A 72,089-nucleotide genomic window follows, 5' to 3' on the forward strand; every position below is an offset into this window, starting at 1 on the left:
TTATACTACCAACATGCTAATCAAGCTAGCATCATGCTAGCAACATGCTAATCAAGCTAGCATTATGCTAGCAACATGCTAATCAAGCTAGAATAATGCTAGAAACATGCTAATCATGTTAGCGTCTAGCTAAAAACATGCTAATCATGCTAGCATAATGCTAGCAACATGCTAATCATGTTAGCATCTAGCTAAAAACATGCTAGCAACATGCTGATCATGCTAACATCAAGCTACCAACATGCTAATCAAGCTAGCATTATGCTAACATAATGCTATTCATGCTAGCATCATGCTACCAATATGCTAATTAAGCTAGCACAATGATATTCAAGCTAGCATCATGCTAACAAAATGTTAATCAAGCTAGCATAATGCTAGCAACATGCTAATCATGTTAGCATCTAACTAAAAACATGCTAGCAAAATGCTAATCATGCTAGCATCATGCTACCAACATGCTAATCATGTTAACAACATGCTAATCATGCTAGCATCATTTTAACAACATGTTAATCATAGTAAATCATGCTGGAATGTGGTAAATCGTAGTAAATCATCTTAGAAACATGGTAAATCGTGGTAAATAATGCTAAAACGTGGTATATCATGGTATCACAACATGTTAATTGTGTTAGCATCTGCCCAGTGGCGAGTTTTGCCACTGCAAGCACCACTTCACATTTTCTTCAGGAAATGTACATTCTAGTGTTGTGATTACTATTCACCTAGACAAAACTTCGGCGTGTAACTCGCCCCACACCGTTTGTCACAGACCCCTGAATGAGGTGTCAAATCGACCGGTTTATTGAGGAGAGGTGTGCTATGACTTTTATAAGTGATTGGGTGTAAGATGTTCGTCTGGCGGGCGAAAAATTCGCCGAAAAATGTCCCATAGACTTAACATAGGCACAAAATTACCAAAATCATATCTTTGGCTCAGAAGGTCATAGAGCCTTGGGGTTGGGCTCTTTTGATTCGTCCTATCCAGCAGCCAAAAAGTAGTGACATAACAACTTCATAGCCACGCCCTAGCAACCAGTTACAGGCCCCTAGCAACCATTGAACAACCTTTACAAGCCATATCTCAGCAACAAAACATTGTAAAAACACAGAGTTGGGCATTTTTTGACCCAGACCTGCAAATACTCTTTAAATATTACCCCATAAACTGTATAAACAAACCTTATCAACCATTTGGAGTACCCTAGCAACCGTACAAACACATGAATAAGCTATATCTCAGCACCAGAACATCGTATAGACATGGGGGTGTGCTTGTTTGTTTCGGTTGGGAAACCAGTCTGTAAATATCATCATGGTAACTGTGTAACCACACCTTAGCAACCGTTTAGAGCTACCAAGCAACCATATTGCAACATATAGAAGCCATATTTCAGCTCCACAACATCGTACAGACATGGTTGTTGTCTCGTATGCAATCATGTACAACATCCTAGCAACCGAGTGGCGAGTTTTGCCACTGCAAGCACCACTTCACATTTTCTTCAGGAAATGTACATTCTAGTTATGTTGGCTTGAGAAAGCCAACATATTGAAATCCTATTTAAACTTATTATTATTATTCTTCTGTAAATAACTGTTGACTCAAACTCGCCCTAGAGCTTTAACTCTACATACTCCAAACTCGGCTCAGACACTCAAACTGATCTGAAGTTTTATGCTATATCTTTTCAGACTGATCGGACTTACGGTTTTCCTACAAATGACGATCAAAACTCGGAAAAACTCCCATTGACTTAACATTGGGCATTCTAAAAAAATTCAAACTCACCAACCGACAAAAATTTAAATCTAAATCCCTTGAAAACTAATTCAAACTGCCATTCTATATATATTAGCCAATGAAACTCATTTAAACTAATAAACTCTAATCTCATACACTTATAAACTAATTAACTTAAATTTAATAACTAATTAACTAATAAACTCATGAATTCATAGACTTATGAACTCTTAAACTCATAAATTAATAAACTCTGAACTCTAAACTCATTTAAACTTATAAACTCTAAACTCAAAAACTTGTACACTTATAAACTCATCAATTTATACACTTATAAACTCTAAACTCATAAACTCTGAGTGTGTGTGTGTGTGTGTGTGTGTGTATCTATCTATCTACCGCTCTGAATACCATAGCAACCACCCAGAACACCCTAGCAACCACCCAGAACACCCTAGCAACCACCCAAAAGACCCTAGCAACCACCCAAAATATCCTAGCAACCACCCAAAAGACCCTAGCAACCACCCAAAACACCCTAGCAACCACCTAGCAACCACCCAAAAGACCCTAGCAACCACCCAAAACACCCTAGCAACCACCCAAAATACCCTAGCAACACCATAGCAACCACACAAAACATTCTAGTAACCACCCATAACACCCTAGCAACCGCCTAGCAACCACCCAGAACACCCTAGCAACCACCCAAAACACCCTAGCAACCACCCAAAATATCCTAGCAACCGCCTAGCAACCACCCAAAAGACCCTAGCAACCACCCAAAACACCCTAGCAACCACCCAAAATACCCTAGCAACACCATAGCAACCACCCAAAACACCCTAGCAACCACCCAAAACACCCTAGCAACCACCCAAAATACCCTAGCAACACCATAGCAACCACACAAAACATCCTAGTAACCACCCATAACAGCCTAGCAACCGCCTAGCAACCACCCAAAAGACCCTAGCAACCGCCTAGCAACCACCCAGAATACCCTAGCAACCACCCAAAACACCCCAGCAACCACCCAGAACACCCTAGCAACCGCCTAGCAACCACCCAAAAGACCCTACCAACCACCCAGGACACCCTAGCAACCACCTAAAACACCCCAGAAACCACCCAAAACACCCTAGCAACCGCCTAGCAACCACCCAAAAGACCCTAGCAACCACCCAAAATACCCTAGCAACCGCCTAGCAACCACCCAAAAGACCCTAGCAACCACCCAGAACACCCTAGCAACCACCCAAAAGACCCTAGCAACCGCCTAGCAACCACCCAGAATACCCTAGCAACCACCCAAAACACCCTAGCAACCACCCAAAATACCCTAGCAACCGCCCAAAAGACCCTAGCAACCACCCAAAACACCCTAGCAACCACCCAGAACACCCTAGCAACCTCCCAAAATACCCTAGCAACACCATAGCAACATCCTAGCAACCGCCTAGAAAAAAACTTTCTGGGCCAAACTTTCTCAAGCCAACATAAAGTTTGTCTCGACGAACTTTCGCATCTAGTTATTATTATTATTCTTCTTACTAAAACTGTTGACTCAAACTCGCCCTAGAGCTTTAACTCTACATACTTCAAACTCGGCTCAGACACTCAAACTGATCTGCAGCTATATGCTATATCTTTTCAGACTGATCGGACTTACGGTTTTCCTACAAATGACGATCAAAACTCGGAAAAACTCCCATTGACTTAACATTGGGCATTCTAAAAAAATTCAAACTCACCAACCGACAAAAATTTTAATCTAAATCCCTTGAAAACTAATTCAAACTGCCATTCTATATATATTAGCCAATGAAACTCATTTAAACTAAAAAACTCTAATCTCATACACATATAAACTAATTAACTTAAATTTAATAACTAATTAACTAATAAACTCATGAATTCATAGACTTATGAACTCTTAAACTCATAAATTAATAAACTCTGAACTCTAAACTCATTTAAACTTATAAACTCTAAACTCAAAAACTTGTACACTTATAAACTCATCAATTTATACACTTATAAACTCTAAACTCATAAACTCTGAGTGTGTGTGTGTGTGTGTGTGTGTGTGTGTATCTATCTATCTACCGCTCTGAATACCATAGCAACCACCCAGAACACCCTAGCAACCACCCAGAACACCCTAGCAACCACCCAAAAGACCCTAGCAACCACCCAAAATATCCTAGCAACCACCCAGAACACCATAGCAACCACCCAAAACACCCTAGCAACCACCCAAAATACCCTAGCAACACCATAGCAACCACACAAAACATCCTAGTAACCACCCATAACACCCTAGCAACCGCCTAGCAACCAGCCAGAACACCCTAGCAACCACCCAAAAGACCCTAGCAACCACCCAAAAGACCCTAGCAACCACCCAGAACACCCTAGCAACCGCCTAGCAACCACCCAGAATACCCTAGCAACCACCCAAAACACCCTAGCAACCACCCAGAACACCACAGCAACCGCCTAGCAACCACCCAAAAGACCCTAGCAACCGCCTAGCAACCACCCAGAATACCCTAGCAACCACCCAAAACACCCTAGCAACCACCCAAAAGACCCTAGCAACCGCCTAGCAACCACCCAAAAGACCCTAGCAACCACCCAAAACACCCTAGCAACCGCCTAGCAACCACCCAAAAGACCCTAGCAACCACCCAGAACACCCTAGCAACCGCCTAGCAACCACCCAAAAGACCCTAGTAACCACCCAAAATACCCTAGCAACCACCCAGAAAACCCTAGCAACCGCCTAGCAACCACCCAAAAGACCCTAGCAACCACCTAGCAACCACCCAAAAGACCCTAGCAACCACCCAAAACACCGTAGCAACCACCCAGAACACCCTAGCAACCGCCTAGCAACCACCCAAAAGACCCTAGCAACCACCCAGGACACCCTAGCAACCACCTAGCAACCACCCAGAACACCCTAGCAACCACCCAAAAGACCCTAGCAACCACCCAAAATATCCTAGCAACCGCCTAGCAACCACCCAGAATACCCTAGCAACCACCCAAAACACCCTAGCAACCACCCAGAACACCCTAGCAACCGCCTAGCAACCACCTAAAAGACCCTAGCAACCACCTAGCAACCACCCAAAAGACCCTAGCAACCACCCAGGACACACTAGCAACCACCTAGCAACCACCCAGAACACCCTAGCAACCTCCCAAAATACCCTAGGAACACCATAGCAACCACCCATAAAATCCTAGCAACCGCCTAGCAAAAAACGTTCTGGTCCAAACTTTCTCAAGCCAACTTAAAGTTTGTCTCGACGAACTTTCGCATCTAGTTATTATTACTATTATATAAACTCATTTAAACTTATAAACTCTAAACTCAAAAACTTGTACACTTATAAACTCATCAATTTATACACTTATAAACTCTAAACTCATAAACTCTGAGTGTGTGTGTGTGTGTGTGTGTGTGTGTGTGTGTGTCTGAGTGAGTGTGTGAGCGAGGTAGTCTGTTTGAGTGTGTGTGTGTGTGTGTGTGTGTGTGTGTGTGTGTGTGTATCTATCTATCTACCGCTCTGAATACCATAGCAACCACCCAGAACACCCTAGCAACCACCTAGCAACCACCCAGAACACCCTAGCAACCACCCAAAAGACCCTAGCAACCACCCAAAATATCCTAGCAACCACCCAGAACACCCTAGCAACATCCTAGCAACCACCCAAAACACCCTAGCAACCACCCAAAAGACCCTAGCAACCACCCAAAATACCCTAGCAACACCATAGCAACCACACAAAACATCCTAGTAACCACCCATAACACCCTAGCAACCGCCTAGCAACCACCCAGAACACCCTAGCAACCACCCAAAACACCCTAGCAACCACCCAAAAGACCCTAGCAACACCATAGCAACCACACAAAACATCCTAGTAACCACACATAACACCATAGCAACCGCCTAGCAACCACCCAGAACACCCTAGCAACCACCCAAAAGACCCTAGCAACCACCCAAAAGACCCTAGCAACCGCCTAGCAACCACCCAGAATACCCTAGCAACCACCCAAAACACCCTAGCAACCACCCCAAACACCCTAGCAACCGCCTAGCAACCACCCAGAATACCCTAGCAACCACCCAAAACACCCTAGCAACCACCCAGAACACCATAGCAACCGCCTAGCAACCACCCAAAAGACGCTAGCAACCACCCAGAATACCCTAGCAACCACCCAAAACACCCTAGCAACCACCCAAAAGACCCTAGCAACCACCCAGAATACCCTAGCAATCACCCTAAACACCCTAGCAACCACCAAAAAGACCCTAGCAACCGCCTAGCAACCACCCAAAAGACCCTAGCAACCACCCAAAACACCCTAGCAACCACCTAGCAACCACCCAAAAGACCCTAGCAACCACCCAAAAGACCCTAGCAACCACCCAGAACACCCTAGCAACCGCCTAGCAACCACCCAGAATACCTTAACAACCGCCTAGCAACACCATAGCAACCACCCAGAACACCCTAGCAACCGCCTAGCAACACCCTAGCAACCACCCAAAATACCTTAGCAACCGCCTAGCAACAACATAGCAACCACCCAGAACACCCTAGCAAACCGCCTAGCAACCACCCAGAATACCCTAGCAACTGCTTAGCAACACCATAGCAACCACCCAGAATACCCTAGCAACCGCCTAGCAACACCATAACGACCACCCATAACATCCTTGCAACTGCCTAGCAAAAAACATTCTGGTCCAAACTTTCTCAAGCCAACTTAAAGTTTGTCTCGACGAACTTTCGCATCTAGTTATTATTATTCTTCTTACTAAAACTGTTGACTCAAACTCGCCCTAGAGCTTTAACTCTACATACTTCAAACTCGGCTCAGACACTCAAACTGATCTGCAGCTATATGCTATATCTTTTCAGACTGATCGGACTTACGGTTTTCCTACAAATGACGATCAAAACTCGGAAAAACTCCCATTGACTTAACATTGGGCATTCTAAAAAAATTCAAACTCACCAACCGACAAAAATTTAAATCTAAATCCCTTGAAAACTAATTCAAACTGCCATTCTATATATATTAGCCAATGAAACTCATTTAAACTAATAAACTCTAATCTCATACACTTATAAACTAATTAACTTAAATGTAATAACTAATTAACTAATAAACTCATGAATTCATAGACTTATGAACTCTTAAACTCATAAATTGTGACCCGATCTGGCGAAATGAGTCGGAAGTCGCAACGTTCCATTTTAAGATATGGGCCGTTTATGTGGAAAAACAATGAAATAATAGATTTTTTTATTTATTATTATTATTGCTAAATTTCAAAGAACAGACATTCAAAAATAATCTCCTAAAGTTTCGTAGTCCAGATAATTGAGAAAAGGTATTTAAATGACTATTAAAGTTTACAAAGCTTTACTAAATTCGCTGGAAATGAATATTGCTTTTCTCAACTCCTCTCGTCACCTCTGAGCATTTCCCGGGAATCCCCTCAAACGTCTCTGCTTTCCAAATATGGTGTTACACGTTGTATAGAACCAATCATAAAGCTTAGAAATGTACACAAACGCTGATCATTTGTCAATGGGAAGCCCCGTTTCGACTGACCGGCACGCGATTGGTCCAGCCATCCTCCTCAGACTCGTAGCGCTATGTGTAAACAAGCTAGCAGATCTCCTCAGAAAGATTAAATATTATTAATTTGAGAAATGTCGCTGTCAAAAGAGAGCAAAGTCGCCAAAAAGTCGCCAAAAACGTTGAACTCACTGGAGGCTTCTAACCTAAGCTCTGCTGCTGGTCATCAAGAGTGGCTAAGGCTAGTCAGTGATTGTTTTGAATCTGGAGACGTGTCATCCTCTGATGACAGCGACAGCCCTGTGGTATTTATCGTGTATGGATGTGAGTGAGTGCAATTATTCTGTGAGTGTATTTATCTGCAAGGAGAATCCATTACAATGTGTTTGATTTATTTAAACCCAATATTTAACTGTTGGTATCTCCGTTATGAATATGTTACACTGTTATTGTCATCTAGATTCTAGCCTACACAAAGATATTGCATAGGCTAACATTATTTGTTCTCTGTTTCCTTGTCTCTCTGCCTCTCTCTCTCTCTCTCTCTCTCTCTCTCACTCATGGCGCGTTTCCACCGAGCGGTACAGTACGGTACGGTACGGGTCGGTACCCTTTTATTTGCGTTTCCACTGCCAAAAGTTGAGAATGGTACCAAAAAGCCGAACCGTACCGTACCACTTTTTGGGTACCCTTCCGTTGGGGTACCTAGCACAGTGGTACGGTACTAAAAGGTGGAGCTAGACTCACTGCAGGACGTTGATTGGTTGACAGAGAATCGTCACTTGCGCGTGCTACGACGAGGGGAATGACAACATAAGAAGCGCCATTTTTTAATATACAGTTTAATATAATACTACTGTTACTGTGTCACGAAATGTAATTTTAAGAGTTTTTCAGGCGAGAATGTAGTTGTTTAAAGCTCAAATCTGTGGTTTATTTATAAAGATTATTTGTTTTTCCCCGGTTGTGAGATCCATGCGATCAGCGGGCGCTCGGCGCTCATGTTTCCCGGCTGGATGAGCCTTTCCTCGGCTAAGTTCTTCTGACGTTCGCCGATGACTCCGACGGTAGTGGTTAAACATGAGATATAATAATTCGTCTTGTGCAGACCTAACGGGCGATCTTTGGTCTCGTGAATATATAATTCGTTCCCTGTCAATCGTTTTGGCCGAGGGCTAAGTTTAGTTTCATATTATAGGCTATTTGTATTTAACTTTACTGTTGTAATGTTAGATTAGAGCGCAGCATTTGGACATTTGACTGAATTGTTTGCTTTATTTCTTATTGTATAGCTTCTTGTACCTTTTACTTAAACTTTTATATTGGCTATTATTGATAAAACTGAAATTTTACAAAAAGAAATATGGTTTCTTGTCATTTTCTTATTACAAGATTAACACTGATGTTTATTGCAACATTTGTACAAATGCATATATTGCCTGTAATATGTGTAATTATTTGTATTATTTAAACGAAAAGAGGTAACGTTAGGGTTGTGTTTTAAATTTCGTTTTGTTATAACGTTAAATAGAATAACGTATAACGTGCAGTGAATAATCAATATGCGTTGTGCATGAACCACATTTGTGTCCCTATAATGTTTAATTTATTTAAATGAAAACGAAAAGAGGCAGAGTAGTGTTTTATAACATATTTCGTTTTATTGTTGCTTAAAATGTACATACAGAGTAACAGAGATAACCGGAGTAGCAGAGCGAGCTGAGTGACCTTTTAAGAACGCGCTGTACCATTTGCATGTAGGAGTCGCACATGGCAAGTACAAACTTTGCGTACTTAATATTGAGAAAAGCCTAATGTCGGCGCTTGTCTTCTTGTGACAAACATGTCGAGGAGCAAGAACAAGATCTGCTGTATATGTCATCCATTGTAGTTTACTATGTTCTTCTTCGCGCGAAAATGACGTCGATCGAAACACCACGCCCATCAAGTAAGGGTACTGTTGGCAGTGGAAACGCTAGCCAGATCATGGTTAACAGACCCGAACCGTACCGTACTGTACCGTACCGTACTGTACTGCTCAGTGGAAACGCGCCATCACACACACACACACACACACACACACACACACACACACACACACACACACACACACACACACACACACACACACACACACACACACACACACACACACACACACACACACACAGACAGACACACACACACACACACCCTCTCTCAAGCAAAACTGTAGCACCTCTGTTCAATCTTTCTGATTTTAGTAAATGTTTGTAAAAGTGCCTTTTAAATTATTTATTCAAATAATTTTTTTAAAATAATTTGAACTTCAGCCTGGCATAATAGCATATATTAATGTCTTTGGTCAAATTAAGCTGTACAATAAATAGTTCATCCCTTTAAATGCAATGGATTTTGAAAGATATCAACAAAAAACGGACAAAAAACTTTAAAAGCGATTTTCTCAGGTTTTCAATTGGAAAAAGAGGGCAGACGACCATAATTCAAATGTGTATATCTTTACAACCATTCAAGGTATGACTTTGACTAGGATATCAGTTGAAAGCTTATGGTCTCCTCTTTCCATTAATACCAAAATCTCAATTTTGAAGTTTGGGTCACTGTGACTCATTTTGCTGGATCAGGTCACAATTAATAAACTCTGAACTCTAAACTCATTTAAACTTATAAACTCTAAACTCAAAAACTTGTACACTTATAAACTCTAAACTCATAAACTCTGAGTGTGTGTGTGTGTGTGTGTGTGTGTGTGTATCTATCTATCTACCGCTCTGAATACCATAGCAACCACCCAGAACACCCTAGCAACCACCTAGCAACCACCCAGAACACCCTAGCAACCACCCAAAAGACCCTAGCAACCACCCAAAATATCCTAGCAACCACCCAGAACACCCTGGCAACCACCTAGCAACCACCCAAAACACCCTAGCAACCACCTAGCAACCACCCAAAAGACCCTAGCAACCACCCAAAATACCCTAGCAACACCATAGCAACCACACAAAACATCCTAGTAACCACCCATAACACCCTAGCAACCGCCTAGCAACCACCCAGAACACCCTAGCAACCACCCAAAACACCCTAGCAACCACCAAAAATACCCTAGCAACACCATAGCAACCACACAAAACATCCTAGTAACCACCCATAACACCCTAGCAACCGCCTAGCAACCACCCAGAACACCCTAGCAACCACCCAAAACACCCTAGCAACCACCCAAAATATCCTAGCAACCGCCTAGCAACCACCCAGAATACCTTAGCAACCACCCAAAACACCCTAGCAACCGCCTAGCAACCACCCAGAATACCATAGCAACCACCCAAAAGACCCTAGCAACCGCCTAGCAACCACCCAGGATACCCTAGCAACCACCCAAATCAACCCTAGCAACCACCCAGAACACCCTAGCAACCGCCTAGCAACCACCCAAAAGACCCTAGCAACCACCCAAAAGACCCTAGCAACCGCCTAGCAACCACCCAGAATACCCTAGCAACCACCCAAAACACCCTAGCAACCACCCAGAACACCCTAGCAACCGCCTAGCAACCACCCAGAATACCCTAGCAACCACCCAAAAGACCCTAGCAACCACCCAAAAGACCCTAGCAACCGCCTAGCAACCACCCAGAATATCCTAGCAACCACCCAAAACACCCTAGCAACCACCCAAAAGACCCTAGCAACCGCCTAGCAACCACCCAAAAGACCCTAGCAACCACCCAGAATACCATAGCAACCACCCAAAATACCCTAGCAACCGCCTAACAACCACCCAAAAGACCATAGCAACCACCAAAAATACCCTAGCAACCACCCAGAATACCCTAGCAACCACCCAAAACACCCTAGCAACCACCCAGAACACCCTAGCAACCGCCTAGCAACCACCCAAAAGACCCTAGCAACCACCCAAAATATCCTAGCAACCACACAGAATACCCTAGCAACCACCCAAAACACCCTAGCAACCACCCATAACACCCTAGCAACCACCCAAAAGACCCTAGCAACCACCCAGGACACCCTAGCAACCACCTAGCAACCACCCAGAACACCCTAGCAATTGCCCAAAACACCCTAGAAACAACATAGCGACCACCCATAACATCCTAGCAACCGCCTATCAAAAAACTTTACGGTCCAAACTTTCTCAAGCCAACTTAAAGTTTGTCTCGACGAACTTTCGCATCTAGTTATTATTAATCTTCTGTGAAAAACTATTGACTCAAACTCGCCCTAGAGCTTTAACTCTACATACTCCAAACTCGGCTCAGACACTCAAACTGATCTGAAGTTATATGCTATATCTTTTCAGACTGATCGGACTTACGGTTTTCCTACAAATGACGATCAAAACTCGGAAAAACTCCCATTGACTTAACATTGGGCATTCTAAAAAAATTCAAACTCACCAACCGACAAAAATTCAAATCTAAATCCCTTGAAAACTAATTCAAACTGCCATTCTATATATATTAGCCAATGAAACTCATTTAAACTAATAAACTCTAATCTCATACACTTATAAACTAATTAACTTAAATTTAATAACTAATTAACTAATAAACTCATGAATTCATAGACTTATGAACTCTTAAACTCATAAATTAATAAACTCTGAACTCTAAACTCATTTAAACTTATAAACTCTAAACTCAAAAACTTGTACACTTATAAACTCATCAATTTATACACTTATAAACTCTAAACTCATAAACTCTGAGTGTGTGTGTGTGTGTGTGTGTGTGTGTGTGTGTGTGTGTGTGTGTGTCTGAGTGTCTGAGTGAGTGTGTGAGCGAGGTAGTCTGTTTGAGTGTGTGTGTTTGAGTGTGTGTGTGTATCTATCTATCTAACTATTTATCTACCGCTCTGAATACCATAGCAACCACCCAGAACACCCTAGCAACCACCCAGAACACCCTAGCAACCACCCAAAATATCCTAGCAACCACCTAGCAACCACCCAAAACACCCTAGCAACCACCCAAAAGACCCTAGCAACCACCCAAAATACCCTAGCAACACCATAGCAACCACACAAAACATCCCAGTAACCACCCATAACACCCTAGCAACCGCCTAGCAACCACCCAGAACACCCTAGCAACCACCCAAAACACCCTAGCAACCACCCAAAATACCCTAGCAACACCATAGCAACCACACAAAACATCCTAGTAACCACCCATAACACCCAAGCAACCGCCTAGCAACCACCCAGAACACCCTAGCAACCACCCAAAAGACCCTAGCAACCACCCAAAAGACCCTAGCAACCACCTAGCAACCACCCAGAATATCCTAGCAACCGCCTAGCAACCACCCAGAACACCCTAGCAACCGCCTAGCAACCACCCAAAAGACCCTAGCAACCACCCAAAAGACCCTAGCAACCGCCTAGCAACCACCCAGAATACCCTAGCAACCACCTAAAACACCCTAGCAACCACCCAGAACACCCTAGCAACCGCCTAGCAACCACCCAAAAGACCCTAGCAACCGCCTAGCAACCACCCAAAACACCCTAGCAACCACCCAAAAGACCCTAGCAACCGCCTAGCAACCACCCAAAACACCCTAGCAACCGCCTAGCAACCACCCAAAAGACCCTAGCAACCACCCAGAACACCCTAGCAACCGCCTAGCAACCACCCAAAAGACCCTAGCAACCACCTAGCAACCACCCAAAAGACCCTAGCAACCACCCAGGACACCCTAGCAACCACCTAGCAACCACCAAGAACACCCTAGCAACCTCCCAAAATACCCTAGCAACACCATAGCAACATCCTAGCAACCGCCTAGCAAAAAACGTTCTGCTCCAAACTTTCTCAAGCCAACTTAAAGTTTGTCTCGACGAACTTTCGCATCTAGTTAAGTTGGCTTGAGAAAGCCAACATATTGAAATCCTATTTAAACTTATTATTAATATTATTATTATTCTTCTGTGGAAACTATTGACTCAAACTCGCCCTAGAGCTTTAACTCTACATACTCCAAACTCGGCTCAGACACTCAAACTGATCTGAAGTTTTATGCTATATCTTTTCAGACTGATCGGACTTACGGTTTTCCTACAAATGACGATCAAAACTCGGAAAAAGTCCCATTGACTTAACATTGGGCATTCTAAAAAAATTCAAACTCACCAACCGACAAAAATTCAAATCTAAATCCCTTGAAAACTAAATCAAACTGCCATTCTATATATATTAGCCAATGAAACTCATTTAAACTAATAAACTCTAATTTCATACACTTATAAACTAATTAACTTAAATTGAATAACTAATTAACTAATAAACTCATGAATTCATAGACTTATGAACTCTTAAACTCATAAATTAATAAACTCTGAACTCTAAACTCATTTAAACTTATAAACTCTAAACTCAAAAACTTGTACACTTATAAACTCATCAATTTATACACTTATAAACTCTAAACTCATAAACTCTGAGTGTGTGTGTGTGTGTGTGTATCTATCTATCTACCGCTCTGAATACCATAGCAACCACCCAGAACACCCTAGCAACCACCTAGCAACCACCCAGAACACCCTAGCAACCACCCAAAATATCCTAGCAACCACCCAAAACACCCTAGCAACCGCCTAGCAACCACCTTAAAAGACCATAGCAACCACCCAAAACACCCTAGCAACCACCCAAAACACCCTAGCAACCACCTAGCAACCACCCAAAATACCCTAGCAACCACCCAAAATACCCTAGCAACACCATAGCAACCACACAAAACATCATAGTAACCACCCAAAACACCCTAGCAACCGCCTAGCAACCACCCAAAAGACCCTAGCAACCACCCAAAATACCCTAGCAACACCATAGCAACCACACAAAACATCCTAGTAACCACCCATAACACCCTAGCAACCGCCTAGCAACCACCCAGAACACCCTAGCAACCACCCAAAACACCCTAGCAACCACCCAAAATATCCTAGCAACCGCCTAGCAACCACCCAGAATACCCTAGCAACCACCCAAAACACCCTAGCAACCACCCAAAACACCCTAGCAACCGCCTAGCAACCACCCAAAAGACCCTAGCAACCACCCAGAATACCATAGCAACCACCCAAAATACCCTAGCAACCGCCTAGCAACCACCCAAAAGACCCTAGCAACCACCCAAAATAGCCTAGCAACCACCCAGAATACCCTAGCAACCACCCAAAATACCCTAGCAACCGCCTAGCAACCACCCAGAATACCATAGCAACCACCCAAAATACCCTAGCAACCGCCTAGCAACCACCCAAAAGACCCTAGCAACCACCCAAAATAGCCTAGCAACCACCCAAAACACCCTAGCAACCACCCAGAAAACCCTAGCAACCGCCTAGCAACCACCCAAAAGACCCTAGCAACCACCCAAATTATCCTAGCAACCGCCTAGCAACCACCCAGAATACCCTAACAACCACCCAAAACACCCTAGCAACCACCCAGAACACCCTAGCAACCGCCTAGCAACCACCCAAAATACCCTAGCAACCACCCAAAAGACCCTAGCAACCACCCAGGACACCCTAGCAACCACCCAGAACACCCTAGCAACCTCCCAAAATACCCTAGCAACACCATAGCAACATCCTAGCAACCGCCTAGCAAAAAACTTTCTGGTCCAAACTTTCTCAAGCCAACTTAAAGTTTGTCTCGACGAACTTTCGCATCTAGTTATTATTATTATTCTTCTTACTAAAACTGTTGACTCAAACTCGCCCTAGAGCTTTAACTCTACATACTTCAAACTCGGCTCAGACACTCAAACTGATCTGCAGCTATATGCTATATCTTTTCAGACTGATCGGACTTACGGTTTTCCTACAAATGACGATCAAAACTCGGAAAAACTCCCATTGACTTAACATTGGGCATTCTAAAAAAATTCAAACTCACCAACCGACAAAAATTTAAATCTAAATCCCTTGAAAACTAATTCAAACTGCCATTCTATATATTTCTGTGAGGTCCATTAAGTCAAGAACACACAGACAATAAAAATAATTTAAGAATTTTTATTGAATAGATTGCAAACAGGTTGATGTTCCTGAATTGAATTTGGCGGTATGGCTCTGTTCAGGGAGTCCTCTGACCTTTCATGAGCACCATGAAATAGCAGAGAGTCAGAGGACAGCAGCAGCATAGGGAACGCTCACAGTTTAGGACTGTGAGAGCTAAAATATCCCCCCGTGAACAGAGCAGGCAACATGACAAAGCAAAATGCCACGTTATGCATAAGGAGGAGCTGGGGAGGTGGCGGGCAGCAGTAGCGAGCAGCAAGCATGTATGAGCAAACTGAATGTGCTTTAAATAGGGCGCCTTGTTTGAGCTTGGCCATTGAGCAGCGAGGGGAGTTACCCAGCTAATGCAACTCAGCTGAAGCAGATCAGCTGGAGCAGATCAGCTGGCGGGACAGTGTTGAAGCAATGCATTAGCAGCGTCTTGACTACCTGGCCTGCCAGAACTGACGCTGACGCTCAATTTCTGTCAGGTCCATTAAGTCAAGAACACACAGACAATAAAAATAATTTAAGAATTTTTATTGAATAGATTGCAAACAGGTTGATGTTCCTGAATTGAATTTGGCGGTATGGCTCTGTTCAGGGAGTCCTCTGACCTTTCATGAGCACCATGAAATAGCAGAGAGTCAGAGGACAGCAGCAGCATAGGGAACGCTCACAGTTTAGGACTGTGAGAGCTAAAATATCCCCCCAAACAAAACCACACCTGGCAGTCCTCTGAGATACAGAGGATGATTTATTTTAACAATTTATATGCTTAGTAATCTTACGAATATACACGGATAATTTGCAATATGTTATAATTACGTTATTTGACTAGATGAGCTATCCCCCCAAAAACAGAAATTGAGTGTCTCGAACGGTGTCGTCTGAGCCGCCCTAATTTAGCGATTTATATTAGGCTATAGTAAAAATGATTAATTACTGAAATGACTATTCAACACCGCAATAGCTAAAAACATGCTGTTACCTAGAATTATCTGTCTTTGAACTGTTTTGACGGTCTACAGTGTAAGCGCTATGAAGAGATGACTAAGCCACCTTCTGAGAAACGAGCTAGATGAAGGAATTAAACAGCTGGTAGCGCATCCAGGGGAGTTATACTGAGCAGAGCGCGAGCAAAGTAATGATCAATGCGTTTATTAGTGAAACAAATCAGAGACTTGAGCTCATGGCTTTCTGGGCGTCAAGAATAGCCCGAACGTCGGGACGGAGGTAACGTTCGTAAGCAGCAGAAGACCACCGCCCCATAGCTTTAAGGGTTAAAACCGGAGCAGATGCTGCCGCTGTTGTTGCTGCGCCGATGCGCAGAGAATGAGCAGTATAGCGGTCCGGGGGCAGTCCACAGAATTGGCAAAGGAGGCGTAGGTGACAAGAAAACCAGGTTCTGGACATTGTTTTCCCTGCCTGCGTGACGAACAGCGGCTCCTGCGGATCAGCACTGGGGCGGTACCTCAAATAGGACAACATGGAAATCAGAGGACAAAACACCGTGTTAGACTCAGAGATGTACACAATTACGCCTTTAGAATTTTTATCAGTTTTGGAATGTTTTAAAAGTAATGTGAAATGGTGATCATGAATTGAGACATCAGAAATTGTTAGATTGAGATTTGGGTCAAATGAACAAGTGCGTGAAGAAATTTCACCACCCCTTAGAAAACCAAAAAAGGCTGTGAGAATGACTGTTTCTAACAACTGATCGGTGTACTGCCCAAAACACCCATCCCGTAATTTTGATACGATTTGTTTAACCAAAGGTAGAGTAAAAGGAAGACGTTTATCATTGCCTTGAGGAGATTGTCTCTTGATCCCGTTCAGCAAAAGGCGAATGGAAGGATTTTCCAAAATACTGGAAGCAGATGGATCCAGGCAGCGCATATGGAATTGAATGCCAGCGCAGGTACTTTTGATTGAAGAAGGCTGCAGTTTTCGATCCTCGAAGCAGTGGACTATAAACGCACTAATATATGATATATTGACAGGCAGAGCAGCTACAGATAAAGAAGCACAAAAACTGATGAAATAAGACCATGCAGAGTCATACGATTTTAATGTAGAACTAGCCAAACCCCCCCGCATGTACTGCGCAGCAGAATGCATATAGGATCGAAGAGGGCTATTCAATCTAGAATGGTTTGGCTGAAAGGCGGGCATTCCAGGCTTGATTGTGCTGCAGCTGGACACAGGAGATGAAATTTCTGAAAATTGAAGCGAGACAAAGAATCGGCCTCTTGGTTATTCAAACCGGGAATATGTTCTGCACGAAAATGATAGTTCCCCATAACTGACAGCCATGTAAGACGTCTCATGAACCTGTTGATAAACGGGACGGATGAACGCCTCTTATTAATTATATTAACCGCCGTTTCGTTATCGCAGAAAAACATAATTTGTTTCCTAGCCCAGTGTTTACCCCACAGAATGCATGCAACGACGATCGGATACAATTCTAATAGGGCTGTCGAGGAATCACCGGCAGGTAAGGAACGCAATTCTTCTGGCCAAGCGGACGCAAACCATTCGTTTTTGAAAATTCCCCCGAACCCTATGGAAGGTGCAGCATCAGTATACAGATTAAGAGCTAAAGATGATTCCATGAAATCATTAAGAAAAAAGGAAATGCCATTCCATTTATCTAGAAGCAGAGACCAAAATCTTAGCTCAGATCTACATCCTGCGTCTAAAGTAACTATATCACTGAGAGCTTTTGCAGATTTGGAAAGGTCAAGAAGCCTGGAAATAAAAGATCTGCCTTGAGGAATTACTCTCATCGCGAAATTAAGGTGACCCAAAAGAGAGAGCAAGTCCCTTTTTGAAAAAGATTTTGAATTTTTTGCGACTTTCATAACTTGTCTTATTCGAGCTAATTTCTCGAGGGGGAGTGAAGCTTGCATGCGATTTGAATCGAGAGAAATGCCTAAGAATTCGATGACTTTGACTGGACCCACGGTCTTTTCCTCCGAGAGAGGAACGCCTAATTCAGAAAAAGTGCGTTTGAGAGTCGAGATAGAAAAGTCTGATTTTTTGGAAGGAAAATCTACCAGGAGAAAATCATCTAAAAGATGAAGGACGAAGGATAATTTCTCGTTATTAAGAAGAATCCAGCACAAAGCCTCAGACAAGGTATCGAATATTTTTGGACTGCTACGACAGCCAAAAGTGAGTCTAACCGCAAAATACAATTTTTCCCTCCACTGAACGCCGAACAAATGCCACTGTGAGGGATGCAATGGCATAACTTTAAAAGCATCGGAAATATCTGCCTTTGCAAGCCAAGCTCCACGTCCTGCCTTTTTTATGAAATTGATGGCATCATCGACAGTGTTGTAAAACAAAGAAAATGGGGCTAAAGGAATAAGGCTATTGATGCTGTCAGCCAAACCATTGTGGGGAGCAGAAAGGTCGATAATTAAACGTTTTTTACCCGAATATTTTCGAGTGGCTACCCCTATAGGACTTACCCTAAAAATCGGGAAAGGAGAATTATCAAATGGGCCTATCATGAATCCTTTCTTAACCTCTTTCTCGAGCAAGGTATCCACAGTTTCCGGCTCCTGAGACGCGGACAATAGGTTATGGCAATGAAAAGATACAGCAGGAAAATGCAGCAGGCCAGCAAAAAAACCCTGAACAAGACCAGTCAGTAAATAATCCACAAAACAGCGGTCAGGATGCTTTCTCAACGCCTGTCCCAGCTTGGGGACGTTAATGGGAGTTGATGGTTTTATTTCTTTCGCTCCATTTTTATGAAGCGGGTTCTCCTCGGGCACACAGACTTTGGGTGGGCGTTCCCACAGTAGCTACAAACATGAAAATATTTACAATTATGCATCCTACAAATATTCTCATTGAAATTAAAGCAAATAGGAGTACCAAAGTTATTCACCTGGGGGCCAGATTTATGGCTTGGGCCGGGATGAGACATGGAAGAAATAGGCTTAGATTTAGAGCATAAATTAGTAGAATGCGAGAGAGAGCCGCAAACGGAGCAGGACAGAATTTGGTGACCTGTGAAGTGTCTACTTATGAGCGCGAGATCGACCACGGACCAGTCTAGTCTCTGATTAAAGCGTTGAATGAACATAGCTGCCTTTGCAGAAAAAGACTTGTGATACTCGTAGAACAGAACCCCACCGTAAGAGAGAGCTAGATCAGAAATTATGGCCAGATAGGTATCTAGTTCGGCTCTGCGCGCTGGTTGGACCTCACAAATAACATCCCTATAAACTCCAAATGCGGTACAGAACTCGGGAAAAGTTAGAATTTTTGAAAGTCTAGGGTCCCCATCTTTTAGCTCGACCTGTACGTCACCACAGTCTACTATACGCCGTTCACACAGCTCAGAACCCAGCAAGAGTTTAACGAGGTTAATGTCATTACCTGCCAATATCTGTCCTCTCAGCTGATGAGAGATGGCAGCCGCTGGTGGGAAAAAAGGCGAACCAGTGGAAAGAGGTACGGCGGTTGCTAGGGTCCTTTTAGGTACAAATTCCGTGGTGACGTCATCAACTTGAGGCTGGCGCGGATCGGAGACAGCAGCGGTGCTTGAAGCCGGGGTGGATGTCGATTGAGCAGAGACGGGGGTCGAGGAAGGTCTGGAAAGGGAGCCGTCTTCCAGTGTTGATATCCTAGCGGACATGTTGAGGAGAGAAGATTGAATATCAGAAAGTGCCATAAGCACTGGATCATCTGATGAAAAAGCACTTGGACCCGGACGAACAGAGCAGCTGGCCCGTTTTTGTGCTGGGGCTTTGCTGGCCATCTCGGGATTTTTGCGCTTCGAGGTGTGCTTTTTTCCGGAGGACTGGGGAGGAGGTACCAGCGGAGATTCAACAACTGAAATAATTAGAGAATCGCAGAGGAGAACAAATAGGTCCTCGTGAGAGGCGCCACGCGGAGGCTGAATGTCATTTGTAAATAGGGTTTCCAGTATTTTTGCCACGGGCCAATCGCCGATGCATGGTTGGGACGAGGATTTATTCGCCAACCGCCGAGAACTCCTACGAACGGTAGCGTTATCTTCCGGGCAGGCATCCTGCCCCTGGTCCGATTGGAGTGGTGATGGCCGGGTTTCCTCAGAAGAGTCTTGCCATTCTTCCTCGACAGCGGCGGAAGTCATAGACAATAGGGTGAGTAGAATCAGTACTTTAACGTTTAACAACATGAGTGATTTTACCAGCGTACGTACAAATCAGCAGTAGCGAGCAGCAAGCATGTATGAGCAAACTGAATGTGCTTTAAATAGGGCGCCTTGTTTGAGCTTGGCCATTGAGCAGCGAGGGGAGTTACCCAGCTAATGCAACTCAGCTGAAGCAGATCAGCTGGAGCAGATCAGCTGGCGGGACAGTGTTGAAGCAATGCATTAGCAGCGTCTTGACTACCTGGCCTGCCAGAACTGACGCTGACGCTCAATATTAGCCAATGAAACTCATTTAAACTAATAAACTCTAATCTCATACACGTATAAACTAATTAACTTAAATTTAATAACTAATTAACTAATAAACTCATGAATTCATAGACTTATGAACTCTTAAACTCATAAATTAATAAACTCTGAACTCTAAACTCATTTAAACTTATAAACTCTAAACTCAAAAACTTGTACACTTATAAACTCATCAATTTATACACTTATAAACTCTAAACTCATAAACTCTGAGTGTGTGTGTGTGTGTGTGTGTGTGTATCTATCTACCGCTCTGAATACCATAGCAACCACCCAGAACACCCTAGCAACCACCTAGCAACCACCCAGAACACCCTAGCAACCACCCAAAAGACCCTAGCAACCACCCAAAATATCCTAGCAACCACCCAGAACACCCTAGCAACCACCCAAAACACCCTAGCAACCGCCTAGCAACCACCCAAAATACCCTAGCAACCACCCAAAATACCCTAGCAACACCATAGCAACCACACAAAACATCCTAGTAACCACCCATAACACCCTAGCAACCACCTAGCAACCACCCAGAACACCCTAGCAACCACCCAAAACACCCTAGCAACCACCCAAAATACCCTAGCAACACCATAGCAACCACACAAAACATCCTAGTAACCACCCATAACACCCTAGCAACCGCCTAGCAACCACCCAGAACACCCTAGCAACCACCCAAAAGACCCTAGCAACCACCCAAAAGACCCTAGCAACCGCCTAGCAACCACCCAGAATACCCTAGCAACCACCCAAAACACCCTAGCAACCACCCAGAACACCCTAGCAACCGCCTAGCAACCACCCAAAAGACCCTAGCAACCACCCAAAAGACCCTAGCAACCGCCTAGCAACCGCCCAGAATACCCTAGCAACCACCCAAAACACCCTAGCAACCACCCAGAACACCATAGCAACCGCCTAGCAACCACCCAGAATACCCTAGCAACCACCCAAAACACCCTAGCAACCACCCAGAACACCCTAGCAACCGCCTAGCAACCACCCAAAACACCCTAGCAACCACCAAAAAGACCCTAGCAACCGCCTAGCAACCACCCAGAATACCCTAGCAACCACCCAAAACACCCTAGCAACCACCAAAAAGACCCTAGCAACCGCCTAGCAACCACCCAAAAGACCCTAGCAACCACCCAAAACACCCTAGCAACCACCTAACAACCACCCAAAACACCCTAGCAACCACCCAGAACACCCTAGCAACCGCCTAATAACCACCCAAAAGACCCTAGCAACCACCCAAAAGACCCTAGCAACCGCCTAGCAACCACCCAGAATACCCTAGCAACCACCCAAAACACCATAGCAACCACCCATAACATCCTAGCAACCGCCTAGCAAAAAACGTTCTGGTCCAAACTTTCTCAAGCCAACTTAAAGTTTGTCTCGACGAACTTTCGCATCTAGTTAAGTTGGCTTGAGAGAGCCAACATATTGAAATCCTATTTAAACTTATTATTAATATTATTAAGTTGGCTTGAGAAAGCCAACATATTGAAATCCTATTTAAACTTATTATTATTATTAAGTTGGCTTGAGAAAGCCAACATATTGAAATCCTATTTAAACTTATTATTAAGTTGGCTTGAGAAAGCCAACATATTGAAATCCTATTTAAACTTATTATTATTCTTCTGTAAATAACTGTTGACTCAAACTCGCCCTAGAGCTTTAACTCTACATACTCCAAACTCGGCTCAGACACTCAAACTGATCTGAAGTTTTATGCTATATCTTTTCAGACTGATCGGACTTACGGTTTTCCTACAAATGACGATCAAAACTCGGAAAAACTCCCATTGACTTAACATTGGGCATTCTAAAAAAATTCAAACTCACCAACCGACAAAAATTCAAATCTAAATCCCTTGAAAACTAAATCAAACTGCCATTCTATATATATTAGCCAATGAAACTCATTTAAACTAATAAACTCTAATCTCATACACTTATAAACTAATTAACTTAAATTTAATAACTAATTAACTAATAAACTCATGAATTCATAGACTTATGAACTCTTAAACTCATAAATTAATAAACTCTGAACTCTAAACTCATTTAAACTTATAAACTCTAAACTCAAAAACTTGTACACTTATAAACTTATCAATTTATACACTTATAAACTCTAAACTCTGAGTGTGTGTGTGTGTGTGTGTATCTATCTATCTACCGCTCTGAATACCATAGCAACCACCCAGAACACCCTAGCAACCACCTAGCAACCACCCAGAACACCCTAGCAACCACCCAAAAGACCCTAGCAACCACCCAAAAGACCCTAGCAACCACCCAAAACACCCTAGCAACCGCCTAGCAACCACCCAGAACACCCTAGCAACCACCCAAAACACCCTAGCAACCACCCAAAATACCCTAGCAACACCATAGCAACCACACAAAACATCCTAGTAACCACCCATAACACCCTAGCAACCGCCTAGCAACCACCCAGAACACCCTAGCAACCACCCAAAAGACCCTAGCAACCACCCAAAAGACCCTAGCAACCGCCTAGCAACCACCCAGAATACCCTAGCAACCACCCAAAACACCCTAGCAACCACCCAAAACACCCTAGCAACCGCCTAGCAACCACCCAGAATACCCTAGCAACCACCCAAAACACCCTAGCAACCACCCAGAACACCATAGCAACCGCCTAGCAACCACCCAAAAGACCCTAGCAACCGCCTAGCAACCACCCAGAATACCCTAGCAACCACCCAAAACACCCTAGCAACCACCCAAAAGACCCTAGCAACCGCCTAGCAACCACCCAAAAGACCCTAGCAACCACCCAAAACACCCTAGCAACCGCCTAGCAACCACCCAAAAGACCCTAGCAACCACCCAGAACACCCTAGCAACCGCCTAGCAACCACCCAAAAGACCCTAGCAACCACCCAAAAGACCCTAGCAACCACCCAAAATATCCTAGCAACCACCCAGAATACCCTAGCAACCACCCAAAACACCCTAGCAACCACCCAGAACACCCTAGCAACCGCCTAACAACCACCCAAAAGACCCTAGCAACCAGCCAAAAATCCCCTAGCAACCACCCAGAACACCCTAGCAACCGCCTAGCAACCACCCAAAATACCCTAGCAACCGCCTAGCAACCACCCAAAAGACCCTAGCAACCACCCTAAATATCCTAGCAACCGCATAGCAACCACCCAGAATGCCCTAGCAACCACCCAAAACACCCTAGCAACCACCCAGAACACCCTAGCAACCACCTAGCAACCACCCAAAAGACCCTAGCAACCACCCAAAACACCCTAGCAACCGCCTAGCAACCACCCAAAAGACCCTAGCAACCACCCAAAACAGCCTAGCAACCACCCAGAATACCCTAGCAACCACCTAGCAACCACCCAAAATACCCTAGCAACCACCCAGGACACCCTAGCAACTACCTAGCAACCACCCAGAACACCCTAGCAACCGCCCAAAATACCCTAGCAACACCATAGCAACATCCTAGCAACCGCCTAGCAAAAAACGTTCTGCTCCAAACTTTCTCAAGCCAACTTAAAGTTTGTCTCGACGAACTTTCGCATCTAGTTATTATTATTATTCTTCTTACTAAAACTGTTGACTCAAACTCGCCCTAGAGCTTTAACTCTACATACTTCAAACTCGGCTCAGACACTCAAACTGATCTGCAGCTATATGCTATATCTTTTCAGACTGATCGGACTTACGGTTTTCCTACAAATGACGATCAAAACTCGGAAAAACTCCCATTGACTTAACATTGGGCATTCTAAAAAAATTCAAACTCACCAACCGACAAAAATTCAAATCTAAATCCCTTGAAAACTAAATCAAACTGCCATTCTATATATATTAGCCAATGAAACTCATTTAAACTAATAAACTCTAATCTCATACACTTATAAACTAATTAACTTAAATTTAATAACTAATTAACTAATAAACTCATGAATTCATATACTTATGAACTCTTAAACTCATAAATTAATAAACTCTGAACTCTAAACTCATTTAAACTTATAAACTCTAAACTCAAAAACTTGTACACTTATAAACTCATCAATTTATACACTTATAAACTCTAAACTCATAAACTCTGAGTGTGTGTGTGTGTGTGTGTGTGTGTGTGTGTGTGTGTGTGTGTGTGTGTATCTATCTATCTACCGCTCTGAATACCATAGCAACCACCCAGAACACCCTAGCAACCACCTAGCAACCACCCAGAACACCCTAGCAACCACCCAAAAGACCCTAGCAACCACCCAAAATATCCTAGCAACCACCCAGAACACCCTAGCAACCACCTAGCAACCACCCAAAACACCCTAGCAACCACCCAAAAGACCCTAGCAACCACCCAAAATACCCTAGCAACACCATAGCAACCACACAAAACATCCTAGTAACCACCCATAACACCCTAGCAACCGCCTAGCAACCACCCAAAACACCCTAGCAACCACCCAAAACACCCTAGCAACCACCCAAAATACCCTAGCAACACCATAGCAACCACACAAAACATCCTAGTAACCACCCATAACACCCTAGCAACCGCCTAGCAACAACCCAGAACACCCTAGCAACCACCCAAAAGACCCTAGCAACCACCCAAAAGACCCTAGCAACCGCCTAGCAACCACCCAGAATACCCTAGCAACCACCCAAAACACCCTAGCAACCACCCAGAACACCCTAGCAACCGCCTAGCAACCACCCAAAAGACCCTAGCAACCGCCTAGCAACCACCCAGAATACCCTAGCAACCACCCAAAACACCCTAGCAACGACCCAGAACACCCTAGCAACCGCCTAGCAACCACCCATAAGACCCTAGCAACCACCCAAAAGACCCTAGCAACCGCCTAGCAACCACCCAGAATACCCTAGCAACCACACAAAACATCCTAGTAACCACCCAAAACAACCTAGCAACCGCCTAGCAACCACCCAGAACACCCTAGCAACCACCCAAAAAACCCTAGCAACCACCTAGCAACCACCCAAAACACCCTAGCAACCGCCTAGCAACCACCCAGAATACCCTAGCAACCACCCAAAATACCCTAGCAACCACCCAGAACACCCTAGCAACCTCCCAAAATACCCTAGCCTAGCAACACCATAGCAACATCCTAGCAACCGCCTAGCAAAAAACGTTCTGCTCCAAACTTTCTCAAGCCAACTTAAAGTTTGTCTCGACGAACTTTCGCATCTAGTTAGTATTATTATTATTCTTACTAAAACTGTTGACTCAAACTCGCCCTAGAGCTTTAACTCTACATACTCCAAACTTGGCTCAGACACTCAAACTGATCTGCAGCTATATGCTATATATTTTCAGACTGATCGGACTTACGGTTTTCCTACAAATGACGATCAAAACTCGGAAAAACTCCCATTGACTTAACATTGGGCATTCTAAAAAAATTCAAACTCACCAACCGACAAAAATTTAAATCTAAATCCCTTGAAAACTAATTCAAACTGCCATTCTATATATATTAGCCAATGAAACTCATTTAAACTAAAAAACTCTAATCTCATACACTTATAAACTAATTAACTTAAATTTAATAACTAATTAACTAATAAACTCATGAATTCATAAACTTATGAACTCTTAAACTCATAAATTAATAAACTCTGAACTCTAAACTCATTTAAACTTATAAACTCTAAACTCAAAAACTTGTACACTTATAAACTCATCAATTTATACACTTATAAACTCTAAACTCATAAACTCTGAGTGTGTGTGTGTGTGTGTGTGTGTGTGTGTCTGAGTGTCTGAGTGAGTGTGTGAGCGAGGTAGTCTGTTTGAGTGTGTGTGTGTGTGTGTGTGTGTGTGTGTGTGTGTATCTATCTATCTACCGCTCTGAATACCATAGCAACCACCCAGAACACCCTAGCAACCACCCAGAACACCCTAGCAACCACCCAAAAGACCCTAGCAACACCATAGCAACCACACAAAACATCCTAGTAACCACCCATAACACCCTAGCAACCGCCTAGCAACCACCCAGAACACCCTAGCAACCACCCAAAAGACCCTAGCAACCGCCTAGCAACCACCCAGAATACCCTAGCAACCACCCAAAACACCCTAGCAACCACCCAAAACACCCTAGCAACCGCCTAGCAACCACCCAGAATACCCTAGCAACCACCCAAAACACCCTAGCAACCACCCAGAACACCCTAGCAACCGCCTAGCAACCACCCAGAATACCCTAGCAACCACCCAAAACACCCTAGCAACCGCCTAGCAACCACCCAGAATACCCTAGCAACCACCCAAAACACCCTAGCAACCACCCAGAACACCATAGCAACCGCCTAGCAACCACCCAAAAGACCCTAGCAACCGCCTAGCAACCACCCAGAATACCCTAGCAACCACCCAAAACACCCTAGCAACCACCCAGAACACCCTAGCAACCGCCTAGCAACCACCCAGAACACCCTAGCAACCACCCAAAAGACCCTAGCAACCACCCAAAAGACCCTAGCAACCGCCTAGCAACCACCCAGAATACACTAGCAACCACCCAAAACACCCTAGCAACCACCCAAAACACCCTAGCAACCGCCTAGCAACCACCCAGAATACCCTAGCAACCACCCAAAACACCCTAGCAACCACCCAGAACACCATAGCAACCGCCTAGCAACCACCCAAAAGACCCTAGCAACCGCCTAGCAACCACCCAGAATATCCTAGCAACCACCCAAAACACCTTAGCAACCACCCAAAAGACCCTAGCAACCGCCTAGCAACCACCCAAAACACCCTAGCAACCGCCTAGCAACCACCCAAAAGACCCTAGCAACCACCCAGAACACCCTAGCAACCGCCTTACAACCACCCAAAAGACCCTAGCAACCACCCAAAATATCCTAGCAACCACCCAGAATACCCTAGCAACCACCCAAAACACCCTAGCAACCACCCAGAACACCCTAGCAACCGCCTAGCAACCACCCAAAAGACCCTAGCAACCACCTAGCAACCACCCAAAAGACCCTAGCAACCACCCAAAACACCCTAGCAACCACCCAGAACACCCTAGCAACCGCCTAGCAACCACCCAAAAGACCCTAGCAACCACCCAGGACACCCTAGCACCCACCTAGCAACCACCCAGAACACCCTAGCAACCACCCAAAAGACCCTAGCAACCACCCAAAATATCCTAGCAACCGCCTAGCAACCACCCAGAATACCCTAGCAACCACCCAAAAAACCCTAGCAACCACCCATAACACCCTAGCAACCGCCTAGCAACCACCTAAAAGACCCTAGCAACCACCTAGCAACCACCCAAAAGACCCTAGCAACCACCCAGGACACCCTAGCAACCACCTAGCAACCACCCAGAACACCCTAGCAACCTCCCAAAATACCCTAGGAACACCATAGCAACCACCCATAAAATCCTAGCAACCGCCTAGCAAAAAACGTTCTGCTCCAAACTTTCTCAAGCCAACTTAAAGTTTGTCTCGACGAACTTTCGCATCTAGTTAAGTTGGCTTGAGAAAGCCAACATATTGAAATCCTATTTAAACTTATTATTAATATTATTATTATTATTATTCTTCTGTGAATAACTGTTGACTCAAACTCGCCCTAGAGCTTTAACTCTACATACTCCAAACTCGGCTCAGACACTCAAACTGATCTGAAGTTAGTTGCTTTATCTTTTCAGACTGATCGGACTTACGGTTTTCCTACAAATGACGATCAAAACTCGGAAAAACTCCCATTGACTTAACATTGGGCATTCTAAAAAAATTCAAACTCACCAACCGACAAAAATTCAAATCTAAATCCCTTGAAAACTAAACCAAACTGCCATTCTATATATATTAGCCAATGAAACTCATTTAAACTAAAAAACTCTAATCTCATACACTTATAAACTAATTAACTTAAATTTAATAACTAATTAACTAATAAACTCATGAATTCATAGACTTATGAACTCTTAAACTCATAAATTAATAAACTCTGAACTCTAAACTCATTTAAACTTATAAACTCTAAACTCAAAAACTTGTACACTTATAAACTCATCAATTTATACACTTATAAACTCTAAACTCATAAACTCTGAGTGTGTGTGTGTGTGTGTGTGTGTGTATCTATCTATCTACCGCTCTGAATACCATAGCAACCACCCAGAACACCCTAGCAACCACCTAGCAACCACCCAGAACACCCCAGCAACCACCCAAAAGACCCTAGCAACCACCCAAAATATCCTAGCAACCGCCTAGCAACCACCCATAATACCCTAGCAACCACCCAAAACACCCTAGCAACCGCCTAGCAACCACCCAAAAGACCCTAGCAACCACCCAAAATACCCTAGCAACCGCCTAGCAACCACCCAAAAGACCCTAGCAACCACCCAAAATAGCCTAGCAACCACCCAAAATACCCTAGCAACCACCCAAAAGACCCTAGCAACCGCCTAGCAACCACCCAGAATACCCTAGCAACCACCCAAAACACCCTAGCAACCACCCAGAACACCCTAGCAACCGCCTAGCAACCACCCAAAAGACCCTAGCAACCACCCAAAAGACCCTAGCAACCGCCTAGCAACCACCCAGAATACCCTAGCAACCACCCAAAACACACTAGCAACCACCCAGAACACCATAGCAACCGCCTAGCAACCACCCAGAATACCCTAGCAACCACCCAAAACACCCTAGCAACCACCCAGAACACCCTAGCAACCGCCTAGCAACCACCCAAAACACCCTAGCAACCACCAAAAAGACCCTAGCAACCGCCTAGCAACCACCCAGAATACCCTAGCAACCACCCAAAACACCCTAGCAACCACCAAAAAGACCCTAGCAACTGCCTAGCAACCACCCAAAAGACCCTAGCAACCACCCAAAACACCCTAGCAACCACCTAGCAACCACCCAAAAGACCCTAGCAACCACCCAAAAGACCTTAGCAACCACCCAAAACACCCTAGCAACCGCCCAGCAACCACCCAGAACACCCTAGCAACCACCCAAAACACCCTAACAACCACCCAAAATACCCTAGAAACCACCCAAAACACCCTAGCAACCACCCAAAACACCCTAGCAACCACCCAGAACACCCTAGCAACCGCCTAGCAACCACCCAAAAGACCCTAGCAACCACCCAAAATATCCTAGCAACCGCCTAGCAACCACCCAGAATACCCTAGCAACCACCCAAAACACCCTAGCAACCACCCAAAATACCCTAGCAACCACCCAAAATACCCTAGCAACCACCCAGAACACCCTAGCAACCTCCCAAAATATCCTAGCAAGACCATAGCAACCACCCATAACATCCTAGCAACCGCCTAGCAAAAAACATTCTGGTCCAAACTTTCTCAAGCCAACTTAAAGTTTGTCTCGACGAACTTTCGCATCTAGTTATTATTATTATTCTTCTGTGAATAACTGTTGACTCAAACTCGCCCTAGAGCTTTAACTCTACATACTCCAAACTCGGCTCAGACACTCAAACTGATCTGAAGTTAGTTGCTTTATCTTTTCAGACTGATCGGACTTACGGTTTTCCTACAAATGACGATCAAAACTCGGAAAAACTCCCATTGACTTAACATTGGGCATTCTAAAAAAATTCAAACTCACCAACCGACAAAAATTCAAATCTAAATCCCTTGAAAACTAAATCAAACTGCCATTCTATATATATTAGCCAATGAAACTCATTTAAACTAATAAACTCTAATCTCATACACTTATAAACTAATTAACTTAAATTTAATAACTAATTAACTAATAAACTCATGAATTCATAGACTTATGAACTCTTAAACTCATAAATTAATAAACTCTGAACTCTAAACTCATTTAAACTTATAAACTCTAAACTCAAAAACTTGTACACTTATAAACTCATCAATTTATACACTTATAAACTCTAAACTCATAAACTCTGAGTGTGTGTGTGTGTGTGTGTGTGTGTGTGTGTCTGAGTGTCTGAGTGAGTGTGTGAGCGAGGTAGTCTGTTTGAGTGTGTGTGTGTGTGTGTGTGTGTGTGTGTGTGTGTGTGTGTGTATCTATCTATCTACCGCTCTGAATACCATAGCAACCACCCAGAACACCCTAGCAACCACCTAGCAACCACCCAGAACACCCTAGCAACCACCCAAAAGACCCTAGCAACCACCCAAAATATCCTAGCAACCACCCAGAACACCCTAGCAACCACCTAGCAACCACCCAAAACACCCTAGCAACCACCCAAAAGACCCTAGCAACCACCCAAAATACCCTAGCAACACCATAGCAACCACACAAAACATCCTAGTAACCACCCATAACACCCTAGCAACCGCCTAACAACCACCCAGAACACCCTAGCAACCACCCAAAACACCCTAGCAACCACCCAAAATACCCTAGCAACACCATAGCAACCACACAAAACATCCTAGTAACCACCCATAACACCCTAGCAACCGCCCAGAACACCCTAGCAACCACCCAAAAGACCCTAGCAACCACCCAAAAGACCCTAGCAACCGCCTAGCAACCACCCAGAATACCCTAGCAACCACCCAAAACACCCTAGCAACCACCCAAAACACCCTAGCAACCACCCAAAACACCCTAGCAACCGCCTAGCAACCACCCAGAATACCCTAGCAACCACCCAAAACACCCTAGCAACCACCCAGAACACCATAGCAACCGCCTAGCAACCACCCAAAATACCCTAGCAACCGCCTAGCAACCACCCAGAATACCCTAGCAACCACCCAAAACACCCTAGCAACCACCCAAAAGACCCTAGCAACCGCCTAGCAACCACCCAAAAGACCCTAGCAACCACCCAAAACACCCTAGCAACCACCTAGCAACCACCCAAAAGACCCTAGCAACCACCCAGAATACCCTAGCAACCACCCAAAACACCCTAGCAACCGCCTAGCAACCACCCAAAAGACCCTAGCAACCACCCAGAATACCCTAGCAACCACCCAAAACACCCTAGCAACCACCCAAAAGACCCAAGCAACCGCCTAGCAACCACCCAGAATACCCTAGCAATCACCCAAAACACCCTAGCAACCACCCAGAACACCCTAGCAACCACCTAGCAACCACCCAAAAGACCCTAGCAACCGCCTAGCAACCACCCAGAATACCCTAGCAACCACCCAAAACACCCTAGCAACCACCCAGAACACCCTAGCAACCGCCTAGCAACCACCCAAAAGACCCTAGCAACCGCCTAGCAACCACCCAGAATACCCTAGCAACCACCCAAAACACCCTAGCAACCACCCAGAACACCCTAGCAACCGCCTAGCAACCACCCAAAAGACCCTAGCAACCACCCAAAAGACCCTAGCAACCACCCAGAATACCCTAGCAACCACCCAAAAGACCCTAGCAATCGCCTAGCAACCACCCAGAATACCCTATCAACCACCCAAAAGACCCTAGCAACCGCCTAGCAACCACCCAAAACACCCTAGCAACCGCCTAGCAACCACCCAAAAGACCCTAGCAACCACCCAGAACACCCTAGCAACCGCCTAGCAACCACCCAAAAGACCCTTGCAACCACCTAGCAACCACTCAAAAGATCCTAGCAACCACCCAGGACACCCTAGCAACCACCTAGCAACCACCCAGAACACCCTAGCAACCTCCCAAAATACCCTAGCAACACCATAGCAACACCATAGCAACATCCTAGCAACCGCCTAGCAAAAAACGTTCTGCTCCAAACTTTCTCAAGCCAACTTAAAGTTTGTCTCGACGAACTTTCGCATCTAGTTAAGTTGGCTTGAGAAAGCCAACATATTGAAATCCTATTTAAACTTATTATTATTAAGTTGGCTTGAGAGAGCCAACATATTGAAATCCTATTTAAACTTATTATTAATATTATTATTATTCTTCTGTGAAAAACTATTGACTCAAACTCGCCCTAGAGCTTTAACTCTACATACTCCAAACTCGGCTCAGACACTCAAACTGATCTGAAGTTTTATGCTATATCTTTTCAGACTGATCGGACTTACGGTTTTCCTACAAATGACGATCAAAACTCGGAAAAACTCCCATTGACTTAACATTGGGCATTCTAAAAAAATTCAAACTCACCAACCGACAAAAATTCAAATCTAAATCCCTTGAAAACTAAATCAAACTGCCATTCTATATATATTAGCCAATGAAACTCATTTAAACTAATAAACTCTAATTTCATACACTTATAAACTAATTAACTTAAATTGAATAACTAATTAACTAATAAACTCATGAATTCATAGACTTATGAACTCTTAAACTCATAAATTAATAAACTCTGAACTCTAAACTCATTTAAACTTATAAACTCTAAACTCAAAAACTTGTACACTTATAAACTCATAAATTTATACACTTATAAAATCTAAACTCATAAACTCTGAGTGTGTGTGTGTGTGTGTGTGTGTGTGTGTGTGTATCTATCTATCTACCGCTCTGAATACCATAGCAACCACCCAGAACACCCTAGCAACCACCCAGAACACCCTAGCAACCACCCAAAAGACCCTAGCAACCACCCAAAATATCCTAGCAACCACCCAAAAGACCCTAGCAACCACCCAAAACACCCTAGCAACCGCCTAGCAACCACCCAAAAGACCATAGCAACCACCCAAAACACCCTAGCAACCACCCAAAACACCCTAGCAACCGCCTAGCAACCACCCAAAAGACCCTAGTAACCACCCAAAACACCCTAGCAACCGCCTAGCAACCACCCAAAAGACCCTAGCAACCACCCAAAACACCCTAGCAACCGCCTAGCAACCACCCAAAAGACCATAGCAACCACCCAAAACACCCTAGCAACCACCCAAAACACCCTAGCAACCGCCTAGCAACCACCCAAAAGACCCTAGCAACCACCCAAAATACCCTAGCAACACCATAGCAACCACACAAAACATCCTAGTAACCACCCAAAACACCCTAGCAACCGCCTAGCAACCACCCAAAAGACCCTAGCAACCACCCAAAATATCCTAGCAACACCATAGCAACCACACAAAACATCCTAGTAACCACCCAAAACACCCTAGCAACCGCCTAGCAACCACCCAGAACACCCTAGCAACCACCCAAAACACCCTAGCAACCACCCAAAACACCCTAGCAACCGCCTAGCAACCACCCAGAACACCCTAGCAACCACCCAAAACACCCTAGCAACCACCCAAAATATCCTAGCAACCACCCAGAATACCCTAGCAACCACCCAAAACACCCTAGCAACCACCCAAAATATCCTAGCAACCGCCTAGCAACCACCCAGAATACCCTAGCAACCACCCAGAATGCCCTAGCAACCGCCTAGCAACACCATAGCAACCACCCAGAACACACTAGCAACCGCCTAGCAACCACCCAGAACACCTTAGCAACCGCCTAGCAACCACCCAGAATACCCTAGCAACCGCTTAGCAACACCATAGCAAGCACCCCGAATACCCTAACAACCGCCTAGCAACACCATAGCGACCACCCATAACATCCTAGCAACCGCCTACCAAAAAACGTTCTGGTCCAAACTTTCTCAAGCCAACTTAAAGTTTGTCTCGACGAACTTTCGCATCTAGTTTAACTTTTGGTGTTTTCTTACAAAAATAACGATGTAGGTTGTTTATATGATTTTGTTTGTCTGAATATGGTTTTCTGTTGATCCACTTGTGAAAATTACTGCTTTTTCGAAGGTGTGAGCATTTTAATGTTGTTGATTTTGCCTGAAATTTTTTTATCAAAAAGTATACTTTATGCTAATGTGTCTTCTATTTTAGATGCTTCACATTGTTCAGTTTATCAACAAGGAGGATCTGCCATTTGTAGTGGTTCCGCAAGAGTGGCTCAGCGAAGGGCATGTGCCATTGGCCCCCATTTAACCTCCGCAAAAAGACAAAGGAACAATTTAGCCATCCGCTGCACACCTACACACAGCACCTGGGAGAAACATCATTTTAAGTTCATGAAGGGAGCAGGTAAATGGGTCTGACTTGTACATTTGATTTCCTTTATTTCATCTGTGTAATTTATTTGTCTGTTTATTGTGGATAACGGAATCTTTCAGTCATTATTATTATTATTATCATCAAATTTCTGTTTCCTCTTTCTTAGAACCAGGTTTCTCCCCAGTAATCCAGAATCCGCCAAGAGTTTGAGTACAAGTAAGTGATGTTATTTGTGAAGTTTTTTTGTCTTGGAAACTATTGCTTCTATTTAAAGTTGGCATGAACTGGAAGTTACAAACGACTTTTCTCCAGTGTTGTGACGTATTTCCAAGTGAAAGGGAATATTGAATAGAGGAGCAGGGTTTTACTCTAGCGCTCCTCCTCTCCATCTCTGCTCATAGCAGACTAATGGTTTGAGGGGAGTTGCTACGCCCTCACACCATTGCACATGACCGGAAGAGAAGTCGTTTCGAGGGGGGAGGGAAGGGTAACGTATTTGATTAAAGATTATAAGGGTACATGAATAAAAAAAAAATAATGAAGTGCAGAGATGAATCATTTACATAAACACTACAATATTACATATAAAAATACATTTGGAAAATTTGATTTCATGCTGACTTTAAGATGATGAATCCTTTAATCATAATCTGTTTTTCACTAGGACACTTGATGGGATTCGCTGCAGCAGTTTCTGGATGAAAGGTGTTGAGGTGTGTTGTACATTCCATTAGCTTTGCAAAGTTCAATTATTGTTTCATTACTGAATATGCAATACTCTAGCCTGACTACGTCAGACTTTCATACTTCCGCTCAATTTCATTTCGCTTCTGTACTCAGTCTGAGACAGCGTCATAGCTTTCCGTTTTCCTCCGGCCTGAAAACAGCCGGCCAATCAACGAACAGAGGGCGGGCTGAGAGCCGTGACGTAGACGCTGATTGTACTGTGGATGCGTAGATTTACTTAAGAAATCTGCAAAAGTCGTTCACAGCCATGTTCACTCCGGTATTTCGCTCGATGGTTTTGTTTTCGCATCATACATGTGTTTACAGTGGAAGTTAGATGCGGCTGAGCATGCGCATAACACACGCCATAACCAAACGTTATGTGATTGGCTTACGGGTAACCAATGATTTTAAACTTCAGACAATGAAGTTTTCAGCTGTGAAGGTATATTCTAACCCTATGTCTTAATGTCCAGTGTTTTAACAGTATTGCAAATAGTGCCTTTAGTTGTTTGTTTTATTTTATTTTTTAAATGTAGAACCAAGCCCTGAGGGAAAGCAATGCACGAGCAGGTGAGAACTTGCACTGTTTCTTAAATTGTACTTTTTTGTGTGTGATGTAAGTCCAAAATTACCATATGCCTTTCATTTTGTAGCTTCGGATGACAGCGGCTTACTTCAAGAGCAGGTGAAGCAAGTTCAACAAACAATGTTGAAGACGTTTGCTTGCACTGGGCAATCAGGTACAACTTGCAAACAGCACCTGTGGTTGTTGGTTTAATTCCCACTGGGGCTACCTGTACATGTAGTAGACCTAGATATAAATGTCATAGTTTAGTAGTTGAGGGACCAGGACTGACTATTTTATTCTGGGAAACCCTGTAGGTGCAGATCAGACCCTTATGCTGTGACGTCTTGCAGAGTTTGGCGATGTTGTGTCTGTTGGGAGTTATCCCTGTCAGGGGATCTGTTACTCCCCTACACACCCAGGAAGATTTGCTGTGTCTTGACAACAGTTTGAAGCAGGATTAAAAAGCTCCAGGAACAATTTGTAAGTTTGCTGATTATAACGCCATAGAGTAATCTAAAAAGTAAAATTTAAGATTGTGTACTGCATATATTACAGTCTGAATCCTTAGCCTTTCACATTTTTTATTTATTTATGAGAAGCTTCAGAGAAATGTAATTTGTAACACTTTTTTGGATTTTCAGCTCGGTGTAGGGGATAAAGCATGTTTTAGAGACATGTTCCTTTAGACCATTGTTCAAAGTAAGTTGGATATTTTTTTTATTATATTTATGTAGATGTGTATGGCCTCATGCAATTCAAATGAAATGACAGATCTGTATTTTCTAAATTAGCCATCCGGAAGAACCTGGCAACCCAGGATGCCACTGATGAAGCGGTCTAGGTTAATGTTTCGCGTTACCTGAAAGGAGCATCTGACCGTGAAGGCAGAAAAAGGCACCGCACAGCTGAGAGGGACCCACAGCCGTCCACTTAGGCTGACTACTGACACCCCAGAATCACTGACAACTGGAATCCTTTCTTTATCTTGCAGTCAGTAACATCAAGACCCCTAAAGAAGTCAGAAGTGTCACACTATACTCACTAACTGTGGAAATTACTTTCTTTTTTTTCTTTTTTCAAATAATGCTTGTAAGTCCTTGTGCCACATGGTCAGCATTGCAGCTATAATGGTCTATTCTACTCCAGAGCTTTACTATAAATTACTACCACTTATCCTATTGTTAGAAATGGCTTGTAAATGTGATGTCATACTTTGATTTATTTGGTATCCTGCACATTATTTCGTATCAAGTATTCTCTTTACTTGTCATAATGTTTACAGGTAATTTTTTTCACCCTAGAGCTGTCCTCTTTATATGAACAATTATTGTAAGAGTTGTAATTTGCTTGTAAGGCTGTTTTTTGTTTGTTTGTTTTTTTACCAAAATTTTATAAGAAACCTGCATGTTAGTATATTGATTTATTTATTTTTCTGTTATGTTTCAGTGATCTGACACATCTTGTTTAAATGACAGTTAATGTACTTTGAAATGTGGAATAAAAATGCCAAATGGATATTTGTCTGGTTTGAGCAATCATTATTCTTGATAAACTGCATGCTATAAATATTAAATATTATATATATATATAGCCAGAATAAGCGGCGGCAGATCGCTCGAAAATAGCGCTTGCCTCCAGCGGGCCGCGGAAGGGCCGCCTTAAATAAAACGGCGGCGGGACGGCGGTTGGCCCGCGGGCCGGCCGCGGAACGAAGGCGGTAGGAAGGCGGCTGCCGCTTTTAAAAAGCGGCTGCCGCCGGCGGTGCGCCGTCCAACGTGTTTGCGATGTCGCCATTCTGCCGCTTCTACTGCCGCCGGAGTGCCGACGGTGGGCCACCGACTCATTGCTATCTGGGTGTCCGTCTATATTGCACCAAATGTGACACTGCACTCCCTTGTGAAGTCGGTTGGATGTACGGTTCTCGAAATAATAAAAATGCAAACGGACATACAGACACATAGAGATTCCTGCCTTTATTAGAGAGAAGAATATGTTCAGCACCCTCTCTCTCCGAAGCTTCGAATATTCGATGTTCATTACTAACGAAGCTTCGAAGCTCAAAAAATGGTATTCGGACCAGCCCTAATAGTGTGATCAAGAGCCGAAAGACTTGTATGTTTCCGTGGCACAAAAGAAGGAATAAATAACAAAAAGAAAAAACATCGGCATCGGCCATCGGCCAAGTTGTTATGTTAAACATCGGTATCGGTATCGGCCCAGAATTTCCCAATCGGTGCATCCCTAATATATATATATATATATATATATATATATATATTAGGGATGCACCGATTGGGAAATTCTGGGCCGATACCGATACCGATGTTTAACATATAACATATGTTTATATATATAATAAAGACGGGAAATTTTACTTGTCTTACCTTATTCTGATTTTATGATACACTCAAACTATTCCACAACAAATCCTTTAAATTTAATGTAAAAATAAAAACGAAAGTAAGTGTTGGGCTCACGTAACCCTTTCATTAGAATCAAAACGTTTCAACAGTTGCGATGTATTTGGATGCTAAACTATTCTTTATTATAGGCTTTGTACTTCACTCGTGTTCCAATATCGAATTTTGGGGCCACCGGTCCCAAGCCGGTGGCACCGCCACCCTGGTGCCTTTAGTTACACTAAAGGCACCGGGGTGGCGGTGTCACCGGCTTGGGCCCGCAATCGCTGCTCGCAGCTATATTTATATATATAAACACATATATATATATATATATATATATATATAATAAAGACAGGAAATTTTACTTGTCTTACCTTATTCTGATTTTATGATACACTCAAAATATTCCACAACAAATCCTTTAAATTTAATGTATAAATAAAAACGAAAGTAAGTGTTGGGCTCACGTAACCCTTTCATTAGAATCAAAACGTTTCAACAGTTGAGATGTATTTGGATGCTAAACTATTCTTTATTATAGGCTTTGTACTTCACTCGTGTTCCAATATCGACAGAAAAAATCATCCTCTTCACACGCGCAAAAATGTGCTTGGAAAAATCACAGTGGAGCAGTGCTTACTGTGAATGTACGAATTGTACTACTGACTATTTAAACAGAGCAGTGTGTATATGTTAGGTTTACTATTTTATTATATTTTATTAAGGCTATAATGAACAGGCTGCGATGTCAAGTTTGCAATGCTGGAATGTGTGTGTGATTTAACAGTAGACACATAAAAACATAATTGGCACATAATTTTGTTCATACAGGACATCATTCAAACTGCAAAGTGTTTACTTATATTTATATACACTCGCAATAAAACACAACATTGTGCTTTTGTAAAATAAATTCAAGCAATCCACCCCCCGAAATGGCGTTCATTTTAAAATTAAACTAAAAGCTCTTGGCTAAACAGGCATTCATAACTGTGAGCGCCCACGGCGAGGAACGAGCAGAACAGAGCGAACATTTTTTAGTTAATTCCTACTTCCATAGGAATTCATTGAAAATGCTCGCTCTACTCAGCACCATTATTAAAGTCTGTGCAGACATCTGTATTTTACTTTAAGTTAGCGATTTAAAAGCCCTAAAATCACTAAAACGAGAGATTATTCTAATTTTATTACATTCATTTTAAGTTGCAATCAACAGTTGATAATAAATGTATTACTGATCAATGGTAACAAGGTTGCTGTTTCAGCAGCAAAAATAGTTAAACAAAGATCACAGCAGAACCGTCGCGCATCTCACAGCAACTTGTTTTCTCATTACTGAATGATTCAGCATTTAGAACGGATCGGTTGACTCAAAGATTCAATGATCAATCCATAAACATCTGTCTCAATCATGAATGACTCAGTCATTCGAACAAATCGTTTGAACGAATGAATCAATGACTCCCTCATTAAGACGGTCGCCTGGCGACACCTAATGACGGTTTAGTGTTACGTTTAAAAGTATCATTCTTTCCAACGTGTGTGCACCATTATCAATGTCCGTGCGGACGTCCGAATTTTACTTTCACTTTTATATTAGCGATTTAAAAGCACCCGCTCGTGTCACACGTCGATTAACCGTTGGGAAAATATCCTTACAGTCATATACCTAATACATTTATATTTAAATACAATATAGGCCTACCTAGTAAAAAGTTGTATATACTATATTTATATCCTTTTGGACACAAGAGGGCAGTATAGCCCTATATTTGCTTTTTTGTTGAACCAAATAGCACTAAATAGCCTGTTTTTAACTTTTTTTATACTTCTTGAATTGCAAAAACAGAATAAAATGGGTTTAGTTCTAATATTTGTATAATTTTATATAAAAATAAACGGTGTATAATTACATTTGTAGAAGATATGAGATGTTTTCTGATTCCTTTTTTGACATTACTTTAATCCCTCGCCATATCAAAACCGTTTGAAATATTCAATATCCGTTCACAATTTAGAATCTTTAATGTATTTTCATCATGTTGAAAAAGTTTGGTGGGAATAAAATAAATAGTTTAAGAGGAGTGGCTAAAAATTCAGAGGCTGATTTTGCAAAGAAATCCACATTCAGACCAAAATATCTGACTTCCTGATGGCCGGAGCTAATGAATGTAAATTAGAAAGTTGTCCGGCTTGATGAGTACAATATACAAACTATTTTTTTTTTACTGTAGTTAAAACTAACCCGCCCACTTTTGTCAAAAGCATGTTGAAAGTGACACACTTCCTGCTGCCAGTTGGTGGCGCTATAACTTTGACTCACAATAGTTACATCCATCTGATCGGCCTCTTACCACGAACACACTGCTGAAGTTTCATCAAGATCAGTTAATGTATGCAGAAGTTATTCCACTTCGTGTTTCTCTTTTGTCGCCCTAAATTTGTTTCCTCGCCACGGCCAAACCGTTCGAGATATCAAAAATCCGTCCGCAATTTAGAATCCTCAATGTCTTGACTTCATGCACACCGAGTTTGGTGGGGATTGGATGAATTCTCTAGGAGGAGTACTTCGCATTCCACAGCAAGCATTTTCCAAACAACCCATAATAGCCGACTTCCTGTTGGGCTGGCGTAAAACTTAGAGCACGAAAGTTGTTCGGCCCGATGAGATCTATATGTGTACCGAGTTTCATATCATTACATGCAAGTGTGTTTGATTTATGGACAAGTGTTCGGATCCCGTTCCAGGGGGCGCTGTTGAGCCCCCCTGCCACGCCCGGGTACCAGCTTCAGCCTGGCCCTGATGGCCGCACGTTCTGACCTGTGTGCAAAGTTTCAAGAGTTTTCGAGCACGTTTAAGGCCCCAAAAGCCCCTGAAACCTTGAAAAACAGGAATTTTAAACAAATCTCACTCAAAAGACAAATCCCCCCACCCCTCACACACACAGAGACGCAGAGGCAGAGAGAGAGAGGGAGAGAATTCTCCAAAAAATCACATTCAAACCAAAATATCTCACTTCCTGTTGGTCACAGCTTATGACTATAAATTAGAAAGTTGTCCGGCTTGATGAGAACAATATACATAACGATTTTTGTGACTCTACTTAAAACTAAGACCCCACTTATGACTAAAGGTGGCGCTACTGAGCCCCTCACCACGCCCGTTTCTGAAACTTTGCACATGTCTACGGGCTAATAAATGTGATGTGTCTGTCGAGTTTCATCCAATTTCAAGTATGTTAAGAGTCTCAAAAGCATCAAAAAAGAATATTAAAGTTTGAAGCGTTGCCATGGCAACAGTATTAAAGATATCAAAAATCCTTTCACAGGTCTACATCTGCCGTGTGTTTACATTATACACATAAAGTTTGAAGCAAATCGGGTAAAAATAAGAAGGTGATTTCAAAGCATTTTGAAAGGGACACACTTCCTGCTGCCAGTTGGTGGCGCTATAACTTTGACTCACAATAGTCACATCCATGTGATCGGCCTCTTACAACGAACACACTGCTGAAGTTTAATCAAGATCAGTTAATGTATGCAGAAGTTATAACACACTTCCTGTTTCCATTATTCGCCATCAATTCGTGTCCTCGCCACGGCCAAACCGTTCGAGATATCAAAAATCTGTCCGCAATTTAGCATCCTCAATGTCTTGACTTCATGCTGACTGAGTTTGGAGGCGAATGGATGAATTCCCTAGGAGGAGTACATTAAATTCCACAGCATGCGTTTCCAAACAACCCATAATAGCCGACTTCCTGTTGGGCTGGCGTAAAAAGTAAAAGTACGAAAGTTGTTCGGCCCGATGAGATCTATATGTGTACCGAGTTTCATATTATTACATGCAAGCGTGTCTGATTTATGGACCAAGTTTTCGGACCCCGTTCAAGGGGGCGCTGTCGAGCCCCCCTGCCACGCCCGGGTACCAGCTTCAGCCCGGCCCTGATGGCCGCGGGTTCTGACCCGTGTGCAAAGTTTCAAGAGTTTTCGAGCACGTTAAGGGTCTCAAAAGTGCCCGAAAGGTTGACAGAAAAATAAGAATAAGAAGAATAATAAATATAGCTGCGAGCAGCGATTGCGGGCCCAAGCCGGTGGCACCGCCACCCTGGTGCCTTTAGTTACACTAAAGGCACCGGGGTGGCGGTTCCACCGGCTTGGACCCTCCATCGCTGCTCGCAGCTATATTATATATATATATATATATATATATATATATATATATATATATATAATAAAGACGGGAAATTTTACTTGTCTTACCTTATTCTGATTTTATGATACACTCAAAATATTCCACAACAAATCCTTTAAATTTAATGTATTTGTAACCCTTTCATTAGAATCAAAACGTTTCAACAGTTGTGATGTATTTGGATGCTAAACTATTCTTTATTATAAGCTTTGTACTTCACTCGTGTTCCAATATCGACGGAAAAAATCATCCTCTTCACACGCGCAAAAATGTGCTTGGAAAAATCACAGTGGAGCAGTGCTTACTGTGAATGTACGAACTGTACTACTGACTATTTAAACAGAGCAGTGTGTATATGTTAGGTTTACTATTTTATTATATTTTATTAAGGCTATAATGAACAGGCTGCGATGTCAAGTTTGCAATGCTGGAATGTGTGTGTGATTTAACAGTAGACACATAAAAACATAATTGGCACATAATTTTGTTCATACAGGACATCATTCAAACTGCAAAGTGTTTACTTATATTTATATATACTCGCAATAAAACACAACATTGTGCTTTTGTAAAATAAATTCAAGCAATCCACCCCCCGAAATGGCGTTCATTTTAAAATTAAACTAAAAGCTCTTGGCTAAACAGGCATTCATAACTGTGAGCGCCCACGGCGAGGAACGAGCAGAACAGAGCGAACGTTTTTTAGTTAATTCCTACTTCCATAGGAATTCATTGAAAATGCTCGCTCTACTCAGCACCATTATTAAAGTCTGTGCAGACATCTGTATTTTACTTTAAGTTAGCGATTTAAAAGCCCCCAGCGGTGTCACACGTCGATTAACCGACATCCCTAATATATTTATATATATACAATAGGCCTACCTGAAAGAGAATTTAGCCCGACCAGAGTAGCCTGATTAGAACGTCAATGACAAAAAATAACTTGGGAATCACAAAAAAACGAGAGATTATTCTAATTTTATTACATTCATTTTAAGTTGCAATCAACAGTTGATAATAAATGTATTACTGATCAATGGTAACAAGGTTGCGCTGCTGAGACTCGTGCAGCTTCTCCAGGAGAAACGTAAACAAATGAGCGCAGCACACAAAAAAGAAACCCAGATAACAACATACTGACTATAAAAATTGTAGCCTACTATATTGCATGTTTATTATATTTTTACTTATATCATTAAATAAAGTTGTTATTATAATTTTTTTTTAAAACGCATTATTTAATTTGTGTTATTTTTAACCTTAAATAATACTGCCAGCCGATAGGGCTCTCTGTATGTTTACAGCATTAGGTGAGTTGTTTTTTTCTTGAGAAAAATGAATGCCTATCTTGTGTAGCCTACCTAATATTTATCCAAATGAGTCAATATTAAATCAAATCACAATAATTGATTTGAACTGAAATAATAAAAAAGCGTAGCTTACCGGAAATTGAACCATATAAACATTGTAACATGTTGTCACTAAACCTAATAAAATTCAGTCTAGTTACTAAAATGTTTTGACAATCAAAATACATTTTGTGATGCAAAAATTACATCACAATTATTAATAATTGCATCACAATTGCACCCCCCCCCCCCCCCCCCCCCCCCTTCCAGCTGAAGAAAGAAATTCATGTGAAATTTTTGGTGAAAATTAAATTTTCTGTTTTTTTTACTGTATTTGATTAATGTGATGGCGCCCGGTGGTGTGTTGGCTGCTCGTCTTGCTCAGTTTGTTTTATTGTTATCACTTTTTGTGCTGTGTTTACTTCCTCAATATGGCCAAACTCTATGGACTTACGATCGTCAAGCACTATTTAATATCCGTTCATCTGTATTCGACCTCTCTGGCGCTGGACAATCTTGTTTTCATCCCTGGCTTGTGAGAACCCTACCCACGGAGATAATTCGGCCGATGGGGAATGCCAGTGATAGGAAAAGAAAAAAACGCAGAAGGAAGCGTGGCTGCAGAGCGGGTGCGGCGGAGAAAGCAAAGAAAGCGTGGAATGTTTTTTCCTTGAGGACGCGGGATTTGCGATTCCCGTGCCTTCGCGCTGCCTGTCCAGTGGTGCTGCTGTCCGTGCCCAGACCTTTTGTATCAAAGCGGTCGTACCACATCAGGAAAGGTATAAATCACGGTAATTTGTGCTACGTGCAGAAGATAAAAGAGTGTGGGGGCGCGGATGTACCGACTGGGAGTACTCTGGTAAGGACGGCATTAGTCAATGCCAGATCCCTTGCAAACAAATCATTTATTTTAAATGATTTTTATATACACAACGACTTGGATTTTTTATTTATTGTTGAGACATGGATGAATGCTGTTGATCTCACCCCTATTATGGAAGCAACTCCGGCTGACTGTGATTTTTTCACGTCTCCTAGAAACTCTGGGCGAGGCGGTGGCCTTGCCATTATTTTTAACAAACGTTTTAAATGTCGTTTATTACCTTTTAGGAACTATCAGAGTTTCGAAGCCCAATTGATGATGTTGGACTATAAAAATCCGGTGCTCTGTGTAAATGTTTATCGTGCACCTAAATATCACAAAGACTTCATTGAGGATTTCTCAGACTTTTTGTCCCACATTGTACTATTGTCTGATGCAATCTTAATTGTTGGTGATTTTAATGTTCATGTTTGCTGCCCAGGAAAACCTATGGTTGCCGAATTCCTAGGAATGTTGGACTCTTTTAATTTGACTCAATCTGTTAGGAGTGGCACACATGAACTTGGTCATTCTCTCGATCTTGTTCTGTCTTTAGGAATTTCGATCTGCGATCTTAATATTATTCCACATAGTTTTTCTGATCATTGTCCAGTGGTATTTAATGCGAAGCTTACAAGTGTATGTCCTTCTGCTCCTATGTCGGTGGTATATACCCGTGTACTCACCCCACTTACAGTATCAGAATTTTTAAATCATTTTATTGCCGCTCCACAAATCCCTTGTATCGAGTCAGCACCCCCCTCTGTCGATCCAGATGAGTTGACTACAAAGTTTAATTCTGTCTGTATGAATATCATGGACTCTATTGCTCCATATAAAACAAAGGAAAGAAAAAACAAAACACAACCTTGGTTAAATGAACAGACTCGGGCTCTTAGGCGGGAATGTAGAAGAACAGAAAGGAGGTGGAGGAAAGATAGGTTGCAGGTGTCCTTACAAATGTTAAGGGAAAGCCTGACAAAATACCAAAAAGCTGTGAATGATTCTAGAGCATGCTACTTGTCTGATGTGATTGCTAAAAATCCACCACGTGAACTTTTTGCTGTTCTCAATAGACTGATCTGTCCAAGTACAAAACCTAGCCTTACTGTAGCATCGGCGACGTGTGATTCTTTCTTGAAATTTTTTGTCGAGAAAATAAATGGCATCAAGGGAAATTTTTCATCCATGGTTGCTAATCCAGTGTTATCAGATTTAACTGAGATGGTTTCTTTTAGTCAGTTTGAACTAGTATCAATTTCTGATATTAGAAATGTCATTCTTCACTTAAAGCGATCGTTTTGTCCCTCTGATGCAGTTGCACTGTCCTTTCTTAAGGAAGGTGTCGATATAGTTAGCCCAAGTATTTTATCTATTATTAATAGTAGTTTACAGAATGGCATCGTACCGCTTTGCCTTAAGCAAGCTATTGTTGAGCCCTATCTTAAAAAAACAAACCTGGATCCTTATGATCTAAAAAACTATCGGCCGATTTCAAAATTGCCTGGCTTGTCCAAGGTACTTGAAAAAGTTGTGCTTAAACAAATATCTACTTTCCTAACAAAGAATAATATCTTGGATAAATTTCAATCTGGCTTTAGGGGTGGTCATAGTACAGAATCAGCCCTTTTAAGGGTTGTTAATGATCTATTTTTAATTACAGATGCAGGTAATCATGCAGCATTAATTTTATTGGACTTGTCAGCAGCTTTCGACACCATTGATCACCGGATCCTTCTGACTCGTTTAAAGCAGTTCGTTGGTATTCAGGGGATGGTCCTAAAATGGTTTGCCTCTTATTTGGATTGTAGATCCTTTTTAGTGAAGATTGGTAATAACTATTCCGCACCGTCACCCATTTGCTGTGGGGTCCCACAAGGGTCCATTTTAGGTCCCACACTGTTTTCACTGTATATGCTCCCGCTGGGAATGATTTTTAAGAAGTTTGGCATCTCTTACCATCTGTATGCAGATGACACTCAAGTCTATGTGCCTTTGAGATCCGGTGGTAGGGATTCAAATGCCATTCTTCTTAAATGTCTGGAGGAAGTAAAGCTGTGGATGGCTGAAAATCTCGTCCAATTGAATGAAAGCAAAACAGAAATGATCATTTTTGGTCGCACAGCTGGTAGCCAAATGTTAATTGATCAATTGGGCCCGTGGAAGGGATATTTGCAGGATCAGGTAAAGAACTTGGGAGTCATTTTTGATTCATCCTTAATTTTTGATCGACAGATAAAGACAGTAGTACGCAACTGCTTCTTTTATTTAAGAGCAATAGCAAAACTGAAGCCAATTCTCTCAGCCAGTGATCTGGAAAAAGTTGTCCACGCGTATATTTTTTCACGCCTAGATTATTGTAGTGCACTTTATGTTGGGACCTGTCAAACACACATTGCCCGTTTGCAGCTTGTACAAAATGCTGCTGCAAGGCTGTTGATGAATGCTGGGAAAACAGACCATGTTACCCCCCTTCTATCTGCGTTAGGTTGGCTTCCAATACAATTTAGGATACAGTATAAGATCTTGATATATGTTTTTAAAGCACTACACGGAATGGCGCCAGAATACTTGGCTGAGCTCATCAAGCCCTATAGCACAGGTGTAAGACTAAGATCAGCAAACAAGTTTCTCTTAACGATTCCCCGGGCGCGTCTTAAAATGAAAGGTGACCGTGCTTTCACCGTTGCTGGTCCTAGATTGTGGAATAATCTACCACTGGACGTTAGATCCTCCTTGAATCTGAATGTTTTTAAGGGCCGTTTAAAACCTTATCTGTATTCCTTGGCTTTTTAGTATTTTTGTACATGGATGTTGTATGTCTTGTTTTTCCTGTCCTATTGGTCTTATTGCAATGTACAGCACTTTGGAACTACGGTGGTAGTCTGTAAGGTGCTATATAAATAAATGAACGAACGAACGAACGAATGTCATTGTATAAAAAGAGGTTTAAATAAATACAAATCTTACAGACATACATGATTTGTATACATTTTATTTCTGTGGTAAGAGGACTTGAAATGACTCGAAACTAAAATGGTAGGACTTTGGACTCGCCTTGAGACTTGTTGGCTTTGACTTTTGACTCGACTCGGGACTTGCCTCATCTTTGACTCGACTTGACTTGGGACTCGAGGGCAAAGACTTGAGACTTACTTGTGACTTGCATAACAATGACTTTGTCCCACCTCTGCCTAATGGCGGTTTAGTGTTATGTTTAAAAGTATCATTCTTTCCAACGTGTGTGCACCGTTATCAATGTCCGTGCGGATGTCCGAATTTTACTTTCACTTTTATATTAGCGATTTAAAAGCACCCGCTCGTGTCACACGTCGATTAATCGATGGGAAAATATCCTCACAGTCATATACCTAATACATTTATATTTAAATACAATATAGGCCTACCTAGTAAAAAGTTTAATATACTATTTTTATATCCTTTTGGACACAAGAGGGCAGTATAGCCCTATGTTTGCTTTTTTGTTGAACCAAATAGCACTAAATAGCCTGTTTTTAACTTTTTTTATACTTCTTGAATTGCAAAAACAGAATAAAATGGGTTTAGTTCTAATATTTGTATAATTTTCTATAAAAATAAACGGTGTATAATTACATTTGTAGAAGATATGAGATGTTTTCTGATTCCTTTTTTGACATTACTTTAATCCCTCGCCATATCAAAACCGTTTGAGATATTTATTATCCGTTCACAATTTAGCATATTTAATGTATTTTCATCATGTTGAAAAAGTTTGGTGGGAATAAAATAAATAGTTTAAGAGGAGTGGCTAAACATTCAGAGGCTGATTTTGCAAAAAAATCCACATTCAGACCAAAATATCTGACTTCCTGCTGGCCGGAGCTAATGAATGTAAATTAGAAAGTTGTCCGGCTAGATGAGTAAAATATACAAACTATTTTTTTTTTACTGTAGTTAAAACTAACCCGCCCACTTTTGTCAAAAGCATGTTGAAAGTGACACACTTCCTGCTGCCACTTGGTGGCGCTATAACTTTGGCTCACAATAGTTACATCCATCTGATCGGCCTCTTACCACGAACACACTGCTGAAGTTTCATCAAGATCAATTAATGTATGCAGAAGTTATTCCACTTCGTGTTTCTCTTTTCTCGCCATAAATTCGTTTCCTCGCCACGGCCAAACCGTTCGAGATATCAAAAATCCGTCCGCAATTTAGAATCCTCAATGTCTTGACTTCATGCACACCGAGTTTGGTGGGGATTGGATGAATTCTCTAGGAGGAGTACTTCGCATTCCACAGCAAGCGTTTTCCAAACAACCCATAATAGCCGACTTCCTGTTGGGCTGGCGTAAAACTTAGAGCACGAAAGTTGTTCGGCCCGATGAGATCTATATGTGTACCGAGTTTCATATCATTACATGCAAGTGTGTTTGATTTATGGACAAGTGTTCGGATCCCGTTCCAGGGGGCGCTGTTGAGCCCCCCTGCCACGCCCGGGTACCAGCTTCAGCCCGGCCCTGATGGCCGCACGTTCTGACCTGTGTGCAAAGTTTCAAGAGTTTTCGAGCACGTTTAAGGCCCCAAAAGCCCCTGAAACCTTGAAAAACAGGAATTTTAAACAAATCTCACTCAAAAAACAAATCCCCCCACCCCTCACACACACAGAGACGCAGAGGCAGAGAGAGAGAGGGAGAGAATTCTCCAAAAAATCACATTCAAACCAAAATATCTCACTTCCTGTTGGTCACAGCTTATGACTATAAATTAGAAAGTTGTCCGGCTTGATGAGAACAATATACATAACGATTTTTGTGACTCTACTTAAAACTAAGCCCCCACTTATGACTAAAGGTGGCGCTACTGAGCCCCTCACCACGCCCGTTTCTGAAACTTTGCACATGTCTACGGGCTAATAAATGTGATGTGTCTGTCGAGTTTCATCCAATTTCAAGTATGTTAAGAGTCTCAAAAGCATCAAAAAAGAATATTAAAGTTTGAAGCGTTGCCATGGCAACAGTATTAAAGATATAAAAAATCCTTTCACAGGTCTACATCTGCCGTGTGTTTACATTATACACATAAAGTTTGAAGCAAATCGGGTAAAAATAAGAGGGTGATTTCAAAGCATTTTGAAAGGGACACACTTCCTACTGCCAGTTGGTGGCGCTATAACTTTGACTCACAATAGTCACATCCATGTGATCGGCCTCTTACAACGAACACACTGCTGAAGTTTAATCAAGATCAGTTAATGTATGCAGAAGTTATAACACACTTCCTGTTTCCATTATTCGCCATAAATTTGCTTCCTCGCCACAGCCAAACCGTTTGAGATATCAAAAATCCGTCCGCAATTTATCATCCTCAATGTCTTCACTTCATGCTGACCGAGTTTGGAGGCGAATGGATGAATTCCCTAGGAGGAGTACATTAAATTCCACAGCATGCGTTTCCAAACAACCCATAATAGCCGACTTCCTGTTGGGCTGGCGTAAAAAGTAAAAGTACGAAAGTTGTTCGGCACGATGAGATCTATATGTGTACCGAGTTTCATATTATTACATGCAAGCGTGTCTGATGTATGGACCAAGTTTTCGGACCCCGTTCAAGGGGGCGCTGTCGAGCCCCCCTGCCACGCCCGGGTACCAGCTTCAGCCCGGCCCTGATGGACGCGGGTTCTGACCCGTGTGCAAAGTTTCAAGAGTTTTCGAGCACGTTAAGGATCTCAAAAGTGCCCGAAAGGTTGACAGAAAAATAAGAAGAATAATAATAATAATAATAATAAATATAGCTGCGAGCAGCGATTGCGGGCCCAAGCCGGTGGCACCGCCACCCTGGTGCCTTTAGTTACACTAAAGGCACCAGGGTGGCGGTGTCACCGGCTTGGGCCCTCCATCGCTGCTCGCAGCTATATTTATATATATATATATATATATATATATATAAAAAAAATATATATACATATATATATATATATATATATATATATATATCAGACAAGTAGTATTCTCTGTCTTGTCACTTAAAAAAAATAGATAGATAGATAGATAGATAGATAAATTAATGAACATATATATATAATATATATATATATATATAATTTTTTTTAAGTGTATATATATATATATATATATATATATATATATATATAATTAATTTTTTTGGATGCTAAACTATTGTTTATTATAGGCTTTGTACTTCACTCACGTTCCAATATTGAAGGGAAAAATTATCCTCTTCACATGCGCAAAAATGTGCTTGGAAACATCACAGTTGAGCGGTGATTACTGTGAATAGTATGAATTGTACTACTGAATATTTAAACAGAGCAGTGTTTTTATATGTTAGGTTGACTATTTTATTATTAAGGCTATAATGAACAGGCTGCGATGTCAAGATTGCAATGCTGGAATGCACAATATGTTGTTGTTGGTGTGTGTGTGTGTGTGTGTGTGTGTGTGTGTGTGTGTGTGTGTGTGTGTGTGTGTGTGTGTGTGTGTGTGTGTGTGTGTGTGTGTGTGTGTGTGTGTGTGTGTGTGTGTGTGTGTGTGTGTGTGTGTGTGTGTGTGTGTGTGGAGCAGTGTGTATATGTTAGGTTTACTATTTTATAATATTTTATTAAGGCTATAATGAACAGGCTGCGATGTCAAGTTTGCAATGCTGGAATGTGTGTGTGATTTAACAGTAGACACATAAAAACATAATTGGTACATAATTTTGTTCATACAGGACATCATTCAAACTGCAAAGTGTTTACTTATATTTATATACACTCGCAATAAAACACAACATTGTGCTTTTGTAAAATAAATTCAAGTAATCCACCCCCCGAAATGGCATTCATTTTAAAATTAAACTAAAAGCTCTTGGCTAAACAGGCATTCATAACTGTGAGCGCCCACGGCGAGGAACGAGCAGAACAGAGCAAACGTTTTTTAGTTAATTCCTACTTCCATAGGAATTCATTGAAAATGCTCGCTCTACTCAGCACCATTATTAAAGTCTGTGCAGACATCTGTATTTTACTTTAAGTTAGCGATTTAAAAGCCCCCAGCGGTGTCACACGTCGATTAACCGACATCCCTAATATATTTATATACAATAGGCCTACCTGAAAGAGAATTTGGCTTGCCCGACCAGAGTAGCCTGATTTGAACGTCAATGACAAAAAATAACTTGGGAATCACTAAAACGAGAGATTATTCTAATTTTATTACATTCATTTTAAGTTGCAATCAACAGTTGATAATTAATGTATTACTGATCAATGGTAACAAGGTTGCGCTGCTGAGGCTCGTGCAGCTTCTCCAGGAGAAACGTAAACAAATGAGCGCAGCACGCAAAAAAGAAACCCAGTTAACAACATACTGACTATAAAAATTACAAATAGTTTTTATATATTTTATAACCTATGATAGAGTTAAGCAACCTCACTTGACGAGTAGGCTACTGTTTCCTGAATACAATCACGATTGAAACTGTGACATTGATTTCATACAACAGGTTAATAAACAGTTATAATTAAGTCACTTACATTTTAGATGCAATATTGACTGTTTTTGTTCTGTTTCAGTAGCAAAAATAGTTAAACAAAGATCACAGCAGAACCGTCGCGCATCTCACGGCAACTTGTTTTCTCATTACTGAATGATTCAGCATTTTGAACGAATCGGTTGACTCAAAGATTCAATGATCAATCCATAAACATCTGTCTCAATCATGAATGACTCAGTCATTTGAACGAATCGTTTGAACGAATGAATCAATGACTCGCTCATTAAGACTAATGTAAGACTAACCTAATGGCGGTTTAGTGTTATGTTTAAAAGTATCATTCTTTCCAACGTGTGTGCACCATTATCAATGTCCGTGCGGACGTCCGAATTTTACTTTCACTTTTATATTAGCGATTTAAAAGCACCCGCTCGTGTCACACGTCGATTAACCGATGGGAAAATATCCTCACAGTCATATACCTAATACATTTATTTTTAAATACAATATAGGCCTACCTAGTAAAAAGTTTAATATACTATATTTATATCCTTTTGGACACAAGAGGGCAGTATAGCCCTATGTTTGCTTTTTTGTTGAACCAAATAGCACTAAATAGCCTGTTTTTAACTTTTTTTATACTTCTTGAATGGCAAAAACAGAATAAAATGGGTTTAGTTCTAATATTTGTATAATTTTATATAAAAATAAACGGTGTATAATTACATTTGTAGAAGATATGAGATGTTTTCTGATTCCTTTTTTGACATTACTTTAATCCCTCGCCATATCAAAACCGTTTGAGATATTTATTATCCGTTCACAATTTAGCATATTTAATGTATTTTCATCATGTTGAAAAAGTTTGGTGGGAATAAAATAAATAGTTTAAGAGGAGTGGCTAAACATTCAGAGGCTGATTTTGCAAAAAAATCCACATTCAGACCAAAATATCTGACTTCCTGATGGCCGGAGCTAATGAATGTAAATTAGAAAGTTGTCCGGCTTGATGAGTACAATATACAAACTATTTTTTTTTTACTGTAGTTAAAACTAACCCGCCCACTTTTGTCAAAAGAATGTTGAAAGTGACACACTTCCTGCTGCCACTTGGTGGCGCTATAACTTTGACTCACAATAGTTACATCCATCTGATCGGCCTCTTACCACGAACACACTGCTGAAGTTTCATCAAGATCAGTTAATGTATGCAGAAGTTATTCCACTTCGTGTTTCTCTTTTCTCGCCATAAATTCGTTTCCTCGCCACGGCCAAACCGTTCGAGATATCAAAAATCCGTCCGCAATTTAGAATCCTCAATGTCTTGACTTCATGCACACCGAGTTTGGTGGGGATTGGATGAATTCTCTAGGAGGAGTCCTTCGCATTCCACAGCAAGCGTTTTCCAAACAACCCATAATAGCCGACTTCCTGTTGGGCTGGCGTAAAACTTGACTGGGGGAAAGTTGTTCGGCCCGATGATATCTATATGTGTACCGAGTTTCAAATTAATTCATGCAAGCGTGTTTGATCTATGGACCAAGTTTTGGGACCCCGTTCAAGGGGGCGCTGTTGAGCCCCCCTGCCACGCCCGGGTACCAGCTTCAACCCGTCCCTGATGGCAGGGGGTTCCGACTTGAATGTAAAGTTTCAAGAGTTTTTGAGCACGTTAAGGACCCCAAAAGCCCCTGAAACCTTGATTAACAATATAAAAGCAATAGTCAAATCCCCCCTCCCCTCACACACACAGAGACACAGAGAGGGGGAGAGAAAATTCTTCAGAAAATCCACATTCAAACCAAAATATCTCTCTTCCTGTTGGTCGGAGATCGTTAATGTAAATTAGAAAGTTGTCCGTCTTGATGAGAACAATACACATACCAAGTTTTGTTGCTGTTGAAAAAACTAACCCCCCCACTTATGACTAAAGGTGGCGCTACTGAGCCCCTCACCACGCCCGTTTCTGAAACTTTGCACATGTCTACGGGCTAATAAATGTGATGTGTCTGTCGAGTTTCATCCAATTTCAAGTATGTTAAGAGTCTCAAAAGCATCAAAAAAGAATATTAAAGTTTGAAGCGTTGCCATGGCAACAGTATTAAAGATATAAAAAATCCTTTCACAGGTCTACATCTGCCGTGTGTTTACATTATACACATAAACTTTGAAGCAAATCGGGTAAAAATAAGAGGGTGATTTCAAAGCATTTTGAAAGGGACACACTTCCTGCTGCCAGTTGGTGGCGCTATAACTTTGACTCACAATAGCCACATCCATGTGATCGGCCTCTTACAACGAACACACTGCTGAAGTTTAATCAAGATCAGTTAATGTATGCAGAAGTTATAACACACTTCCTGTTTCCATTATTCGCCATCAATTCGTGTCCTCGCCACGGCCAAACCGTTCGAGATATCAAAAATCTGTTCGCAATTTAGCATCCTCAATGTCTTGACTTCATGCTGACTGAGTTTGGAGGCGAATGGATGAATTCCCTAGGAGGAGTACATTAAATTCCACAGCATGCGTTTCCAAACAACCCATAATAGCCGACTTCCTGTTGGGCTGGCGTAAAAAGTAAAAGTACGAAAGTTGTTTGGCCCGATGAGAGCTATATGTGTATTGAGTTTCATATTATTACATGCAAGCATGTCTGATTTATGGACCAAACTTTCGGACCCCGTTCAAGGGGGCGCTGTTGAGCCCCCCTGCCACGCCCGGGTACCAGCTTCAGCCCGGCCCTGATGGCCGCAGGTTCTGACCTGTGTGCAAAATATCAAGAGTTTTCGAGCATGTTAAAGGCCCCAAAAATGCCCGAAAGGTTGACAGAAAAATAATAATAATAATAATAATAATAAAATATAGCTGCGAGCAGCGATTGCGGGCCCAAGCCGGTGGCACCGCCACCCTGGTGCCTTTAGTTACACTAAAGGCACCGGGGTGGCGGTGTCACCGGCTTGGGCCCTCCATCGCTGCTCGCAGCTATATTTATATATATATATATATATATATATGTAACAAAAAAAAATATATATATATATATATACATTATATATATGTAACAAAAAATAAATAAAAATTCAAATAATTGAAAACGCTCGCTCTGCACCATTATCCATTACAATGCGGACGAACATATTTTACTTTCGTTTTTAAGTTAGCAATTCAAAAGTCCCCAGCGGTGTCACACGTTGATTAACCGGTGGTAAAATATTCCTCACCGTCACATACGGGTACCTAGTATATTTGATATTTTACATAGATACAATAGGCCTACCTGACTTTGAACACAAAAGGGCAGTATAGCACTATGAATGACATTTTATTTGTATTTTTTTGGACTAAAAAAAACATTCTGGATGTTTTTAAACTTAAACAATTATTAAATTGAAAAAACTGAATAAAATGGGTTTAGATCTGATATTTGTATAATTATATATAGAAATAAATGGAGTATAATTACATTTTTAGAAGATAGGTTTTAGGTGTTTCCTTTTTTGACATTAATTTAATCCCTTGCCATAGCAAAACCGTTTGAGATATTTATTATCTGTTTACAATTTAGCTTCTTTAAAGTATTTTCATCATTTTGAAAAAGTTTCGTGGGAATTAAATAAACCACTTAAGAGGAGTGGGTAAAAAATCAGAGGCTGATTTTGCCAAAAATCCACATTCAGACCAAAATATCTGACTTCCTGTTGATCCGAGCTAATGACTGTTTTTGTTTTTTTAATGGTAGTATTATTTTATACAAAAATTTATAATTCTAATGAGAATAAAGTTAGTGTTGATTAAAATTTTATGGAAAACATATATATTGATCTAATATATATAGCACATTAATTTTAAATTCATTCAGCTTGAATCACCAAACATACAATATTAATTTTATTTAAAGCAAACAATACATTTAAAAGATATGTTCTATGCATATTTTGTCATTTAAAAAATATCCATAAAGTGCTATGCAAAAAGACAAGACCTTAGATATTTCTTTATCCTTTTAATGCAGGACTAATTTTAAACAAACTAAGTGCACGGCTGCATGGTCATTCATGACGGTGCGTGTCCACGGCGAGGAGCGAGCAGAACAAAGCGAACGTTTTTTAGTTCATTACTTCCATAGCAAATAATGGAAAACCCTCGCCCTGCTCCGAAGCATTATCAATGTCGGTGCGGACGGGAGTATTTTACTTTCATATTAGCGATTTAAAAGCCCTCGCCGGTGTCACACATCGATTAACCGGTGGGAAAATATCCTCAGTCACATACCTAATATATATTTATATATACATATCATTTTTATATATAAATATTTTATATACAAAAAAGCAAGGCCTTAGAGAATTATTTATCATTTAATGCAGAACAAATGAATGAAATGGTTAAGCTCTTTTCACTGTAACAGACAGACAGCCACACACACACAAACACAGAGAGAGTGAGACCCCCTCCTCCTCGCAACACACACACACACACACCCCTCCCCTCCCCACACAGACACACACACACACACAGAATGGCAGAGGGCACTCTCTCTGTCAGAGAAAATCCACATTCAAACCAAAATATCTGACTTTCTGTTGATCCGAGCTAATGACTGTAAATTAGAAAGTTGTCCGGCTCGATGAGAACAATATATGTAGCGAGTTTTGTAATTGTAAGTAAAACGGACTAAGTTATAACACACATTTTGTTTCTCTTTTCTCGCCATAAATTCATTTCCTCGCCACGGCCAAACCGTTCGAGATATCAAAAATCCGCTGGCAATTTATCATCCTCAATGTCTTGACTTCATGCTGACCGAGTTTGGTGGCAATCCGATCAATTCCCAAGGAGAAGTATATCGAAATCCAGGGGCATGCGTTTCCAAACAACCCATAATAGCCGACTACCTGTTGGGCTGGCGTAAAACTTAGAGCACGAAAGTTGTTCAAGCCGATGAGATCTATATGTGTACCGAGTTTCATATTATTACATGCAAGCGTGTTTGATTTATGGACAAGTGTTCGAATCCCATTCCAGGGGGCGCTGTCGAGCCCCCCTGCCACGCCCGGGTACCAGCTTCAGCCCGGCCCTAATGGCTGCGGGTTCTGACCTGTGTGCAAAGTTTCAAGAGTTTCCGAGCATGTTAAGGGCCCCAAAAGCCCCTGAAACCATGAAAACCAATAATTAAAAGTATTCTCACTCAAAGAAAAATCTCTCCCCCCCCCTCTCCCTCTCCCTCTCCCTCTCACAGAGAGAGAGAAAATTCTTCGAAACATCCACATTCAAACCAAAATATCTGACTTCCTGTTGGTCAGAGGTAATGAATGTAAATTAGAAAGTTGTCCGGCTCGACGAGAACAATATACGTACTGAGTTTTATCATTGTAGATAAAAGTATAGACCTAACTCCCCCTCTTTTGTCAAAAGGTGGTGCTACTGAGCCCCTGCACCACGCCCGTTTCTGAAACTTTGCACATGTCTACTGGCTAATACATGTGATGTGTCTGTCGAGTTTCATGCAATTTCAAGTATGTTAAGAGTCTCAAAAGCATCAAAAAAGAATATTAAAGTTTGATGCGTTGCCACGGCAACAGTATCTAAGATATCAATAATCCTTTCACAGGTCTACATCTGCCGTGTGTCTACATTATACACATAAAGTTTGAAGCAAATCGGTTAAAAATAAGAGGGTGATTTCAAAGCATTTTGAAAGTGACACACGTCCTGCTGCCAGTTGGTGGCGCTATAACTTTGACTCACAATAGTCACATCCATGTGATCGGCCTCTTACAACGAACACACTGTGGAAGTTTCATCAAGATCAGTTAATGTATGCTGAAGTTATAATACACTTCCTGTGACCCTTTATTCGCCATAAATTTGTTTCCTCGCCACAGCCAAACCGTTCGAGATATCAAAAATCCCCTGGCAATTTTTCATCCTCAATGTCTTGACTTCATGCACACCGAGTTTGGAGGCAATTGGATCAATTCTCTAGGAGGAGTACATCAAATTCCTGAGCATGCGTTTCCAAACAACCCATAATAGCCGACTTCCTGTTGGGCTGGCGTAAAAAGTAAAAGTAGGAAAGTTGTTCGGCCCGATGAGATCTATATATGTACCGAGTTTCATATTATTACATGCAAGCGTGTCTGATTTATGGACCAAGTTTTCGGACCCCGTTCAAGGGGGCGCTGTTGAGCCCCCCTGCCACGCCCGGGTACCAGCTTCAGCCCGGCCCTGATGGCCGCGGGTTCTGACCCGTGTGCAAAGTTTCAAGAGTTTTCGAGCACGTTAAGGGTCTCAAAAGTGCCCGAAAGTTTAACAGAAAAATAATAAGAAGAAGAAGAATAATAATAAATATAGCTGTGAGCAGCGATTGCGGGCCCAAGCCGGTGGCACCGCCACCCTGGTGCCTTTAGTTACACTAAAGGCACCGGGGTGGCGGTGTCACCGGCTTGGGCCCTCCATCGCTGCTCGCAGCTATATTTATATATATATATATATATATATATATATATATACACACACATATATATATATATATATATATATATATATATATATATATATATATAATAAAGACGGGAAATTTTACTTGTCTTACCTTATTCTGATTTTATGATACACTCAAAATATTCCACAACAAATCCTTTAAATTTAATGTAAAAATAAAAACGAAAGTAAGCCGTGTTGGTCTCACGTAACCCTCTCATTAGAATCAAAATGTTTCAATATTTGCTATGTATTTGGATGCTAAACTATTCTTTATTATAGGCTTTGTACTTCACTCGTGTTCCAATATCGATGGAAAAAATCATCCTCTTTACACGCGCAAAAATGTGCTTGGAAACATCACAGTGGAGCTCTGCTTACTGTGAATGGTACAAATTGTACTACTGACTATTTAAACAGAGCAGTGTAATTCGTATATGTTATGTTGACTATTTTTATTATTATATTGTATTAGGGCTATAATGAACAGGCTGCGATGTCAAGATTGCAATTCTGGAATGTGTGTGTGTGTGTGTGTGTGTGTGTGTGTGTGTGTGTGTGTGTGTGTGTGACGCGGTTGCGGTTGAACAGTGGACACATAAAAACATAAATAAAATGTATTAGTTTATTCCTACTTCCATAGGAATACATTGAAAATGCTCGCTCTACTCCGCACCATTATCAATGTCTGTGCGGACATCTGTATTTTATTTTCGCTTTTAAGTTAGCGATTTAAAAGCCCTCAGCGGTGTCACACGTCGATTAACCGGTGGGAAAATGTTATCACAGTCACATCCCTAATATATAAATACAATAGGCCTACCTGAAAGAGAATTTTACTTGCCCGACCAGAGTATAGCCTGATTAGAACGTCAATAACAAAAAAAAATTACTTGGGAATCACTAAAACGAGAGATTATTCTAATTTCATTACATTCATTTTAAGTTGCAATCAGCAGTTAATAATAAATGTATTACTGATCAATGGTAACAAGGTTGCCCTGCTGAGGCTCATGCAGCTTCTCCAGGAGAATTGTAAACAAATGAGCGCAGCACACAAAAAAGCAACCCAGTTAACAACATACTGACTATAAAAATGACAAATATGGAGTTTTTATATATTTTATAACATAGAGTTAAGCAACCTCACTTGACGAGTAGGCTACTATTTCCTGAATACAATCACGATTGAAACTGTGACATTGATTTCATACAACAGGTTAATAAACAGTTACAATTAAGTCACTTACATTTTAGATGCAATATTGACTGTTTTTGTTCTGTTTCAGTAGCAAAAATAGTTAAACAAAGATCACAGCAGAACCGTCGCGCATCTCACGGCAACTTGTTTTCTCATTACTGAATGATTCAGCATTTTGAACGAATCGGTTGACTCAAAGATTCAATGATCAATCCATAAACATCTGTCTCAATCATGAATGACTCAGTCATTCGAACGAATCGTTTGAACGAATGAATCAATGACTCGCTCATTAAGACGGTCGCCTGGCGACACCTAATGGCGGTTTAGTGTTATGTTTAAAAGTATCATTCTTTCCAACGTGTGTGCACCATTATCAATGTCCGTGCGGACGTCCGAATTTTACTTTCACTTTTATATTAGCGATTTAAAAGCACCCGCTCGTGTCACACGTCGATTAACCGATGGGAAAATATCCTCACAGTCATATACCTAATACATTTATATTTAAATACAATATAGGCCTACCTAGTAAAAAGTTTAATATACTATTTTTATATCCTTTTGGACACAAGAGGGCAGTATAGCCCTATGTTTGCTTTTTTGTTGAACCAAATAGCACTAAATAGCCTGTTTTTAACTTTTTTTATACTTCTTGAATTGCAAAAACAGAATAAAATGGGTTTAGTTCTAATATTTGTATAATTTTCTATAAAAATAAACGGTGTATAATTACATTTGTAGAAGATATGAGATGTTTTCTGATTCCTTTTTTGACATTACTTTAATCCCTCGCCATATCAAAACCGTTTGAGATATTTATTATCCGTTCACAATTTAGCATCTTTAATGTATTTTCATCATGTTGAAAACGTTTGGTGGGAATAAAATAAATAGTTTAAGTAAGAGGAGTGGCTAAACATTAAGAGGCTGATTTTGCAAAAAAATCCACATTCAGACCAAAATATCTGACTTCCTGATGGCCGGAGCTAATGAATGTAAATTAGAAAGTTGTCCGGCTTGATGAGTACAATATACAAACTATTTTTTTTTTACTGTAGTTAAAACTAACCCGCCCACTTTTGTCAAAAGCATGTTGAAAGTGACACACTTCCTGCTGCCAGTTGGTGGCGCTATAACTTTGACTCACAATAGTTACATCCATCTGATCGGCCTCTTACCACGAACACACTGCTGAAGTTTCATCAAGATCAGTTAATGTATGCAGAAGTTATTCCACTTCGTGTTTCTCTTTTCTCGCCATAAATTCGTTTCCTCGCCACGGCCAAACCGTTCGAGATATCAAAAATCCGTCCGCAATTTAGAATCCTCAATGTCTTGACTTCATGCACACCGAGTTTGGTGGGGATTGGATGAATTCTCTAGGAGGAGTACTTCGCATTCCACAGCAAGCGTTTTCCAAACAACCCATAATAGCCGACTTCCTGTTGGGCTGGCGTAAAACTTAGAGCACGAAAGTTGTTCGGCCCGATGATATCTATATGTGTACTGAGTTTCAAATTAATTCATGCAAGCGTGTTTGATCTATGGACCAAGTTTTGGGACCCCGTTCAAGGGGGCGCTGTTGAGCCCCCCTGCCACGCCCTGGTACCAGCTTCAACCCGTCCCTGATGGCAGGGGGTTCCGACTTGTATGTAAAGTTTCAAGAGTTTTTGAGCACGTTAAGGACCCCAAAAGCCCCTGAAACCTTGATTAACAATATAAAAGCAATAGTCAAATCCCCCCTCCCCTCACACACACAGAGACACAGAGAGAGGGAGAGAAAATTCTTCAGAAAATCCACATTCAAACCAAAATATCTCTCTTCCTGTTGGTCGGAGATCGTTAATGTAAATTAGAAAGTTGTCCGTCTTGATGAGAACAATACACATACCAAGTTTTGTTGTTGTTGATAAAACTAACCCCCCCACTTATGACTAAAGGTGGCGCTACTGAGCCCTTCACCACGCCCGTTTCTGAAACTTTGCACATGTCTACGGGCTAATAAATGTGATGTGTCTGTCGAGTTTCATCCAATTTCAAGTATGTTAAGAGTCTCAAAAGCATCAAAAAAGAATATTAAAGTTTGAAGCGTTGCCATGGCAACAGTATTAAAGATATCAAAAATCCTTTCACAGGTCTACATCTGCCGTGTGTTTACATTATACACATAAACTTTGAAGCAAATCGGGTAAAAATAAGAGGGTGATTTCAAAGCATTTTGAAAGGGACACACTTCCTGCTGCCAGTTGGTGGCGCTATAACTTTGACTCACAATAGTCACATCCATGTGATCGGCCTCTTACAACGAACACACTGCTGAAGTTTAATCAAGATCAGTTAATGTATGCAGAAGTTATAACACACTTCCTGTTTCCATTATTCGCCATCAATTCGTGTCCTCGCCACGGCCAAACCGTTCGAGATATCAAAAATCTGTCCGCAATTTAGCATCCTCAATGTCTTGACTTCATGCTGACTGAGTTTGGAGGCGAATGGATGAATTCCCTAGGAGGAGTACATTAAATTCCACAGCATGCGTTTCCAAACAACCCATAATAGCCGACTTCCTGTTGGGCTGGCGTAAAAAGTGAAAGTACGAAAGTTGTTCGGCCCGATGAGATCTATATGTGTACCGAGTTTCATATTATTACATGCAAGCGTGTCTGATTTATGGACCAAGTTTTCGGACCCCGTTCAAGGGGGCGCTGTCGAGCCCCCCTGCCACGCCCGGGTACCAGCTTCAGCCCGGCCCTGATGGCCGCGGGTTCTGACCCGTGTGCAAAGTTTCAAGAGTTTTCGAGCACGTTAAGGGTCTCAAAAGTGCCCGAAAGGTTGACAGAAAAATAAGAATAAGAATAATAATAAATATAGCTGCGAGCAGCGATTGCGGGCCCAAGCCGGTGGCACCGCCACCCTGGTGCCTTTAGTTACACTAAAGGCACCGGGGTGGCGGTTTCACCGGCTTGGGCCCTCCATCGCTGCTCGCAGCTATATTTATATATATATATATATATATATATATATATATATATATAAAACAAAAAAAACAAAAACAAAATATATATATATATATATATATTTTTTTTTTTTTTAAGTGTGTTTATATATATATATATATATATATATATATATATAACATTTTTTGGATGCTAAACATTTGTTTATTATAGGCTTTGTACTTCACTCACGTTCCACTATTGAAGGGAAAAATTATCCTCTTCACATGCGCAAATATGTGCTTGGAAACATCACAGTTTAGCGGTGATTACTGTGTTTAAATAGTCAGTACAATTCATACTATTCAGAGCAGTGTAATTTTTATATGTTAGGTTGACTATTTTATTATTATATTTTATAAAGGCTATAATGAACAGACTGCGATATCAAGATTGCAATGCGCTCGCTCTGCACCATTATCAATGTCCGTGCGGACGAACATATTTTACTTTCGTTTTTAAGTTACCGATTCAAAAGCCCCCAGCGGTGTCACACATCGATTAACCGGTGGGAAAATTTTCTCACAGTCACATCCCTAATATATTTATATATAAATACAATAGGCCAATCTGAAAGAGAATTTTACTTGCCCGACCAGAGTAGCCTGATTAGAACGTCAATGACAAAAAAATAACTTGGGAATCACTAAAACGAGAGATTATTCTAATTTTATTACATTCATTTTAAGTTGCAATCAACAGTTGTTAATAAATGGATTACCAGTAATCAGTTGATCAATGGTAACAAGGTTGCGCTGCTGAGGCTCATGCAGCTTCTCCAGGAGAAATGTAAACAAATGAGATCAGCACACAAAAAACAAACTCAGTTAACAACTTACTGACTATAAAAATTATAAATATGGAGTTTTGATATATTTTATAACAGTTAAGCAACCTCACTTGACGAGAAGGCTGTTTCCTGAATACAATCACGATTGAAACTGTGACATTGATTTCATACAACAGGTTAAAAAACAGTTACAATCAAGTCACTTACATTTTAGATGCAATATTGACTGTTTTTGTTCTGTTTCAGCAGCGAAAATAGTTAAACAAAAAGATCACAGCAGAATCATCACGCGCATCTCTCAGCAATGTGTTTTCTCATTTCTGAATGTTTCAGCATTTTGAACGAATCGGTTGACTCAAAGATTGAATGATCAATCCATAAACATATGTCTTAATCATGAATGACTCAGTCATTCAAACGAATCGTTTGAACGAATGAATCAATGACTCACTCATTAAGACGGTCGCCTGGCGACACTTAATGGCGGTTTAGTGTTATGTTTAAAAGTATCATTCTTTCCAACGTGTGTGTGATTTGTGTGTGCAACATTATCAATGTCCGTGCGGACGTCCGTTTTTTACTTTCACTTTTATATTAGCGATTTAAAAGCACCCGCTCGTGTCACACGTCGATTAACCGTTGGGAAAATATCCTCACAGTCATATACCTAATACATTTATATTTAAATACAATATAGGCCTACCTAGTAAAAAGTTTAATATACTATATTTATATCCTTTTGGACACAAGAGGGCAGTATAGCCCTATATTTGCTTTTTTTGTTGAACCAAATAGCACTAAATAGCCTGTTTTTAACTTTTTTATACTTCTTGAATTGCAAAAACAGAATAAAATGGGTTTAGTTCTAATATTTGTATAATTTTATATAAAAATAAACGGTGTATAATTACATTTGTAGAAGATATGAGATGTTTTCTGATTCCTTTTTTGACATTACTTTAATCCCTCGCCATATCAAAACCATTTAAAAGCACCCGCTCGTGTCACACGTCGATTAACCGGTGGGAAAATATCCTCAGACACATACCTAATAAATGTATATTTAAATACAATATTGGCCTACCTAGTAAAAAGTTGTATATACTATTTTGATGTCCTTTTGGACACAAGAGGGCAGAATAGCCCTATGCATGACTTTTTTTTTTTTTTTTTACTTTACTGTTTTTAATTTTAGAATAAAATTAGAATAAAATTCTTTTTAAAAACAGAAAAAAATGGGTTTAGTTGTAATATTTGTATACTTTTATATAGAAATAAATGGTATATAATTACATTTTTAGAAGATTTGAGGCTTTTTAGTGTTTCCTTTTTGGACATTACTTTAATCCCTCGCCATAGCAAAACCGTTTGAGATATTTATTATCCGTTCACAATTTAGCATATTTAATGTATTTTCATCATGTTGAAAAAGTTTGGTGGGAATAAAATAAATAGTTTAAGAGGAGTGGCTAAAAATTCAGAGGCTGATTTAGCAAAAAAATCCACATTCAGACCAAAATATCTGACTTCCTGATGGCCGGAGCTAATGAATGTAAATTAGAAAGTTGTCCGGCTTGATGAGTACAATATACAAACTATTTTTTTTTTACTGTAGTTAAAACTAACCCCCCCACTTTTGTCAAAAGCATGTTGAAAGTGACACACTTCCTGCTGCCAGTTGGTGGCGCTATAACTTTGACTCACAATAGTTACATCCATCTGATCGGCCTCTTACCACGGACACACTGCTGAAGTTTCATCAAGATCAGTTAATGTATGCAGAAGTTATTCCACTTCGTGTTTCTCTTTTCTCGCCATAAATTCGTTTCCTCGCCACGGCCAAACCGTTCGAGATATCAAAAATCCGTCCGCAATTTAGAATCCTCAATGTCTTGACTTCATGCACACCGAGGTTGGTGGGGATTGGATGAATTCTCTAGGAGGAGTACTTCGCATTCCACAGCAAGCGTTTTCCAAACAACCCATAATAGCCGACTTCCTGTTGGGCTGGCGTAAAACTTAGAGCACGAAAGTTGTTCGGCCCGATGATTTCTATATGTGTACTGAGTTTCAAATTAATTCATGCAAGCGTGTTTGATCTATGGACCAAGTTTTGTGACCCCGTTCAAGGGGGCGCTGTTGAGCCCCCCTGCCACGCCCGGGTACCAGCTTCAACCCGTCCCTGATGGCAGGGGGTTCCGACTTGTATGTAAAGTTTCAAGAGTTTTTGAGCACGTTAAGGACCCCAAAAGCCCCTGAAACCTTGATTAACAATATAAAAGCAATAGTCAAATCCCCCCTCCCCTCACACACACAGAGACACAGAGAGAGGGAGAGAAAATTCTTCAGAAAATCCACATTCAAACCAAAATATCTCTCTTCCTGTTGGTCGGAGATCGTTAATGTAAATTAGAAAGTTGTCCGTCTTGATGAGAACAATACACATACCAAGTTTTGTTGTTGTTGATAAAACTAACCCCCCCACTTATGACTAAAGGTGGCGCTACTGAGCCCCTCACCACGCCCGTTTCTGAAACTTTGCACATGTCTACGGGCTAATAAATGTGATGTGTCTGTCGAGTTTCATCCAATTTCAAGTATGTTAAGAGTCTCAAAAGCATCAAAAAAGAATATTAAAGTTTGAAGCGTTGCCATGGCAACAGTATTAAAGATATCAAAAATCCTTTCACAGGTCTACATCTGCCGTGTGTTTACATTATACACATAAACTTTGAAGCAAATTGGGTAAAAATAAGAGGGTGATTTCAAAGCATTTTGAAAGGGACACACTTCCTGCTGCCAGTTGGTGGTGCTATAACTTTGACTCACAATAGTCACATCCATGTGATCGGCCTCTTACAACGAACACACTGCTGAAGTTTAATCAAGATCAGTTCATGTATGCAGAAGTTATAACACACTTCCTGTTTCCATTATTCGCCATCAATTCGTGTCCTCGCCACGGCCAAACCGTTCGAGATATCAAAAATCTGTCCGCAATTTAGCATCCTCAATGTCTTGACTTCATGCTGACTGAGTTTGGAGGCGAATGGATGAATTCCCTAGGAGGAGTACATTCAATTCCACAGCATGCGTTTCCAAACAACCCATAATAGCCGACTTCCTGTTGGGCTGGCGTAAAAAGTAAAAGTACGAAAGTTGTTTGGCCCGATGAGATCTATATGTGTATTGAGTTTCATATTATTACATGCAAGCGTGTCTGATTTATGGACCAAACTTTCGGACCCCTTTCAAGGGGGCGCTGTTGAGCCCCCCTGCCACGCCCGGGTACCAGCTTCAGCCCGGCCCTGATGGCCGCAGGTTCTGACCTGTGTGCAAAATTTCAAGAGTTTTCGAGCATGTTAAAGGCCCCAAAAATGCCCGAAAGGTTGACAGAAAAATAATAATAATAATAATAATAAATATATATATATATATATATATATATATAATAAAGACGGGAAATTTTACTTGTCTTACCTTATTCTGATTTTATGATACACTCAAAATATTCCACAACAAATCCTTTAAATTTAATGTAAAAATAAAAACGAAAGTAAGCCGTGTTGGTCTCACGTAACCCTCTCATTAGAATCAAAATGTTTCAATATTTGCGATGTATTTGGATGCTAAACTATTCTTTATTATAGGCTTTGTACTTCACTCGTGTTCCAATATCGATGAAAAAAATCATCCTCTTCACACGCGCAAAAATGTGCTTGGAAACATCACAGTGGAGCTCTGCTTACTGTGAATGGTACAAATTGTACTACTGACTATTTAAACAGAGCAGTGTAATTCGTATATGTTATGTTGACTATTTTTATTATTATATTGTATTAGGGCTATAATGAACAGGCTGCGATGTCAAGATTGCAATTCTGGAATGTGTGTGTGTGTGTGTGTGTGTGTGTGTGTGTGTGTGTGTGTGTGTGTGTGTGTGTGTGTGTGTGTGTGTGTGTGTGTGTGTGTGTGTGTGTGTGTGTGTGTGACGCGGTTGCGGTTGAACAGTGGACACATAAAAACATAAATAAAATGTATTAGTTTATTCCTACTTCCATAGGAATACATTGAAAATGCTCGCTCTACTCCGCACCATTATCAATGTCTGTGCGGACATCTGTATTTTATTTTCGCTTTTAAGTTAGCGATTTAAAAGCCCTCAGCGGTGTCACACGTCGATTAACCGGTGGGAAAATGTTATCACAGTCACATCCCTAATATATAAATACAATAGGCCTACCTGAAAGAGAATTTTACTTGCCCGACCAGAGTATAGCCTGATTAGAACGTCAATAACAAAACAAATTACTTGGGAATCACTAAAATGAGAGATTGTTCTAATTTCATTACATTCATTTTAAGTTGCAATCAGCAGTTAATAATAAATGTCTTACTGATCAATGGTAACAAGGTTGCCCTGCTGAGGCTGATGCAGCTTTTCCAGGAGAATTGTAAACAAATGAGCGCAGCACACAAAAAAGCAACCCAGTTAACAACATACTGACTATAAAAATGACAAATATGGAGTTTTTATATATTTTATAACATATAAGCAACCTCACTTGACGAGTAGGCTACTATTTCCTGAATACAATCACGATTGAAACTGTGACATTGATTTCATACAACAGGTTAATAAACAGTTACAATTAAGTCACTTACATTTTAGATGCAATATTGACTGTTTTTGTTCTGTTTCAGCAGCGAAAATAGTTAAACAAAGATCACAGCAGAACCATCGCGCATCTCACAGCAACTTGTTTTCTCATTACTGAATGATTCAGCATTTTGAAACGAATCGGTTGACTCAAAGATTCAATGGTCAATCCATAAACATCTGTCTCAATCATGAATGACTCAGTCATTCGAACGAATCGTTTGAACGAATGAATCAATGACTCGCTCATTAAGATGGTCGCCTGGCGACACCTAATGGCGGTTTAGTGTTTAAAAGTATCATTCTTTCCAACGTGCACCATTATCAATGTCAGTGCGGACGTCCGTTTTTTACTTTCACTTTTATATTAGCGATTTAAAAGCACCCGCTCGTGTCACACGTCGATTAACCGATGGGAAAATATCCTCACAGTCATACCTAATACATTTATATTTAAATACAATAGGCCTACCTAGTAAAACGTTTTATATACTATTTTGATTTCCTTTTGGACACAAGAGGGCAGTATAGCCCTATGTTTGCTTTTTTGTTGAACCAAATAGCACTAAATAGCCTGTTTTTAACTTTTTCATACTCCTTGAATAGCAAAAACAGAATAAAATGGGTTTAGTTCTAATATTTGTATAATTTTATATAAAAATAAATGGTGTATAATTACATTTTTAGAAGTTATGAGATGTTTCCTGCTTCCTTTTTGACATTAATTTAATCCCTCGCCATAGCAAAACCGTTTGAGATATTCAATATCCGTTTACAATTTAGCATCATTAATATATTTGTATCATGTTGAAAAAGTTTGGTGGGAATAAAATAAATAGTTTAAGAGGAGTGGCTAAAAATTCAGAGGCTGATTTTGCAAAAAAAATCCACATTCAGACCAAAATATCTGACTTCCTGATGGCCGGAGCTAATGAATGTAAATGAGAAAGTTGTCCGGCTTGATGAGTACAATATACAAACTATTTTTTTTTTACTGTAGTTAAAACTAACCCGCCCACTTTTGTCAAAAGCATGTTGAAAGTGACACACTTCCTGCTGCCAGTTGGTGGCGCTATAACTTTGACTCACAATAGTTACATCCATCTGATCGGCCTCTTACCACGAACACACTGCTGAAGTTTCATCAAGATCAGTTAATGTATGCAGAAGTTATTCCACTTCGTGTTTCTCTTTTCTCGCCATAAATTCGTTTCCTTGCCACGGCCAAACCGTTCGAGATATCAAAAATCCGTCCGCAATTTAGAATCCTCAATGTCTTGACTTCATGCACACCGAGTTTGGTGGGGATTGGATGAATTCTCTAGGAGGAGTACTTCGCATTCCACAGCAAGCGTTTTCCAAACAACCCATAATAGCCGACTTCCTGTTGGGCTGGCGTAAAACTTAGAGCACGAAAGTTGTTCGGCCCGATGATATCTATATGTGTACTGAGTTTCAAATTAATTCATGCAAGCGTGTTTGATCTATGGACCAAGTTTTGTGACCCCGTTCAAGGGGGCGCTGTTGAGCCCCCCTGCCACGCCCGGGTACCAGCTTCAACCCGTCCCTGATGGCAGGGGGTTCCGACTTGTATGTAAAGTTTCAAGAGTTTTTGAGCACGTTAAGGACCCCAAAAGCCCCTGAAACCTTGATTAACAATATAAAAGCAATAGTCAAATCCCCCCTCCCCTCACACACACAGAGACACAGAGAGAGGGAGAGAAAATTCTTCAGAAAATCCACATTCAAACCAAAATATCTCTCTTCCTGTTGGTCGGAGATCGTTAATGTAAATTAGAAAGTTGTCCGTCTTGATGAGAACAATACACATACCAAGTTTTGTTGTTGTTGATAAAACTAACCCCCCCACTTATGACTAAAGGTGGCGCTACTGAGCCCCTCACCACGCCCGTTTCTGAAACTTTGCACATGTCTACGGGCTAATAAATGTGATGTGTCTGTCGAGTTTCATCCAATTTCAAGTATGTTAAGAGTCTCAAAAGCATCAAAAAAGAATATTAAAGTTTGAAGCGTTGCCATGGCAACAGTATTAAAGATATCAAAAATCCTTTCACAGGTCTACATCTGCCGTGTGTTTACATTATACACATAAACTTTGAAGCAAATTGGGTAAAAATAAGAGGGTGATTTCAAAGCATTTTGAAAGGGACACACTTCCTGCTGCCAGTTGGTGGCGCTATAACTTTGACTCACAATAGTCACATCCATGTGATCGGCCTCTTACAACGAACACACTGCTGAAGTTTAATCAAGATCAGTTAATGTATGCAGAAGTTATAACACACTTCCTGTTTCCATTATTCGCCATCAATTTGTGTCCTCGCCACGGCCAAACCGTTCGAGATATCAAAAATCTGTCCGCAATTTAGCATCCTCAATGTCTTGACTTCATGCTGACTGAGTTTGGAGGCGAATGGATGAATTCCCTAGGAGGAGTACATTAAATTCCACAGCATGCGTTTCCAAACAACCCATAATAGCCGACTTCCTGTTGGGCTGGCGTAAAAAGTAAAAGTACGAAAGTTGTTCGGCCCGATGAGATCTATATGTGTACCGAGTTTCATATTATTACATGCAAGCGTGTCTGATTTATGGACCAAGTTTTCGGACCCCGTTCAAGGGGGCGCTGTCGAGCCCCCCTGCCACGCCCGGGTACCAGCTTCAGCCCGGCCCTGATGGCCGCGGGTTCTGACCCGTGTGCAAAGTTTCAAGAGTTTTCGAGCACGTTAAGGGTCTCAAAAGTGCCCGAAAGGTTGACAGAAAAATAAGAATAAGAATAATAATTAAAGCTGCAAGCAGCAATTATCGGGGCCAAGCGCAAGCAGATGACAGGATATGCCAACATGGCTGAAGGTGTCAGACCAACTGCAAAAATGAGCAATTAAATACATTTAAAGAGGATTTTAGGTGAAAAGTCATTTAAAATATGATTTAATGGATTATCACTTTCGACCAATAGGTGGCGCAGTTACAAAAGTGATGTGATGTGGTCAGAGTGAAGTGACAATGACACATACAAAGTTTGGTGTCAATATGTCAAGGGATTTCAGAGATAAAGCCTGAATAGTGCTTTTGGCATCATGCCTCAACTTTGCTGCTGCGCTATACGAAAACGGTTTCGTCTATCGACACGAAATCCATAACTTTTAGTTGGCACAGTCTGGAGATGATACGATTCGATTTTGGTGAAAATCGGACAAACGGTCTAGGAGGAGTTCGAAAAAGTAGGTTTTGAATGAAAATCAAGATGGCGGACAGGAAGTTTGGCCAAATAAGGAAAACTTGGTATCTATGTTCTCGGCTTGACCCAGGGAATCTATTAAGACCAGTGGCATTTCAATCAATAGCCAGATTTATTCAAAAGTTATTAGCCTTTTTGGAAATTTTGTTATAACTTTTGACCACTAGGTGGCGCT

The 72,089-nt window shown here is 41.3% G+C and overlaps 1 protein-coding gene and 1 long non-coding RNA gene across 5 annotated transcripts; one reads left to right on the forward strand and one right to left on the reverse strand.

The window, feature by feature from the left end:
- Nucleotides 1–15,375: 15,375 nt before the first annotated feature.
- On the reverse strand, nucleotides 15,376–20,844 carry LOC309494226 (uncharacterized protein). 2 transcript variants are annotated; one of them, XR_014204260.1, is made up of 2 exons: nucleotides 19,816–20,844; nucleotides 15,376–17,633 (listed from the first exon to the last, which is right to left on the reverse strand). XR_014204260.1 is itself a non-coding variant. In XM_082163487.1 (2 exons), the coding sequence occupies exons 1-2, from the start codon at nucleotides 20,597–20,599 to the stop codon at nucleotides 16,695–16,697; spliced, it is 975 nt and encodes a 324-aa protein (XP_082019613.1). In that variant the 5' UTR covers nucleotides 20,600–20,844; the 3' UTR covers nucleotides 15,376–16,694. The 2 variants fall into 2 exon arrangements, 1 of the variants encoding a protein (XP_082019613.1); XM_082163487.1 differs by having other exon boundaries at nucleotides 15,376–16,885.
- Nucleotides 20,845–34,571: 13,727 nt separating this feature from the next.
- LOC309495633 lies at nucleotides 34,572–37,747 on the forward strand. Of its 3 annotated transcripts, XR_014204729.1 has the most exons (8): nucleotides 34,572–34,965; nucleotides 35,102–35,151; nucleotides 35,600–35,648; nucleotides 36,201–36,234; nucleotides 36,318–36,404; nucleotides 36,547–36,712; nucleotides 36,874–36,931; nucleotides 37,024–37,747. It is a non-coding gene; the product is annotated as an uncharacterized lncRNA (long non-coding RNA). The 3 variants fall into 3 exon arrangements; XR_014204730.1 differs by lacking the exons at nucleotides 34,572–34,965; nucleotides 35,102–35,151; nucleotides 35,600–35,648 and adding an exon at nucleotides 36,084–36,106; XR_014204731.1 differs by lacking the exons at nucleotides 34,572–34,965; nucleotides 35,102–35,151; nucleotides 35,600–35,648 and having other exon boundaries at nucleotides 36,113–36,234.
- The last annotated feature ends 34,342 nt before the right edge of the window (nucleotides 37,748–72,089 follow it).

Source organism: Leuciscus leuciscus (assembly GCF_965113295.1).
Source record: "Leuciscus leuciscus genome assembly, chromosome: 3".
Classification (NCBI taxonomy): domain Eukaryota; kingdom Metazoa; phylum Chordata; class Actinopteri; order Cypriniformes; family Leuciscidae; genus Leuciscus; species Leuciscus leuciscus.

Coding starts and splice junctions, on each gene's coding strand:
- LOC309494226 (XM_082163487.1), bottom strand. CDS start 20,599: ATGTTGTTAAACGTTAAAGTACTGATTCTACTCACCCTATTGTCTATG. Junction 16,886..19,815: donor GAGAGGACAGATATTGGCAG/GTAATGACATTA, acceptor GTCCTATTTGAG/GTACCGCCCCAGTGCTGATC.